General features: G+C 39.0%; 3 protein-coding genes across 3 annotated transcripts; 2 read left to right on the top strand and 1 right to left on the bottom strand.

Annotated features, from left to right (window-relative positions):
- Positions 1 to 32,409: 32,409 nt before the first annotated feature.
- LOC113700230 (inactive RHOMBOID-like protein 8) lies at positions 32,410 to 36,246 on the bottom strand. Its single transcript, XM_072060721.1, has 6 exons — positions 35,688 to 36,246; positions 34,246 to 34,409; positions 33,961 to 34,124; positions 33,620 to 33,885; positions 33,402 to 33,528; positions 32,410 to 32,768 (listed from the first exon to the last, which is right to left on the bottom strand). Exons 1-6 carry the CDS (start codon positions 36,110 to 36,112, stop codon positions 32,640 to 32,642), a joined length of 1,275 nt encoding a protein of 424 aa, XP_071916822.1. The 5' UTR covers positions 36,113 to 36,246; the 3' UTR covers positions 32,410 to 32,639.
- Positions 36,247 to 36,563: 317 nt separating this feature from the next.
- Positions 36,564 to 40,805, top strand: LOC113718005 (zinc finger BED domain-containing protein RICESLEEPER 2-like). The gene is made up of 3 exons (XM_072060814.1): positions 36,564 to 36,932; positions 38,124 to 40,259; positions 40,350 to 40,805. Exon 2 carries the CDS (start codon positions 38,126 to 38,128, stop codon positions 39,962 to 39,964), a length of 1,839 nt encoding a protein of 612 aa, XP_071916915.1. The 5' UTR covers positions 36,564 to 36,932; positions 38,124 to 38,125; the 3' UTR covers positions 39,965 to 40,259; positions 40,350 to 40,805.
- Positions 40,806 to 48,016: 7,211 nt separating this feature from the next.
- On the top strand, positions 48,017 to 49,712 carry LOC140004796 (uncharacterized). The gene is made up of 3 exons (XM_072044941.1): positions 48,017 to 48,106; positions 48,588 to 48,959; positions 49,167 to 49,712. Exons 1-3 carry the CDS (start codon positions 48,017 to 48,019, stop codon positions 49,710 to 49,712), a joined length of 1,008 nt encoding a protein of 335 aa, XP_071901042.1.
- The last annotated feature ends 22,377 nt before the right edge of the window (positions 49,713 to 72,089 follow it).

The raw sequence follows: 72,089 nt of genomic DNA on the forward strand, positions 1-72,089 counted from the left end.
TTTTTGGTCAGATTTATGGCACTAGTATTATCACAGAATACAGGCATGCAGTCATACAACAATCCAAAATCATTCAAAGTGTGCTTCATCCATAAAAGTTGAGCACAACATGCACTAGCGGCAATATATTCCGCTTCGGTTGTAGACAAGGAGATTGCATTTTGTTTCTTGCTAAACCAAGAGACTAAACAATTTCCAAGAAAATGACAAGTTCCACTAGTACTCTTTCTATCCACACGACACCCTCCAAAATCAGCATCCGAATAACCATATAGTGCAAACTCATTAGATCTAGCATACCAAAGACCATAGTCTAATGTACCTTTCAAATACCTAAAAATCCTTTTTACAGCATTCAAATGTGATTCTTTAGGACAAGATTGAAATCTAGCACACAAGCAAACAGCAAACATAATATCAGGTCTACTTGCAGTTAAATAGAGTAGGCTTCTGATCATACCTCTATAATGTTTTTCATCCACATGATTACCTTCTTCATCTTTGTCAAGCTTTGTAGAAGTGCACATTGGAGTTCCAACTTGCTTTGAGTCCTCCATGCCAAACCTTTTCAGCAATTCCTTGGTATATTTTGCTTGATTTATAAAAATTCCCTCAAGAGCTTGATGTATTTGAAGTCCAAGGAAGAAATTTAATTCTCCCATCATGCTCATTTCAAATTCACTTTGCATAGTGGTGGAAAACTCCTTACATAGATACTCATTAGTAGCACCAAAAATAATATCATCAACATATATTTGCACAATAAGAAGGTCATTCAACACTTGATTAGTAAAAGGTGTGGTGTCCACAACACCCCTTTTGAAACCATTTTCAATCAAGAAACCACTTAGTCTTTCATACCAAGCTCTTGGAGCCTGTTTAAGACCATATAAAGCCTTTGATAGTTTAAACACATGACTTGGAAATTTTGTATTTTCAAAACCGGGGGGTTGATCCACATATACCTCTTGATCAATAAAACCATTTAAAAAGGCACTTTTAACATCCATTTGAAACAATTTGAAGCCTTTAAAGCATGCAAAAGCAAGAAGCATTCTAATAGATTCTAATCTTGCTACGGGAGCAAATGTTTCATCAAAATCAATTCCTTCTTCTTGTGCATATCCTTTAGCAACTAATTTGGCTTTATTTCTTACAACAACACCTTTATCATTCAACTTATTTCTAAAAATCCACTTTGTGCCAATGATAGGTTGATTTAGAGGTCTATCAACAAGTGTCCAAACTTTATTTCTCTCAAATTGATTGAGTTCCTCTTGCATTGCCAAAATCCAGTTTTCATCCTTTAAAGCATCATTGATATTTTTGGGTTCAAAAAGAGAAACTAAAGCAAAATTGTCAATCAATTTTCTAGATGAGGAACGAGTGTTTACCTTCTCGGATGGATCACCAATTATAAGCTCTTTTGGATGATTTTGGCTGAATTTCCAAGCCTTGGGAAGATCTTTGAGTGGATCATCATTTTTGTCTTCATCTTGCTCTTCTTGATCATTATGAACTTCATTCTCCATTTCAGTTGCTGCTGGTTTAGAGCTTCCTTCATTTCCAATTGATAGCTTTTCCATTCCTTCTCGAACACCTACATCATCATCCTCACACGAACTTTTAGAATTATCATCATTGGTTTCGTCAAATGTTATATGTATAGCTTCTTCAATCACAAGAATCCTTCTATTAAAAACTCTATATCCTCTTTTGTTCTCACAATACCCCAAAAATATTCCTTCATCAGATTTTTTATCAAACTTACCAAGATGTTCCTTTAGATTCAAAATAAAGCATTTACAACCAAATACTTTGAAATAACCAACCGTAGGTTTCTTATCAAAAATCAGTTCATAAGGAGTTTTCTTCAAAATAGGTCTCAAGAGGATTCTATTCATCACATAACATGCGGTGTTTACCGCTTCAGCCCAAAGATATTTAGGCAACCTACATTCATTCAACATAGTTCTAGCAGCCTCTTGGAGAGTCCTGTTTTTCCTTTCTACAACACCATTTTGCTGTGGAGTCCTTGCAATAGAAAACTCATGAGTTATACCATTATAATCACAAAATTCTGGAAAACCACAATACTTGAATTCTGTTCCATTATCACTTCTAATTCTAACAAGTTTTAAACCAAGCAGATTTTGCACTTTAGCAAACAATGAAGTGAAATTCTTGAAAGCATCATCCTTGTGAGCAAGAAATATTATCCAAGTATATCTAGAGTAATCATCCACAATCACAAAGCAGTATTTCTTACCTCCCAAGCTAGTGATTTGAGTAGGACCAAATAAGTCAAGATGCAAGAGTTCTAAAGGTTTGGAAGTAGATACACACTTCTTTGGTTTAAAAGAAACTTTTGTTTGCTTTCCAAATTGACATGCATCACAAATTTTATCCTTTTCAAAACTGATTTTTGGCAAGCCTCTAACAAGCTCCTTTTTCGAAATTTCCTTTAGTAAATCCATGTTAAAATGACAAAGTCTCCTATGCCACAACCAAGGATTTTCATTTGAAGCTTTAAGACATTTTAAGCTAGAAGAATCAACTTTATCAAGAATCACAATATATATGTCGTTAAACCTCTTTCCTTTGAACACAACATTATATTTGGAATCAAGTACAATGCATTCATGCTTTTTAAACAACACATACAAGTCTTTATCACACAATTGACTAACACTAAGCAAATTATAACCTAAGTTATCAACTAAGAGCACATTATGAACAAAGGTTTCACCATCCTTACCAACATCACCTATTCCAATTGTCTTAGCTTTCACATCATCACCAAAAGTCACTTTTCCACTTGATTTTGATTTCAGCTTTATGAACAAAGAGGGATCACCGGTCATATGCCTTAAGCAGCCGCTATCAATAAACCATTTGGACTTGTTTGATCCTTTTTCCTGAAAAGATAAAGTGTTTGGTATCCTTTTTAATTTTTGGGTCCACAATAGTTAGCATTGTATCTAACTAACCACATGCATTTCATCCCTTTGTTCAGATTTCTTCTCACATAGCAATCTCCACTCAAATGCCCTTTTTGACAACAAAAACTACACATAATGAAAGAGTTCTTAACATGTACTGGTTTAATATATCTCAATCCACCTCTTCTATATGTTGTGAAGCCATGTGCAATTTTGTTGTGAGCAAATGTTCTTTGACAAGCAGTAAGATGAGTAGATGACATGTTCTTTTTGAAAAAATCCTGCTTTCTTGCTTTCAAGGTTTCATCCAATTTGTCCATTCTTTTCTTCAAATCACCATGTCTTTCCTTCAGCATTTCACAAATATTTGTCTTTCTAACTAGCTCATTTTGAACATCACATCCGGCTCTTACAAGACTTTCATTGTCAGTCTTTAGTTGTTTGTTTTGTTGAAAAAGACTTGTATTTTCTTGAATGAGAAAAGCCATTTTCTGTTTTAACTGCTTGTTTTTATCATAAGATTCCTTCAAGGCATTATGCAGTTTTTCAACAAAGGATTCAAGATCATCATCTTCATCATCATCACTTTCAGATTGAGAGTGTGTGGACGTTACCTCATTATTTCCAACAGCCATGAAGGCCATTTGAGCTGATTCTTCTTCTTCTTCAATTTCCCCTTCGGAGTTGCATTCATTCCAAGTAATCTGAAAGTTGTTGAATCCTGGCTTTCGATCAGCTTTTCCATCTTTCATCTTCTTCATGGGACATTCATTTGCATAGTGTCCAGGCTGTCCACATTCGAAGCATTTGTCCATCTGTTTCTTGTTGAAATCTTGTTTTCCTTTGTACTTTGCAATAGATGGCTGATTGTGGAATTGATTGCTAGGTCCTCCCCTTCTAAACTTTCTTTTATTCAAGATTCTCTTGAAACCTCTGGTGATGAGAGCAAGATCATTATCATCACCATCCGAGTCTTCATCATCCAAGTGAGCTGTATCATCTTCACCTTGAGTAGTTTTTAGAGCAATGTTTCTCTTTGCTCTAGCATCCTCTTCCTCCTGCACTTTAGATTTCAGTTTAAACTCATAAGAGATTAGTGAGTTAATGATAGATTCTATAGGCACAGAACTTAAATCCTTAGCCTCCTCTATTGCAGTCACTTTATTTTCCCATTCTTTGTCCAATGCATTGAGAATTTTCCTGTTCTTCTCTCCCAAGGTGTACTCTTTGCCCAACGCCTCGAGATCTTTGATCAAGTCAGTGAACCTGCAATACATTTTGTCAATATCCTCAAGAGGTTCAATTTTAAAAGATTCATATTTTGTGACCAAGATAGCCTTTTTCTGTTCTTTCACGTTGTCACCACCCTCATGGATTTCTCTTAGTTTATCCCACATTTCTTTGGCCGATTTGCAGCCTTTTACTCTAATTGATTCATTTGAATCTAAGGCACTATAAAGAACATTCATGGCCTTGGCATTCAATGTGAGGTTATTCCTATCTTGAGCATTCATTTCAGCTCTCGTTTTTGGTCGAAGTAAACCTATTTCTGCATCAAGAAAGTTAGCTTCATGCGGTCCTTCACTCACAATAAACCATAGCTCAATATCAATAGATTGCAAAAAGATAATCATCCTTTCTTTCCAGCTAACATAGTTGGAGCCACTGAACATGGGAGGCCTAGAAACAGATTGCCCCTCAACAAACATAGCATGACTGGTTGTCATCTTTACTCCAAGCCGTTAGAGCTTAATCTCAAAGAGACCAAGCTTTGATACCAATTGTAAGTCCCAAAGACAACCAAGAGGGGGGGTGAACTGGTTTGATTAAAATCTTAACCAAATTTATGCACTATTTCTTTAATAAAAATTTACCTTCTTTTCTAGTAATGATCAACCAAGTAGATTAGAAGACAAGAGCAATATTGATCAGAAAAACCAGAATAAATAAGCAATGAGAATTTTATTAAACAAAAAGTAAAATAGAATATCAAACCGATTGTCTACCAAGCTTTCCTCAAACTTGAAGACCAAACACAAGGTTGAGCAACTTCTCTTTGATGAAAGATGATCAACTAGATGTACAATGGAGGCAGCACTTCCTCCTTGCCCTAAGCCTCACTTAGTCAAGCTAGAAAGTTTTACAAACACTCAGATAACCCTCAACAAAGCTACACTAATGAGACTTTCAAACACGAGAAAAGCTCACAAGAAATTCACACCACTTAGAGAACAAATCTAACTATGGAGACTATTTTCTAGCTAAAATATCTCTTGAGATCTTGTAAACAAAGTGTGCAAAAGTCCCTGCTTGGTTCAGGCCAGTTTGATTTTAAAGGGAACCAGAAATTGGCTTCATCAATGCTTCCAACGGATAGAAGTTGGCTGAAGAGTCAACTAGCCGTTGGGGCTGTCGGACGTCCGACGACACTATCATCGTCTGAACCAATCGTCCGAAGAACAGCCAAGTTGAGGATCGGACGTCCGATGCGTTTACATCGTCCGACTGCACAGCGTCCGATCGTAGGCAGAGAGTTGGCAAGTCATCTTGGAATTTTTCGGACGTCCGATGCGGTTGATGAGCGTCCGATGGCAAGCGTCCGATCCTTCCGGACGTCCGATGCTTCCTCACGAGCGTCCGACAGAACTTCCTTCTTGATGCTCTTTATCCTTTCGGACGTCCGACAGATTCCTTTCGGCCGTCCGACGTGAGTGTCCTGTTTTTGCTTCTTCTTTTGATTGAATAGCATTTCATGACCTATTCATACCTGATTTTTTGATAGGTAAAGACACTTATATTCGAAAAAGGTTAGATACATTTCAAAATATCAAGAATAGCAAAATTGTCATACTTAAAAGACACTATCTTTGATCGGAACAAAACAATGACTAAATTCATTCATATTATTCCAATCTTGTTTGACACATCCAAAGCAACGTAGTCAGGAGTTAAACAAACATATGCTTTCTTTGTTCCATCAGACCTGATCAAAGTGTTCACTTTCTTGGTCAGTATAAACATTTCAAATTTCTTTGTGATCATCAAAACCAAGAATAACATACTACCACTAAGCATGATTTAAGCATCAATTAAGGGAGGAGGGTGGTTCTTCACAACTTACCTTAAAACAAGAGAGAGAGAGCTATTGGACACCTTAACTTTCCAAATAACTTCACACAACAACTCACCAACACCTCCTTAAGTGGTTTTATGGAGCAAAATCAAGGTTGGATGGTTGGTTTTGATGATTTGGAACAAGCTTGAAGAGTTTTCTTCCTTGTGCTTAGAGTAAGAGAGAGAGTAAGAGAGAATGAGAGGGCCGGCCACCATGGAGGATTTTTTTGATGATTTTTGGGTCATTTTTAAGCTATTTTAACCAAATTGGTAAAAGGGTGAATAGTGTTCAAAAAGGTCAAACCACTCCTATGGTGACACTTGTCACCTTTTAATAAATACTTACCTACCTTGTCTCTCTTATACCAATCCACTTAGCACCCTCTACTTATCTCTTAACACCCGGTAAATTAATTCCAGTATTCAAAACTTAACCTAGTTGGCTGAAATTTTCAGAACTTTTCGCACTAGTGGGTCCCACGTCCGGTATACGCTCTTAATTTCTAAAATTCCATTCGATACTAGAAAAAGCATCTAAAAATTATATCTGCTCCTTAAATTCATTTAGAATTTTTCCTAAGCACGAAAATACAGAAAACAAGCCATAAAAATACGAGAAACCTAGAAAATGAAAATTACGGGTTCTCACATGTATTATGTCTACTTTAAGTATTAAAAGAAGGTTAGCTATAGAAACTTGTGAAAATTTGGAACTATGAGCTGAAATTATTGAAAGAAACCTGCTAGAAATCTGTTAGCTCCAACCGAGAGCAAGGAAGTTAGGAAACTCTAGTTGTCTTCGGCAAATTTTGGCTTTTTAACTTTCGTATTAAGCTGTAATGAGTCATAAAGCATATTAACTTCATCAAGTAAAGCAGGAATGAGTATAAACTGATGTGAACATTGAAGGAATGATAAGTTCAATCTAGTTGCAGATAGGTTCGGCTGAGAGAAATGAACTTTTGATCAGTCCTTCCTTCGTATTTTAGGCTACTCTGTAGCTTGATAATCATGTTTTGCATGTCAAGTTGGAGGTAACATGGAAGAAATTAAGGAAGTGGCTGTCTATTAAATTGCCATCTTGATGACTGATGACAAATTAGTATATATGGCTTCTTGACTGAACCATTTGCTGGAATTAATTATTACTTGCCTTGGCTTATGCTGGACCAAAAGCACATTAAAGTACTTAAAGATGTAAGCAAGTAAAAGAATGAAGTTTTGATGAAAATCTAAAGTAATATTGCTGGAAATTTAGCCTTGTTGGTCGAGGGAAGGAAGCAGAAGGTGCTTCTGGCCAGCCATTTTTGACCTTGAAAATGCGAGAACTGGATGTCGATATCTTCATAGGAAATGTAGGTCTATGTATTAACGGTATAAAATTTGCCTCAATCCGATAAGTGTAGCTTTAGTTATGATCAAAACACCAGAGGATGGCAAGCTACCATCTTCATTGTTCCTTGTTACTTTTCTTTTGTTTCTACAGGCATTCTGCTATGATGTTGGACCAAATATATATTATGTATTTAGTGCTTTAAGCAAGTGAAAAAGGAGTACATTATGGCCAAGAGAAAGGTGAGAGTCTTGAGCAACCTTTGAGTTTGGTTGTCAACTTTACACGTTCTACTCAAGGCAACTTTGTAGCTTACTAAATGTAACTAACCTGGCTAGTTGTAACATGAGAGTGAAAGGAAAGATTTAAGGGAAAAAATGAACTTCTAGGAAATCTTACATTCAAGCTACCTGTTTGCAAAACTACATTCATAAGTAAATAAGAAATTTAAAACTAAAAACTAATGAGTTAATACAAAACTTGAATCATAGGTAGCTTAGAATTTGGTTCGGAATTAAAAGGGAAGGATGGAAAGTTTATTTATTTTCACCTCAGAATACAGAGTAGGGAATAGTGTAATCTTACTTTAAATCTTTATAAATTATAACCTTGGAAAAAAATGTATGATCAATAAATATTGGGTATGTTATATCTTGTTTTAAACTAAAACATGACTTTAATACGTTTAGCATATAAGGTAACAAATGATAAGTGATAATATATAAATTGTATATTTATTTTAGAACATAGAGAACTAGTGTAAAGAAATAACATTTAAATTAATTAAACTAAACTTTAATCTCGGAATCTTAAGTGAAAAATAATCTATTCCTAATTTAGACATTTTATAAATTATAAACTTGAAAAAAAAATATAATAAGTACATTTCTTGGTTTAAAATAATAAAGTCAATAAGTTGAAATGAAATGTAGAATAAATATTGAATATATAATATTTTATATTTTAAAGTCAAACTTGACTTTAGTCGATCAAATAATAGGATAATAAATAATAAGTGAACATCTACAAATGATATATTTACTTTGGAATTATGAACTTGTCTCAAGAAGTAGCTGTGAGCCAGAAAACGAACCTGAGGCTCGAGAATAATTTATTTAGGTATTTGGTGAATGTTTTCCGAATTTATGTGTTTAACTGTTTATGTGTATCTGTTACAGCCCCACCTAACCTTAGGATGTACCCAAGGGTTTGGCACACAGCCTGCCCAATTCTCACCAGAACTCAGTCAAATAACATGAAAATTTACAAATGGACCCTCAAAAGAAAACGAAATTATTACAATCAAAGAGTCGAACTTGCCAAAAAAATCAAACCAAACAAGTCGGCTAGACACCTATGCAACTCACACCAGCAACTAACAAACTTAGAAGAAAACGAGGCCTTTCTCAATTCAACCTCTCATGTTCCCATCCCTGTAAGGAAAACAAATGGCGTGGAATGAGCTAGAAGCCTAGTGGGGTTCCAAGTAGTTAAATAGATAACATACGAGACGAGATAGCATATTCAGATATCAAGAAACAAGTCAACTTCGATGAGATCATAATTCAGTATATAATTGAGCAAATAGCTAGATAAAACATGCAAAAGAGTGCAGTAAGGAACACATTCATGTCAAAGGATATAGGTTGCTCTTAGGAGCAAGTTCCACAGTAGCTTGATCAAGGTCCGTTGACTCTCCATCAACCACGAAAGTATAACGTCCGTAGATCCCCACTTTACACTAGTTTCCGTCCACCGATCACCTCCTACCGGGCCCGAACATCCAAGAAGTACCCAAGGTTCATTGATCTTCTCGACCAAACCCTTGCCGGCTCGATTTGACCAACTAGCCCCGGAGTTGGACTTATAGTCCCAGATATACAGTAATTCATGTCACAACCCCACCTCCCCTTAAGGCGTACCAAAGGGTTCGGCGGACCGCCTGCCCAATTCTCGCTAGGATTCACTCACTCGTATCTCACACATACATCCATAGACAAGAAATAACATCGCAATTCAAACTTATACTATATATATCGATACACAAATCAAGATACAAAACTGCTATATACCCAAAATATTTCGAAGTATATACAATCCAAGTACAAATCATCCTAATCTAGTGATAGCGCGAGTACAATTCAAAAGTCAAAACATCTAAACTACGCTTGTCTTTACAAGTCTTACACCTCGCTCGTACCCCCTGTAAGGAAAACAATTGGAGTGGAATGAGCTAAAAACCCAGTGAGCTTCCAAATAACAAGTTGACCATTGTTTACAAGTACAAGTATCAATGTAGCAAAAGAACGAGCATAACACGTTCATAAAAGTGAACAATACACTTCAAGTAACAAATTTCAAAATGAACGAGTGTAAAGTGCTTTTGTTTTTCAAAAGAAACAATAATCCAATAAACAATAATCATTTCACAGTATAAGGATACAGATGGCTCTCAGGAGCCAAGTTCCCATTGCTTCACTAGAGCTTGATCAAATATTAGTTGACACTCTGTCAACTTTCAAGTAAAGTAACCAATCCAGTAGTACTTCGCTTAACTCCAATCCATCCACCATTCAACCCCCTTACCGGGCCCGAACACCAACTAAACACTGGTGGTAATACTCGAGTATACCGATTAGTCGAGGAAATAACACTCCATTCGACAACACTAGATACCCATGGTTCATTATCTAATCGACCAAGCCCTTGCTGGCTCGACTCGATTAACTAGCCAATAGGGTTTGGGTCCCCAAAAAGTCGATGAGATAACACTCCAATCGACTGAATCAAGATAAAAGTACGGAGACGGGAATGAGAGGTACCTCCCACTCGGATCGAGTGTGGTACATACTGCCGCACAGTACTTACAAGTCACGCACAAGTATCTCAAATCAATTGCAACAATAAACAAGTACATATCACATTAGGGCAAGTGCGATAAAGTACACCCTTGCCTGATCATACCAATCACATATCATTCGATCACATTATTCAAGTAGTGAATCCAAGTTTCAAGTTCAATCAGTTATTTGGAAGCACTCACCAAAAGTTTAGTGCCTCTCAAAAATCACGTTCTGGTCCAACTCCTTGGTTGGAGTCCAAATCTGCGATAAAATATCATTTATAAATGTAAACCTTTCTAGAGTTCAAAACATAGGAGTTTCGCTTCAAAAAAATTAAGCAAATGCAACTCGTTATGTAATATTCAAGATACTTATCAAATCCTGGAAAATTCATGCTCGCTCGTTTAGTTTCGGTAAGGAAGCGGTTAAAACTTTAGAACTCCCATTGGAGTTGAAAGAATAAGGAAAACATATTTCAAGTAGTCGTTATTTCCATTTTCTCAAGGGTACAAGTTCGGCCAAGTTCTAACTTATATACCTCGATAAAAGAAGGCGCAACTACCCTAGATGGTTCAAGTGGTATTCACTCTCAAGCCTTACTCAAGTCGCAAGTATATCTATCTAGCCCTCGAGCGTAAATTTGGGCAGCACGCCCTTTATATATACCTATTTTCCAACCATTTATGGCTTCATTCATTTCCTCAATCAATCCCAAAGTCACACACAAAATAATCTCATTTCAATAGCCGTTCAATAGGCTCAAAGTCATACAAGTACCAAACCAAGCTAGGAACATATGCGGAAATGAAGTTTGAGTCAAGCAACAAAAGACAGATTTGATATTGTTTTACATAACGGACACAACTGAGGCTACGCTTATCGGATTGGGATAGAATTTATACCCTTTCGAAGCTAAGATAAAGGGCTACAAATTTGATGTAGACTACTCAGTCCAGTTCATAGTGTAGCTAGGTCAAAATTTCAATGTACAAAACCAGAATCTCACAAACAGGTTGGCTAATCGCACTATGGTTAAATGACAATAACTCAGGCTACCGAAGTCCGATTGAGGCATTTTTAGGGGTGTTGGAAAGCTAAGACATAGCACTACAACTTATGTGTTTTGGCCAAATGATAATTCAGTACAAATCAGGGTGAACAGATGCGGTCAGATTGGTGAAATGTCAAAACTGTCCCTCAAGTTCTACCTAGGGCAGTTAGGGATATTTTTATCTTTGCACATGATACAGTGCTTGGATTAAGCTGACATTTTATGAGTTGTTATAAAATATTATTCCCTACAACTTTCATGTTTTGTGCTAAGCCTAATTCGGCCTCAAACCTAGTCAAACAGAACCAGTCAGAACAGGAGAGGTGAAAAACTGAAATCTGGAATTTGGGTTTCAAAGGGAAATCTCTTCATTTCTTGCTTAAATCACTACCACAACCTCTTATACAAGATTATAATCATCATATACCATCTACCCAACAAGAAATATAGTTGAAAACCTCAGCCCTAACTCAAGAACATGCACCATATCCATCCAAACCATTGAAATAACTATCATTAACCAAAGATTTGAGGTGCTATGCCAACTTAAGCAAGATTAAAAGTAAGAAAATGGTAAACTAGTATTATTAACTTACTAAAGCTGCTTTCAAGAGTAACCCTAGCTTTCCCTTCCAAACTTTTACCAACACACAAACACCTAAGTACTCAAAGGAAGCTTTAATCGGTTTAGAATCTTATTTTTCTCATTCAATCAAGCAAAACCCAAGATGGATTGAAATGGTTTCCTCTCTTCTTTTTCCTCTCACTCTCATGGCTGGAAGGCTGTAAATGAAAGCTCAAATGAAGCTTCAAGAAGGTTAAAATGATAGAAATGAATTTGGGTCAAAGGTGACAAGTGTCACACTTTGATTGGTAGTCAAATTTTGTTCTTTTCTCTCTTATTTTGGGTCCAATATTTCGGCTGCCTTGAGGATATTTTGGGGCTGATATTAATCAATTAATAGCAAAGAGATTAAGGTAATAAAATAGTGTTCAAATGGTGCACTCACTCAGTAACAAACGGTAACAGTCGGTTCAACCCGTTTTTTCTTAAATCGCGTATACTAGGGTTTTAACTTATAATTCACTAACTTATTATTATCACTTCTAATCACACACTTAATATCATCTAAACCTAACTCTTAATCACCAAATTTGATCCACTCTCCGTACCGGATAGTCACACTACGGATAGGCGTAAAAATCTTAGTTTACCCTAACGATGAATGCAAAAGGGAAAACTCTTAATTCTATTCTTTATTCTAAACATTGGGGATGTAAATGAGTGGTATAGCTATTATAAGGGAATAAATACCAAATAAAAAGGAATTTTAAGAAAATATGAAGGATTTTACAATTCCAGTGATTACAATTAGGGTTTCGATTCAAAATGAGAGATTTAAGTAAACCGGTTAGTCACAAGTAAACTAGCGTTTTTGTTTAGACTTTAGGGTTTTTAGAATTTAGGGTTTCTCATTTTTAAAACAAAACAATGTCTTAAATAAAAAAAATTGTAATATCCTCTTGGAGACAAAACAACAACAGTATCCTAAAAGTTAGGGTATCACAATTCAGGATATGGCTTATAGCCCCCAAGTATTCAGTAATCAAGATGGGAGTCGTTGGCAATTATCCAACGCTCACACAACACAGCTTGGAGACGTTAGTTGTCACTTAACGCTCCGTATTTAGAAATAAATAGTAGTGGTAATATTCGAATATACCAATTAGTCGAGGAGATAACACTCCACTCGACAAAACCAGATAGAGGTACTGAGACTAGATGAGAGGTACCTCCCACTCGGATGGAGTGTGGCACATGCGACCGCTCAGCCCAAGTGTCGATGAGATAACTCTCCAATCGACTTAATCAGGATAAAAGTACTGAAACGGGATGAGAGGTACCTCCCACTTAGATAGAGTGTGGTACATATGGCCGCTCAGCACTAGTGTCGATGAGATAACTCTCCAATCGACTTAATTGAGATAAAAGTACTGAGACGGGATGAGAGGTACCCCCCACTCAGATGGATGTGATACATACGGCCGCTCAGCATTTGCAAGTCAAATACAAGTACAAACACAAGTACAGGTCAATCAAGTTCAAGTGAGTACAAGATCATTCAAGAAAGGGAAGCCAAGTGTGATAATGACATACTTGCCTAGCCAGAATCAAGTCACAAGTAATGTCCAGTAATTCATATTCTCAAGTAATGTCCAGTAATTCATATTTTCAAGTATTCAAAATATTTCAAGTCAATATACAAATCAAGTCACTTCTTCATGCGTGAAGGAGATATCAAGTGTTTAGTCAAGTCGGGTCAATTGAGTGTACATAAGAGCACACTCACCTAAATAGATTCAAGTCACAATTAAGTTCAGCATATCATGTTTTAAGCAATTCAAGTATTTCAAGTCCAAACAGTTGAAAATCGGATGGTTACGAAACTTGATCAAATAAGAAGAACTGGAGAAAATTAGAAATCTCTTTAGCAAATCCGGTCACATATCAATTATAACAAAACGGCCAGTACATATTTTAACAAAATATCAAAGTTTAGTCGAGCGAGATCAAGTGCGATAAAGTACACACTTGTCTATGAGACAAGAAATCAAATACCTAGCATTGTCTAACAATAATGAGCATGTAGCATGTAAGTCGGTGGGATAACCACCCAAGTGACCAACAAGTCAAGTGCAAGCAAAGCATTTCATCTCATATCAATATCACGAAGTAAACTACAAAGGATCAAGTATGATAAAATACATCCTCGTTCCAAAGGTTATCAATTCAAGAGCAGTTACTTTAACCAAGTAAGCATGTTATTCAAGCAATGAGACATTCCACGAAAATATTTTCATGTACTTGGAACACTCACCTATCAAGCAATGTAGAGTTCAAACGTCAAGTTCCTTGGCTACGTTCACCACCGTTTCCCAATCCTAGGGCAACGAGTGAAATCATTAACAAACTAGGTTCAATTCTAACCCAAAAGTGAGCTCATTAGGTGACCAAGTGAGTGGTTAAATCTACTCAATTCACCAAGCAAGTTAGGCCCAAAATGCAGTAAAAGTTCATGAGAAAACAAGTTTGACAAGTGCAAGAAAGTTGGCCAAAAGAAAAGTTTCATTCAAGTTAAAAATGTTCTTCGCGGGTAAAACAGTCGCGCCTGCGCAGTCTTGGGAAAACGGTCATATCTCACTGTAGGAAGGTGCCGTCGGTGATGTTGGAAACTAGTTTCGAAGAGCTTTCCAATGATACCAAATTCATACTCTAGTTCGTCTCCTATCAGTACCAGTAGCTCAGACAATTCGGCTGATTTTCCAACTCTGGATCAGCCCTAACCTCAAGCAAAACTACTTTAGTTCTTGGTGCTATCTTCATTCGTTTTCGTTCAAATTCATCAAAATCAGTCCTCTAATGTTCATATGCAGGGATTTAGGTCACCTAGTACCATTGGAGTTCAAAATGAAATACATCAACATGATTAAAAATGACCATAGCAGTCTAGTCATCAAGAGCAACCAAAACAGTCCACTAGTGGTCCAACCAACCACTTTACTTGCTTAAATTTCATTCCAACTCACACATGAACTTAACCAATGTCTAGCCAAGTTTCTTAGGTATGATTAAGGTGCAAATAAATCACAAAAATCAAGGGGAAACCCCTCCTTCCAATACCCGTCAGCCTAGGAAAAAGAAAACAGTCCACAAGTTCACATATTTATCTAACCTTCATCCTCTCATGATTTTCACTTAAACAACATATCAAGTGTTAAATCTAACTCAAAAGAGGTCTAAAACATGTTAATACTTCATAAACAACCATGAACAAAGTTCAAACATTTCATCAAACATATGGTAGGCATACTAACTAACTCAACCACTACTTATTTAATTCAAGAGATTACCCCCAAATATTAACCAAAACAAGTTGTAGTTTGCCATTAAAATTTAAAGTACATGATATAACACCATAAAACTATCATTTAAAGATGATTTACCTCTCTTATAAGAAGCTTGAACCTCCAAATCAATCCACCCAAAAGCAAGCTTCAAGCTTGAAACAAGCACTAGGGTTGGAGGAAAGTTTCTCAGCTAACTCAAGATCTTTCTCTTTTGGTTTTTGCTCTTGATCTACTAGGGTTAGAAAGCAAGGAAAAATGGAGTTTCTCTCTTCCTCTCTAAGCTTCAAGAGAGCCAGCCATAAGGAGGAAAAAAATGGCTAAGGCTAGTTTAAATTATCTTCTAATCTTTGGTCAAACAAAATACTTGGCTAGGGTTTTGCCACACAGCCCACTTCTTGTCCATAACTTCTCTTAATCCTTTGACTAATGATGTTCCAACCCTTCCAAATGTCCCAATATCTATTTAACATCTCTAAACTCTCATATAAAGTCCCAACCACAATAAAATAATATTTGGTAAAAATGTAAGTGGTAAAATAAACTAAAACTAACTCAAAGAAAATGTTTCCATTTAAGTAAAAGAAAATGAAATGCAATGCAAGGGAATTGTTATAATACATGTAGAATGCAATGCAAGGGCATATTATAAGTGGTTCAAATCTTAGGGCAAGGCATGTAGTTTAGGAGAATTGCATTTTAAAGTGAGGGTTCTCACACTCTCTCCCCCTTAAAAGAATTTCGTCCTCGAAATTCTCACCTTGATCACTGAATAGCTCAGGATATTTTCCACAAATGTCCTCTTGAACTCTCTCGAGTCCTGTGGTCACATACTATAGTAAAAGACTAGCAATACAAAGCCAAAATATAGGAAGAAATTGAGATTCCAAAACTTTATTTAGAATATGCATCAATTTACAAATTTTATACCCATATAACTTATCAAAATATAATATTTGCTTGTTCCAATCGAGGAGTAATCCTCATGTACTTACAAATCAACGTTGCCAAAAGTCATTTAGAGCACAAGAGTATCACTTATAGTCAAACGTTTGGAGAAATTAGAAAAGGCGTTCAAAATACAAATTTGGAAATTGTCCGACCTAAAATGATTTGAAGAAACTCATTTCTTTTTATTTAAACCTCAATTCCACTCATAAGCCAACCTCAAAATAGTTTACCAACTCCAATCCTAAAGTTGGAAATGAAAGTAGGAACAGTTCTAGGAAAACAAAAATTTTCTAGTTTTGCGTGATACCATTTGAAAAGTTATATCTCAAGTTTCTTAAGTCCAAAATTTATAGACTTTATATCGTCAGAAAATAGATTCAAAGGGTTACAACTTTCTAGAAGGTACTATTGTAAGATCCAATCCACAAGTCAGTCAAATTCCAACATAAAGTTGCTGCTTCACCCAGTAAGAGATAGAACAGATATGCAATTTCAGTCAATTTTGAAAAATCACAGATATTCATGGAAATTGAGAACAATATTGACATTTTCATGAGTGATAGTACTCTGAATCTAGTATCAAACTCAACAAACGGAACTCAATTCTGACGTTTCTACATCAAGATATAACAGATTTCCTAAAACTGCCCAAGGTTCCCTGCGGACAAATTTTCAGCGGCATTTCCTTTGTGTTTACTAATTTTTTTTCCAGCCAATCCAAGGCTTCATCCTTCTCACAAAACAGTTTCAGCTCAAGCATAAACATACCAAACCAACAACTTACTAAATCAAGCATATAACTGTCACCTACTCAAGTTAGAAAATAAAACCCTAAACTGAAATTCCTAATCACAAGCTGGAATTTTCTTTAGGCAAGTCAAACTAGCATATAAAAGCTAGATATTTCACATAGCAAAGCTACCAAACCATGGCCAATACTTAAGCATCATGTGTGGGCAGAAAATTACCATAAAAACTGAAAATTTCACATCACAACTTCAAATCGCAAGATTTTCTCATGAAACTACCAAAAATTAAAACCCTAAACCACCAATATTTAATAGCACTTATTAAAATAGCAGGTACCATGTCCACTGTTCCTAACGGGAATACGGCTTACTACATAAAATTTCACTACGCATAGTTCAATGATCATAACTATTTCAGGTAAGACCTCAATAATGGCTAACTTTGACTAGGAATGTCTTAAGATACTATTCGACTAGGTAAATGCACTAATTCAAACTTATTCCGTACCTCTTTTGGAATCCTTTTGTATTTCTTTTTCAATTCTATGTTCTGGTGTCGTAGTTCAATTTTCTCCAAGTATTCTTATTCCCATCGTCCTTCTCAGTGTTCAGCTAATCTCTTTTGGAACTCTACTTCCTTTTGAATAATCTCTATTTTCTTATGCAAATCAGTCACATTTGTCATCTCGCCGATTCACTTAACTCGATGATAGCTTACCAGGCAAATCAAAGGAGCAGAATAAGTTACTAATTACAATTGGAAAACTCTAGTCATATAACTTTTAAGTTCATTCACTTCCAATCCAACCACAAGGAATTAAACTTTGCTACTCTCAAATGAGATAGACAAGGAAGTAGAATACAGGTAGGGCAATATCTCAAAATATTATGCCACTTATTCTTATTCCGAGAGTTTAACATAAGGAGTATTCTTATCACTTATGTACATAATGAAATCCTAAAGTGTATTTTGTATCTCAAAAGTTCCATACCCTATCTCAAGCTTTTGCATACAAGTATAGGAGCCAACTCTTTTTCTCAAATCCCATACATAATTCCAAAACTCTCGATCTCAACACGGTAATAATTAAGCCAAGTCCATACTTTGGCATTAGTGGATAGGTGTCAAGGAAGTATAGGCAAGGGTAGTTCATTGAGGACCAAACTACAGGTATCAGATATTACAAGTGAGGTAGAAATACCTATATAGTTACAATTAAACCGCCTCAAAATCCAATAAGCACTTATCAAGTCCTCATAGTTATAGGAGAAGGAAACAGGTCTTTAGTGCAAATTTCTCGACGTACACAACAATCTGGTTACCATCTATAGAAACCCTAGTCAGACTATTACTAGATTAGTCCATGATAACCTTCCGGGATCTGTTCCCTCGATCAATCCAATTACTAGGTCAAATGTTAGAATCTTCCGCGCCTTGGCCTTTGCCATCAAAACCTACCTCAAGAGCAAGCAAAATACATACCCTTATTCTAGTGCTCTCCACTTTGGTACTCAGATACAAGAATCCAAAATAAAATAATTCACAACTCGAGCTGACCGGTCCCAAGAGTAAATCACCTATATTAGAGATTCCTACCTGACATACATATCTATCTTCTCCAAGTATCATGAAAATGATTTATGCTTATAACAGTCATGACTCATAACTTACCCCAACAAGAGCATCTAGTCCTTTCCACTTATTCACCTAATCGGAACCATAACACCACTCGACCCCAATCTCACCTTGCGTAGAAACCACACGAAATGGCTCTGATACCACCTGTGACAGTCCCACCTAACACTAGGGTGTACCCAAGGATTTGGTAGACCACTTGTCCAACTCTCGCTAGGACTCAGTCAAATAACATGAAGATTTACAAATAGACCCTCAAAAGAAAACGAAATTATTACAATCAAAGAGTCGAACTTGCCAAAAAATCAAACCAAACAAGTCGTCTAGACACCTTTGTAGCTCACACCAGCAACTAACAAACTTAGAAGAAAACAAGGCCTTTTCAATTCAACCTCTCATGTTCTCATCCCTGTAAGGAAAACAAATGGCGTGGAATGAGCTAGAAGCCCAATGAGGTTCCAAGTAGTTAAGTAGGTAACATACGAGACGAGATAGCATATTCAGACATCAAGAAACAAGTCACCTTCGATGAGATCATAATTCAGTATATAATTGAGCAAATAGCTAGATAAAACATACAAAAGAGTGTAGTAAAGAACACATTCATGTCAAAGGATATAGGTTTCTCCTAGAAGCAAGTTCCACAGTAGCTTGATCAAGGTCCATTGACTCTCCATCAACCACGAAAGTATGACATCCGTAGATCCCCACTTTACACTAGTTTCCGTCCACCGATCACCTCCTACCGGGCCCGAACATCCAAGAAATACCCAAGGTTCATTGATCTTCTCGACCAAGCCCTTGCCGGCTCGATTTGATCAACTAGCCCAGGAGTTGGACTTATAGTCCTAAATATACAGTAATTCAGGATATGGCTTACAGCCCCCAAGTATTCAGTAATCAAGATTGGAGTCATTGGCAATTATCCAATGCTCACACAGTAAAGCTTGGAGACATTAGTTGTCACTTAACGCTTCGTATTCAAAAATAAACAGTAGTGGTAATATTCGAATATACCAGTTAGTTGAGGAGATAACACTCCACTCGACAAAACCGGATAGAGGTACTGAGACGGGATGAGAGGTACCTCCCACTCGGATGGAGTGTGGTACATGCGACTGCTCAGCCCTAGTGTCGATGAGATAACTCTCCAATTGACTTAATCGGGATAAAAGTACTGAGACGGGATGAAAGGTACCTCCCACTCGGATGGAGTGTGGTACATATGACCGCTCAACACTAGTGTCGATGAGATAACTCTCCAATCGACTTAATCAAGATAAAAGTACTGAGACGAGATGAGAGGTACCCCCTACTCGGATGGAGTGTGATACATACGGCCGCTCAGCACTTGCAAGTCAAATACAAGCACAAACACAAGTACAGGTCAATCAAGTTCAAATGAATACAAGATCATTCAAGAAAGGGAGGCTAAGTGTGATAATGACATACTTGCCTAGCCAGAATCAAGTCACAAGTAATGTCCAGTAATTCATATTCTCAAGTATTCCTGTACTGTCCAGGAATTCATACTCTTAAGTAATGTCCAGTAATTCATATTCTCAAATATTCAAAATATTTTAAGTCAATATGCAAATCAAGTTACTTGTTCATGTGTGAAGGAGATATCAAGTGTTTAGTCAAGTCGGGTCAATTGAGTGTACATAAGAGCACATTCGCCTAAATAGGTTCAAGTCACAATTAAGTTCAGCATATCATGTTTTAAGCAATTCAAGTATTTCAAGTCCAAACAGTTGAAAATCGGATGGTTACGAAAATTGATCAAATAAGAAAAACTGGAGAAAATTAGAAATCTCTTTAGCAAATCCGGTCATATATCAATTATAGCAAAATATCAAAGTTTAGTCAAGCGAGGTCAAGTGCGATAAAGTACACACTTGTCTAAGAAATCAAGTACCTAGCATTGTCTAACAATAATGAGCATGTAACACGTAAGTCGGTGGGATAACCACTCGAGTGACCAACAAGTCAAGTGCAAGTAAAGCATTTCATCTCATATCAATATCATGAAGTGAACTACAAAGGATCGAGTATGATAAAATACATCCTCGTCCCAAAGGTTATCAATTCAAGAGCAGTTACTTTAACCAAGTAAGCATGTTATTCAAGAAAGGAGACATTCCAAGAAAATATTTTCTTGTACTTGAAACACTCACCTGTCAAGCAATGTAGAGTTCAAACGTCAAGTTTCTTGGTTAGGTTCACCACCGTTTCCTAATCCTAGGGCAACGAGTGAAATCATTAACAAACTAGGTTCAATTCTAACCCAAAAGTGAGCACATTAGGTGACCAAGTGAGTGGTTAAATCTACTCAATTCACCATGCAAGTTAGGCCCAAAATGCAGTAAAAGTTCATGAGAAAACAAGTTTGACAAGTGCAAGAAAGTTGGCCAAAAGAAAAGTTTCATTCAAGTTAAAAATGTTCTTCGTGGGTAAAACAGTCGCGCCCGTGCAGTCTTGGGAAAATGGTCATATCTCACTGTAGGAAGTTCAGAATCAGGTGCCGTTGCTGGCGTTGGAAACTAGACTCGAAGGGATTTCCAACGATACCAAATTCATACTCTAGTTCATCTCCTATCAGTACCAATAGCTCAGACAATTCTGCTGATTTTCCAACTCTGGATCAACCCTAACCTCAAGCAAAACTACTTTAGTTCTTGGTGCTATCTTCATTCGTTTTGGTTCAAATTCACCCAAATCAGTCCTCTAATGTTCATATACAGGGATTTAGGTCACCTAGTACCATTGGAGTTCAAAATGAAATACATCAACATAATTAAGAATGGCCATAGCAGTCTAGTCATCAAGAGCAACCAAAACAGTCCACTAGTGGTCCAACCAACCACTTTACTTGCTTAAATTTCATTCCAACTTACACATGGGCTTAACCAATGTCTAGACAAGTTTCTTAGGCATGATTAAGGTGCAAATAAACCATAAAAATCAAGTGAAAACCCCTCCTTCCAATAAGCGTCAGCCAAGGAAAAAGAAAACAGTCCACAAGTTCACATATTTATCTAATCTTCATCCTCTCATGATTTTCACTTAAACAACATATCAAGTGTTAAATCTAACTCAAAAGAGGTCTAAAACATGTTAATACTTCATAAACAACCATGAACAAAGTTCAAACATTTCATCAAACACATGGTAGGCATACTAACTAACTCAACCACTACTTGTTTAATTCAAGAGATTAACCCCAAATCTTAACCAAAACAAGTTGTAGCTTGCCATTAAAACTTAAAGTACATGATATAACACCATAAAACTATCATTTAAAGATTATTTACCTCTCTTATAAGAAGCTTGAACCACCAAATCAATCCACCCAAAAGAAAGCTTCAAGCTTGAAACAAGCACTAGGGTTGGAGGAAAGTTTCTCAACTAACTCAAGATCTTTCTCTTTTGGTTTTTGCTCTTGATCTACTAGGGTTAGAAAGTAAGGAAAAATGGAGTTTCTCTCTTCCTCTCTAAGCTTCAAGATGTGATAGCCCCACCTTCCCCTAAGGCGAACCAAAGGGTTCGGCGGGCCGCCTGCCCTGCTCTCGCTGGAACTCAGTCATTCATTACAGTCCTCAAAAATTTACAAAGCACAATGCAAATAATACACTAAATTCTCCAAGAATTACATGTCATAAGAAAAATGGAAACTAATTCTAAACATGGAATGTACACATACACCATTTCAATTCCAAACAGTCACACTAGCCCAACTACTACACAAAATGAATCTAAATCTAAACTGTACAAGATATATGCCATCCAGTCACACAAATAACGTAATACAAGCGCTTCCTTTGCCTTGATCCTTGTGGGGAGAAGAAAACATTTGGGATGAGCTAGAGGCTCAACGAGTGAACAGTAAAATCAGTAATCAAATAAACTTTACAATAGTGCATTTAAATGATATTAAGAATTAGTGATCAAATGTGCGTATATTGCTCTTTGGAGCCAGTGAAATCCTTGTACTTAAATATCCAACGCTCCTTTAGATCAAGTAACAGATAAACAGAAATAAGGAGCCATCGTGCTCCAAAGAATGCATAAACAGTAATGGAGATGTTGGTTCTAAGCACAAGATTTTTCCAAGAACTCATCGGAGCCAAAATGTCATGGCACACACACATACACAATGATATGCAATCGTGTAATCAATGCAAGAATTATTTCAAAAGTAACTTTTGGGAAATAGTTGAGGGATCACTCACCAACCACGGCTCACAAACCTTATCCAACATACATCATTGCCTTGCTCAAGTCGAAACCCTAGATTACAAATATCAGGTCAAGCAAAGGAATTCTAACATTATCAAGCTTCTATCACCTTTTGGCATTTTAATCACAATTGAAGCTACACTTATCCGATTGAAACGAATCTTATGGCATTACGAAGCTAAGACATATACCAACATTTCTTATGAAGACCTCCAAAGCCTAATCATACATTTTCAGGGTCAAATATTGAAATCTTGGAGAGGACAGAAAACTGTCCACAAAACAGGGTCTATGAATAGTCAAGGCTATTTCGGTCAATTTACAAGCTACAGTACTCCGATCATTCTGAAATTTTGCAGGTAGGTAGTTAACTCGAATGTCTACAACTTACATGTTTTGAGCAAAAGTTGGTTCGGTCTAAAACATAGAGAAATTGGCAGTCCACATTGAGTCCAAAACAAGGTAAGACTGAAAGTACACTTCTAAACCAACCTTTGCATATAACCATTACTAATAGCAATTAAGGCTAGAAATTCCACCTTAACACTAGAATAAATTCCACTAATCATATACATGCCAAAATCAAAGAGGAAATAACTTAAATCAAGTCTAGAAATATCGCTAATAGGGAACTTATCCTCCCAACTTCCGAATCACAAGAATTTCCATAAAATTAATCAAGATCAACTCAAATTCAAAACAATCAAATACTCTCAAAGATTGGACAGCATTTTCCCCTTAATTCTTATTTTGCATATTACAATACAATACCAAATATATCTCAATTCAACCACATTTTCACATACAAATCATTGCCTATAAAATACACCTAATTAGGGCCACAATACCCTTAAATCTTAACCAATTAAGAGCACAAGAACCAATTATAAGAAAGCCCCAAATCAAAACCCTAAATCTAAAATTTTCCGCACAAATCTGAAATTTTCCGCAATAACCGCAATTAATGTACAAAAGCTCCATTTAACACAATTTAGAGCTATCAATCCAAGGCCAATCATAACCATCATATGAAAACAGAAAAATTCCCCAAAAATCAGAAAATTACCATCATACTACTTTAAATCCAAAAATCTCTCATAAAACTACGCAATTAACAACTATAACCCACTACTATACAATTATTAAAACAAAGAGAGAACTTCCTTATCCAACTTACCTCAAAACTCAAGAAAGCTAGCAACTTAGGGCTTCCCTTTCAAAAACAACTCCACCAAGACCTCTATTCCTCCTTAGTACACACTTGTATGGAATAGATTACAAAACTAACGGTGAAATCTCAAGATTTGGACAAGAAAGTAAAACTAGAAAATGAAGAACTTTTCTCTCTTTTTTCTCTCCCAAACAGCCGGCCAAGCAAGGAGCAAAAAGTGAAGATATTTCAGCCAAAAACAAGATAAGAAGGAAGAAAAAGCAGCCAGTCAAAGTTGATTGCCGAAGGTGACGTCACAATCCGGTCGGAATCTGGCCGGATTTCCGGCTGGATTCCAGGCTGGATTCAAGGCAGTGGCTGACCAATGTTTTTTCAAAACCCTCAAGCAATCCAGCCAACAATCTTGGCCGGATTTGGTCCAGAACCTTTCCACCAAAAGTTTTTCTTTCCAAGTTCAAACGTTGCGCTCCTCCGCTCTTCCAACAAAGATATATATATATATATATAATCTCACACAATTACACTTGATATGCACAATCACACGTTCATATATATAGAATGAAAACCCTTCTTCTTTCGGGGCATCACACAAGAGGGCCGGCCATAAGGAGGAAAAAAATGGCCAAGGCTAGTTTAAACTTCTAATCTTTGGTCAAACAAAATACTTGGCTAGGGTTTTGCACATAGCCCACTTCTTGTCCATAACTTCTCTTAATCCTTTGACTAATGATGTTCCAACCCTTCCAAATGTCCCAATATCTATTTAACATCTCTAAACTCTCATATAAAGTCCCAACCACAATAAAATAATATTTGGTAAAAATGTAAGTGGTGAAATAAACTAAAACTAACTCAAAGAAAATGTTTCCATTCAAGTAAAAGAAAATGAAATGCAATGCAAGGGAATTGTTATAATACATGTAGAATACAATGCAAGGGCATATTATAAGTGGCTTAAATCTTAGGGCAAGGCATGTAGTTTAGGAGAATTGCATTTTAAAGTGAGGGTTCTCACAATATCTAAGTGAAATTATGTGACAATTGTGTTTATCATGAATTATTATTAAATGATTCCTTGTGAAGTGTATCTCAATTGTCCCTCGCCTTCTAAGTCGGGAGTGTACTTTATCGTACTCGGCTTAGTTGAACTTGAAGGTCGATAATTGACTGAATGTTACTGTAAGTGTGTATGAATGTAAGCCGTATGAACTGGACCCCAAAACCCTCTGTTCAACGGACTATTCGAGCCAGCAAAGGGCTTGGTCGGGTAGGACGGCAGCTTTGGGTAAATGTTTCGGTATACTCAATTATTACCACGATATTGGGAGATCATTGCACTGATTACTGAATGTAGGGGATTGTTTATTGTTCTGGAGGACATGAGGAGGAGAATTGGGAGAAAGTACAATGATATTGAAATGAATGTGCAATGATATTGAAATAAATGTACAATGACAGTGAAACGAGTGTCTCTTAACACTGAAATGAATGCTCAATGACATTGAAGTAGCTCTAATGTGAGTACCGCATCCTTTTAAAAGTGATTGTTCAGTGAAGTGTTTCCTCGATTGCTTCATGAAAGTGATTGTACAGTGAAATGTGCACTACTTGCTTGATTTAAGTGTTACTTGCTCGACAAACCTCACTAAGCTTTAGCTCAGCCCTTTAGTTTTGTTTTCCTTACAGGAGTTAGTGGTCGGGGAAATGAACGAGGGATCTTAGAGAGTTAACGTAAAGACTTTCGTGATTATAAATTATCTAGTATCATACCATGGCTGTAGCTTTTGTATTGAATTTGGCATTGTAAAAGTTTTGAACGTGTGGTTTTAGTATACCACAATATTATATCTAAAATTAAAGTAAGTGAGTAAACACTGGTGAGAGCCAAGCAGGCGGTCCACTAACTTCTAGGGTATGCCCTAGGAGAAAACTGGGCCGTCACATGTTAAATACATAAATGTTTGTAACTAAAATTGAAAAAGTGTTGCATTAACATTTTTACGGAAGGGAAACTGGTAGGTTTTTTGTTTAACAAAAATTAAATATTTGGGAGTACAAAGATTTGTATTTACTCTCAAATATTTAATTTTTGTTAAATACAAAACCTACCAGTTTCCCTTCCGTAAAAATATTAATGTAACATTTTTTCAATTTTAATTACAAACATTTATGTATTTAACATAAATTAAATGATTCAGAATAAAATGCCCATAAAGAGCCAATACTTTACTCATCTAATGGATGAAAGCCAAAAAGAATTAATACTTTGTGGGCCATTTCTTTTTTTAAAAAAAATATTTAATTTATAATAAATAGATAACCTACCGATTTTCTTTTTGTAAGAATATTACTATAACACTTTTTGAATTTTACTTATAAACATTGATATTTTTATCATATATTAAATGTTTGAAAGTAAAATACCCATAAAGAACTGGTTCTTTAAATAGGTAATGTGTATTTGCCCATAAACGACACCCCTTGAAGTTTGTTAATTGTTAATTGATTTGTAATATTTTGTCATTCATTGGACATGTAACACAGAGGGCAAATCTAGTACAAAATTCTAATTTCACTCCCTAAAATAATATTTTAATCGTTTAGACTAAATTTGCAAAGGATTAGCAAGTTCAGGGGAGGTCGGTGCAATTTTTCAAACCACAGGGGAGGTCAGTGCAAGTATCAGAAACCTCAAGGAAGGTTTCTATAATTATCCCAAAATCCAATCTTGATATTTCAATTTTAATATACATGTTGACTACATACTGTAGAAGTACCGATTTATCTTTTGGACTAATTTGCAGTTTGTAATAGTAGTATTCTCTGCGTGAAACATTTTTGCACTTTTTTGTTTTCTGTTAACACCTGATGCATGAAAAGAATAATTGGTGTTACAATTTATTACTATTTTTCTAATAGTATTGAATGACTGGGCAACAATAAGATAAATTGTGAAAATAGTATAAGCATATTTGCATCCCCTGCTCCTATCATTTCTTCTGTAGTTGCAAATATATGAGGTGATACAATCCTTTTGCTAGGACATGTTTGTGTAGACGGCCCCACTTCTGATGCTCAAGGTAGCCTTTCTGATTTGGAATGCCAACCAAGTTCACCATTTGAGAATATCAGTGGATACTGCATTGGATCATAGCATCCATAACAGTGTTTCATGATTTGGGTTTTCCATTCTTTGAGTAAACCTGTATATGCCTTGAAGCACTATGGCCAGAATTTGTTGGTTTAGTCCAGGTACCTCCAAATTGAAAAACTGTTAACTTATTATAAACCCTTTGATCTACGGTTGGGTTTGACTGCAGTGTCACCTTATAGTCTTCAAGAATCGACAGATTTTGTAGACCGTGGAAAAAACATGAATATGGATTGATTTCGATAGATAATTTGGATACCAAATTCTCCTGAAATTTGCTGGATATAGAAAACCGATGCTCTATCTCATGATCCTTGTTTTAGAAGTATAGATGTAGGTTAACATATGGCTTACCATCAAAAAGTATTAACGGATTTGTAAAATGGTATATTTGGCCCTGTACTCTGAAGGTATAAACACCATTGTATTTTTTGCCCAACTTTATCAGAATATATTCCAATAGAAGCAAATGCATATATATTATTTTAGCTTCGAACACAATTTCGAAAACTATCAACTTCCTTAGAATCAGATTGATATAGTAGCATAAGTTCTCTTGGAATTTCTATCTCCAACAAGCGAATTTCTCCAGGCAAGCAACAAAAATTTGGAGGCCAAAGATAGAACATATTTTCTCGACAATATTGGTAAAAAGGTGCTTTTGGTAGTGTAGTTGCCTCTATTGCAATCTCTTGGAATATATCAGGTTTGGTCCTCCTTTGTGAAAGCCACTGACGTTGACGAACTGTCTTTTGATTATTACTACTACCACCATTAACAGAAGAATTTGGTGGGGTGTCTTCAGAAGTACAATTGGAGCTATTTACATGCTGCAAAGCAATATTCATTTTGGTTATATGCAATTATGCATTGGTTCCTCTGGTGTCAAATTCTCATCTACATTTTTTTGCACTGTGCTGAGCCATCAATGAATTGTTGGACGTCTCAATTTCCATTGTTGTCCTTGGTATCTACTAGGGTTGGAAGAGCTTATGTTTGACAGCATTAGTACCACTCTTAGTGCCCTTTTGTCCTCTGTGGTATTAGCAGCAAATGAAAGACCACTTGGAGTAACTGGCATTGTATTAAATTCATTTTTTCCTTCTTTTTCTAATGATTTAAATTTGGACATCACAGCTGTAATACAATCAGGCCTATTATTGGAAGGGTTCGCACCGTTAATCTGTGCCTAAATGTATTCATCAGGGAGTTTCACTTTAGTAACTATAGCAATGGAAACTCTACTAATTGACACACAAAATATGAATTGCTTTCTTAGCAACACGATGCACATGACCCCGCCTTTCATAGGATCGTTCTTCTAATGTCACGTTTTTCGTTTTTGGTGGCATTTCTAACAACTTAACATGTTCAAGTAAGTGACAAAGTAAACAAGTAATGCTTAGCCATTATAATTAAACAATCACTCCCAAATAATATTATTTAGATACTAATAGCAATAAATAATTGACAATATCATCCAAGTAAACGTACACGACAGAAGCATGGTACCACAAATGTAAACAAGCAGTGAAATATAGGCAAACAGGTAACCGAAGTAAGTGCTTGTATAAACATAGTCATTCTAGCACTATTATGGATCCACAAGTATAGTTACCAAGATATTGTAAAGTAATATAGTCATTCTAGTATAAGTAAATTGTGAAGTAGTTCTGTATCAGACATTAAAAACATGACAATTAAGATGATGGCAGCACACTAAGCATATTGAATGCATCATCTGAAAATCCAAACAAAACTGCAGTGCATAAAAATAAATTATAAGGAAAGAATTTATAATACCACTAATAGCCTACTTCCATAGGCTGAAGTAAGAATAGGACAAAGAAATCAAATTTTCAATAATTACAAAGCTAAACAAATTAAAATCACACAAATAAGTCAGCAGAAGAAAGTATTAAATATGTTAAGGGAGATACATGTTAAGCCTATGGTTAGGTTCGGGGCATAGTAAAAAGACAAGATTTGCAATTAAGCACAGTCCAATTACAGAATATTTAACATTGCTTTGATTAAAAAGTAAATCTAGGGCCCAGAATAGTCTGGGGCAGGACACTATAAAACAATTGGAAACTAGTTCAATAGCTTCCCAAATAACACTAAAGTATAGAAATGAATTTAGAAAGAATTGAAGCTTTTATGACTAAGCAATAATAATAAGCCAACTCATTTGGCTAAGTTAGAAAGAGCACTGTAAGCTGATTTGTGCCAAAATGAACTAGAAGAGAAGCTTTTATCATTAAGCAATAATAATAAACCAACTCATTTGCCTATGTTAAACAGAGATCAACCTCATCAAAACTCGGTTAATTAAAAAAGGAAATACATTAAAAGTAAAAAAAAAAACAAGCCAACAACACAAAGTACTAACAAAATTAAGGGGCGCATAGGGTAAATGTATGCCAAAATTGAAGTTGTAGCAACAAGATAAGCTTCTCAATTAACCATAACCCAATCATCAGAACTCGGTTAATTAAAAAAGAAAAAACATTAAAAGTAAAAAAAAAAAAAAAAGGCTAATGAGAAAAAGTACTAACAAAATCAAAGGACGCACATGGTAAATGTGTGCCCAGACTCAAGCGGTAGCAACAAGACAAGCTTCACAGTTAACCATAATCCAATGACAAGGTATTTTATATTATTTGGTTAAAAAGTGAGATCAGTATTCAAAAAGGTCCAACGCAAAGCACTATAAGCTTAATTAAGAACAACTCAATAATTATAATCACAAACAAACCTTAAATAAAAACCAATTGACCAACCTTCAATTTCTTCTTGAAAGCAGATGGTCAGAATACCCTTTCACACACCCACACTAAACGCATAGATGTTCGCATATGTAACTCCAATGTTGGGCAAATAAGCAAAGGCTTAGAAGGCAAAAGCTTACACGTTCACTCCCCTAGTGGTTTAATGATTAAATTGGTGTAATCTAAGAATAGGCATAGCAGCAATGAATTGCACACCACCGCTTCCACCAAACTAAATTCTAAATTATCCATTCTCACATTCAAATAGGGAAAAGATGGGAATGGTAATAACCTATCCAACGCATTCTTTAGTCAGTCGCACGATTCTAGCAAGTAGAGCCTGTAGGCTCGTATCACCGGCCATTGGATAAAATACCCCTCTAATCCAATGATAGCAACGACACCAGCAAGGAGCGGACTATTGGTTGCGGTCGAAAGAACAAGGCGCTGCTATCATGTTTACTAGTCAACGCCAAATACTAAAAAACATCAAAGCCACAGCAATTTATGCAGCCCAGTCCTTTTTTGAAATGGCATTGATGGAACAGGTAGGCCTTATTGTCAAACACGATTTCATAATCAGGGTATTACAGGCAACCAACAAATAGTCAAATACCAAATGATCTAGTCAAACAGCAGCTATTGGAGTAATACTTATAGGGCCTCCAAATTGACAGAAAACACCCACGTACTAATATGAGCCCATAGGGGACCACCAACACTGTTCCTATACCAAACCCCCTTTTTTTTCTTCTTGGTCATGATGTGCTGCTCGCTGATGCCAATGTTTTAAAATCCGGACGTCAATTAAACCGGTGAGGTGAGAGGGTCGAGGTTCAATCAGTCGGATCGATTTAACCTCGGTTCAATAAATTGTTTTAAAAATAATTTATATAAATATATATATATGCACAAAATAAGACATGCAATGGACTAATTTAAAACTTTATACGATGAAAAGTTCACTATTTTTGAATAATTTGGATTTTCAGAAATAAATTTTTTAAATCATAAGTTAAAACAAATAAATTTCATCTCAATTTCAATATTATCTACTAAGAAAATCTTAAATCCAACCCAAAAATATCACAATATTTTGAAATTATACAAAATTCACGTTTATGAGAATTTGACATTGTGAACTTAAATTTTAATTTACGTCTTTGAGATTTAAAGATTGTAATTTTAAAAAGAAAGTTTGGACTTCGAAAGAAATTAAGAGAATTTAAAATAGAAATGCAAACTTGATAATAAACAAAAAAGTGAGATAAAAAATAATTTGGGTTAAAGAAAAATAATTCTTTTTTAACTTTTTCCAATTTAATGGACAAAAACAAAATTAAAAGATAGAAGAAAACATCAATAAATTAAAACTAATGAGGTTTGATTAAAAATGGAGTGACAAAAGAAAAAATGAGAGAGAAAGAAAGAGTTGAACATTAAAAAGAAAGAGTCATGAGAGGATGAGATTTTATAAGAAAAATGGAAAAATGAAATATAGATGTTTGTTTTATACAAATAAATTATCAAAAAAAGCAAATAAAATGTGATGGTGCAATGGTTACTACATTGGTTTTCTATTGCAAAAGTCTTGAGTTCGAATCTTGATAGAAGCATTTTACAAAAAGTTAAAAAAAAAAAAGGAAACTCAAGAACCGGTTCAATCCGGTTCAACACGGTTCACCGGTTTTCACGATTTTGACCGGATTTGACCGGTTGCCTAGCAAAGTCAACCAAAGCATAGAACCGGACCGGTGCCATGGCCGGTTCGCGATTCAACCGATCGAACCGACCGGTCCGATCCGATTTTCAAAACATTGGCTGATTAAGAAAGCGTTTGATAAAACTGAAATATGAAATCTGAAATCCATTAAATTATTGAATTGTTAAATATTAAATCAAATACATTTGAGTGTATATCATATTCAGTGATAAGTGAATAGCTTAGCACTTATTTTTTGGAGCAAGTGTTGCCAAAAAATTCAGTGTTATTTAATTAATTCAGATGTTCAGTTTTTTATTATCAAACGCGTTTAACATATATTAAGATCTGAATCCATTAAATTTAAGTGCTGAATTGAGTTATCAAACATGGCCTAACTTTTTGCTATTGATTATTAGTTTTAACAGAAAAACTAATGATGACACTTTAACTCAAATCATAAGCAGGTTATATATCAGTTTTTAAACAATAAGGGGGTGATATGATAAAGCATCGAACCACACGAAGGTAAAAGATAATCTAGCCAAAAAAAATACACAAACTTAAAACCAATTAAAACCAAAACTTTCAAGTGCAAGTTACAACCTATTTTAAACTAATTCTGCATATATGGATAGATTTCGTAGTTGATTTTTTAAAACTAATTTTGCAAATAACACTAACCAGCAAAGATAGGTGGAAAGCACGAAAAGAATCATTTTGGATTTCCTCTTTGGAAGAATTATGCTGCGGTATTCTTCATAATTCTATGTACACGTCCATCACCACGTTGCATGTTAGCGGAGGAACACGTCCATCAAATGGGCAGGGAGATAGAGTCAATTGCAGATTGCAAAACGAATTGGGACAATTATCAGTCTCAGATTCATGTACAGGTCACTGAATTAGCAGATGTTCATCCTTATGGATAGGACTGTACATACAGTACTTTACAGCCGCAAGGCCCGCAACATCTGGGTTACGCACAATAGAATGCTACAATCTTTTGGCCTCTATCAGTTTTGTAAGGTTTCATTCTTTTAGTCCTGATTTTTGCTTCTAAGCAACTTGGACTATTATCTAAGAGCATATAAGATAGCAAAGATCCTGCAGCCTTTCTTCTGAGAATTCGATGGATGGGAAAATTCTGAAATTGCCATTTCTTGAACAGGTGATTGTGAGTTGCTCTGTGCTTACTATGCTCTGCATCTGCAATTGAACACATAACAATTTGATTCAATCTTCAAGTGTTTCCTCAGCCACTTTCACAAAGTAAGGGTGTATTTAAAATAAAAATTTCGTGCAAAGCGGAGGGTAAAAAAAAAAAATCTGAAATTTCACTTCCAGTAGAAGGCTGCTAAAAAGCTCTCAAGCTAATGCTGGAAATAAGAGCACGCAAGACAGAAAACCCAAGTTTTGAACTGATAAGGAGAACTAACTAAAGAGAATGGAGGAGATCTGACACTGTTTTTATCCACCTTTTTAAGCAATTCAGAAGCTAACGTTGGAAAAATTGCTGCTATTGCACAAAATTATAGAATCCGAAAATTATGCAGAAAATGAAAAAACGCAGAATTCACTTCAGTAGTGAAGCTGCTGGATATTTCTCCTACTCAATGCTAGAAATGAGAACGTGCAAGACAGAAACCCAAAGTTTGGAACTCGCAAGAAGAACTAAACAGAATTGCAGACATTTGACATTGCTTTTTATCCTCTATTTTGCGGAATTCAGAAGCTAAAATTGACAAAACTGCTATATCGTTGAAACAAATAGATAAGAATGAAACAGGTTAAACTTCAGGTTTTAGAAATAAACTATCAAGTTTTGACCACATTATGTACCTCACAATGCATTGGTCTGTTGCTGCAGCTCCACCATTTGGAAGGAACACAATCTAAATATTGGCACGGCCTACAGTATTGGTTTGCATCCATGCCGTGAAGAACTCCAATGGTAAGTCCTGCAACTCTGAATGCCAAACTCATGTCGGACCATAAGTTCAGAGCCACTAAGCATAATCTACTAAAATGACAAACAAAAAAGAGAAAGGAAAACTTACAAAATGCTAAAGCAAACTAGAGAAATGATTCTCAGAAGAGGCTTGTCCAATTTGTTCCTCACTCTAACAGCTTGTTTAACATCAAATTCAAATAAACCAGCTTTGTTATGAGCTGCTTTCCCAACTAGAGGTTTGAAAAGAAGCACAAAGCCAACAAGAAACCCAGATAAGAATCCTCCAAAATTAGCAAAGTTGTCAACGTATGGAATAAGCCCAAGGAGTAGATTAATAGAGATGATAACAGAGAGTGCCAGAAGAGCTGCAAGCTGCATTAACCACATGAGTCATTAGAAGTATAGTTGAAGGTGAACATTAATGTGAGAATCAGGAAAATAGGAGACCTTTTTGGTATAAACTTTCCAGTTTCTCATAAGCCCAGATAGCATCATTCCAAGGAGCCCAAATAGTGCTCCAGAGGAAGTAACTGAAGGTCTATGTTGGATAAAAAGAGCACCAAGCAAACTGCCAGTTACAGCTGAGATCAGATAGATACTTCCAACCCTCACTAGCAAAAGAAAAAAAACTTAAATAAATAAATAAACAAACAATAAGGCATACATTAAACTTCTCCCAGATGAATTCATGTAGGAGCCAATCCATGCAAATCAACAGCAATAAAATCTTACCTGGTCCAAATTCTTGCACTAAATGAACTCCAACATAGATGACACTAAAGAGGTTCACAATAAGATGGAAAACTCCTGCATGCAGCCATGGACTTATGAAAAGACGCCATAATTGATGACGTTCTGTTAGAAGAGTCTCTTGAAGAGCCCCCATTTTATTCAGTCTACACCAGGAGGAACACATAAAACCATTCAGCAATAGAGGATAACAACAGAAACACATATTCAACAGGGAGAAATCTGCGTGCTTATCCTTGTTCTTTAAATTAAACTTTGAATGAGACAAACTCCACAAGGTTAAAGCATGAACTGAAAAATGTGTTTGACAGGTAAAAACAAACTTTACTGACAAAAGAAGATGAAACAAAAACAAAGGATCAAGCACAATTTAACTCTGCAGACACCAAACTATGGCAAACATATGGCAGAAGCTCAAATACAGCCAGACAACAGGCCAGAATTTGCTCTTGAGTCACAAATAAGTAGGCATGAAACAAAATGAACTACCTCTTCCATGATTTCATTTACATTCTCAAGAAGAAGACAAAAAAGATTGTTAAACTCCTCTTACCAGGAATATTCTGTCATACCTATTCTCCAATGAATCAATTCATATGTCTAATATTTGTCATAGTAAGCTACCAATAGATTTCGTTCAAACAATATTGCTGAATTATGACCAACAGAACATTCTTCTATGCCAAAACGGATAATTCAGCTATCTTCAGAACAAGCACAGGTAGCAGTTAAAAAAAAGAAAGCATGGAACTACCGCAAATACACCCTAAATTCAATGCAGCATACAACTATACAGACAAATTTAGTTGTGATTAGTCCAGCAACAACAGATGTAAAACTTCAAAAATTAAACAGGCAATCATTTTCCTGATAGAAAATGACCAAAAAAAAAAGAGAAAAAGAATAGAATTGGGAAAAAAAAAGAGAGGAAAAAGGTGAAGTACTCAGAAAGTAGTCCTTGTGCAGTAAATGGGACCAATTGCTGTTAGAAACTGATCCTATTATAGCAATCAGACACTAACCCCGTTATCCCAAACCCATAATTAACATCATTTTAGTTAATATTTCAGATTAATTTAGAAATTTCACGCAAATGGAATATCATAACAAGTGGACAATTTCCATTAACAATCAGTTCAACCATTCATGGCCAACAATGGTCCTGTTTTCTATAGACAAAGGCCTGATTGATAACAACAATTAGATACTTGATTCAAATGAAACTTTTACCATCGAAATAACAAAAGATATCAGCTAGCAAAGGTCATTAAAGAAAAACAGAGCAGCGCGAAACTCTGAAATTTAAAAAAAAAAAAAGAAAAGAAAAAAGAGAAGCAGTCAATCAAGAAACCCTTAATAAAAATTACCACGTTAAGATTGAAAAAATAAACAAGTTCAGAAAAGATTTATTATCAGAGACTCACGTAGAGGCTGAAGGGCCAAGAAAAGGGTTCTCAGAGAGGGGCTGAAAGGAGAATCTTCCAAGAAACTGGAAAGCGCATTGATGGTGAGACACGTGCCTACAGTTATTGACAGAAATGGTGGCCACAAAGACAATGAAGTGGAGAATCACAATGAGAGAAATCACCCAAGTGTTCTCTCTCCCTTGCCTGATGTGTCTGAAGAGTGGAAAGGGCACTCTTTCACTCTGTTCTTTAGGCAACTCTTCCGCTGTTAAATCTACCCAAAATCCGGGCTGCTGCTGCTCCATATTCTTGTGCTCCTCCAGCTGCGGCGGTGGCGGTGGAGGTGGTGGCGGCGGGGGCGGCGGAGGAAGCGGGGCTAATGCCGCTGATGACAATGGCGGTTTGATGTCTATGGAGATTTGATCTTTGGTTACTGAAGCCATAGTTGTTTTTGAGAGCTTTTAGTTGGGTAGTACAGGTGGGTTGTGGATGAAAATCATTGGGATTTCTGTAAATGGGAAAATCAATGGCGGTGGGAATTGCCTGAGAGGAAACGGTTTCAACTTCTCGGGTTATGCGTATTTCACATCGTCACTGTTTGGGGTTTAGGCGGGTAGCTTGAAAGTGAAGCTCAAAAGTAGAGCTGTTAAGCAAAACAAGCAGCTCGAAAGCTCGTTAGAATTCGGCTCGATAAGACTCGAGTTCGACTCGTTAATTTCAATTAACGAGCCGAGCTCGAGCTCGAAAAATACTCGTTTAGTTATCAAGCCGAGTAAGCTCGAACTCGCTTCTTTACCGAGTAGCTCGGTTGAGCTCGACAAAGAAGGGTATTTTTGTCATTTTAATAGTCAACAAGTAGAAATTTGGACTAGGGTTGATAACTTGATATTACATCGTTTCATTCTTCATTTCCGCCTCTCCCTCTCTGCCGCACCCCGTAGCTACCAACCCACAGCCGCACCCACAACCCTGCAGCCCCGCAACCCAGCAACCCCGCAGCCAGCAACACCGCAACCCCGCAGCCTCGCACCCACAGCCCCGCAACCCCGCAACCCGCAGCCGCACCCACAGCCCCGCCGTACTCCACAGCAAGCCGCAGTCCACAGCCGCAACCCACAGCAAGTCAGCAACCTCTGCCTCCACCGCCGCCCACAGACTCAACCCACAGGCCACAGCCTCTGTTTTCTGCCATTAACAACCGGTCCACCGCCGGGCCAAAACCAGTCCAATTTGACTGGTTTCTCTAATCCTTCGTGATTTCTGGTAAGTATTGTCTCTTTTCGTAGGTAAATTATACTAAATGACAAGAGTTCAGAACCTGCGGTGTTTCGGCCCCCAAATCTAGTTTTAGGTTTCATTGCTGCTTACGGTTCAAAAACTTAACATGTGATGTGAGAAGGACTTAAATGTCCGGTGACCATCTTCTACTTGCAAGGCTTTTAAGGATTTTGCATAATTTATGTAATTTCTGTAATTTGCATAATCAATAATGACCCGTAATTTCTGTTCTGTAGTAGTTAATTTTTTTAATTTTGTAATGTTTTTACATTCCAAAATGGATAGCTTATGCAATTTCAGAAAGAAGACTGTTATCTTGGAAATCCAATTTAAGTTTGATACGTACAGACACTATATTACACTTCAATTTTCTCTTTTTAATGTTTTTGATTGTATTAATTATGAAGAATCCAAAAATTTTGTCATTCAAATGCCAAGTTGGGTAGCATCATGTTATATGGGACTGTTATGTTAGTGCTTCAAAGCTAAAGCTGCCAAATTTGGTTTCCAATTAAGAGTTTTCATCTTAGAGTTTAACCTCAACTCTGCAAAGCCTCTCCAAAGGGTGGTTCATTTTTTACTCACAAAGCCTTACGGGCTTAATTTGGACAGCATACTTCTCTTTTTTTTTTTGCCCTTTCTTTAGTTTCTTTAGTTGTTTGCTACCCACTAAATCAATTAACTAATAATTTATTAGCGACTAAATTAGTTACTCTTAAACTACAACTAATAAATTTATACATTCAACTTTCTATATTATAATTGACACTAAATATGTAAAGAATGTAATCCCCTAAAGTATAAGTTCATCACACTTTAGTTCTTAATCTAATCAATCACCTACTAAATGAGTTATTCGTAATTTATCCACTCATGAAGATTACTTTTAAATATATCTTTTGCATTTTAAAATTGAGATTGGTTTCCCATGTGCCATTGAGAATTACAAGAAACTAAGGATATATTATTGGCAAAATTTTTTTGCTAAAATTGTTTGTTATTCGTTGCATAAATGGTACTTCAGGTTTTATTGCTAATTTGGATTCATGCATTTGTAGAAATGGCGAAAAGGAAGTTGAAAATAGTTATTAAATATCATATGGACTTGACTGCATATATTCCTACATATGTTCCTTATGGACTTGACTCAAGTATATTTTTCCTTTTAAATAATAGGTATGTACAGTCCTCCATTTCATTCACACCAAGGATCGTCAACAAATCCTATTATGGAGGTTGGAAATGAAGCTGTAGAACAAGAACTTGAGGTGGAGTCTAATGCTGATGAGATGAGCGAAGAAGAGCTGGACTTAGATCACTTAGATCAGCCGAATGAAGGAACAGAAACAGGGGAAAAAGGTGCTATTGAAGGAGCAAATCCGTTTGGAAAAAAACAACGGAAAAAGAAGTCAACAATATGGGAGGATATGACAATAGTAAAACAGCCTGATGGAACATTGAAAGTGCAGTGCAATCACTGCAAAGAACTATTTGTCAAAAATCCATCTGGAGCTACTTCTCAACACAAGCGTCACCTCAAAAATTGCCTACAAAAGAGGCTGGCTGTTGGGGAGGAAAATCAAAAGAGGCAGCAAGTGTTATCCTTTACCGAAGGACCCTCGGATGGTATAACTTCTATAACTAATTTCTCTTATGATCATGCTAAAGTACGAGAGTTAGCAGCTCATATGGTTCTTGTACATGAGTATCCCTTCTCTATGTTGGATCATGTTGTTTTTAACAAGTTCATGAAAGCTGCATCTCCATTTTATAAAAAGATTAACCGGCAAACAGTAAAGGAAGATTGTGTGAGTGCTTACATGCTTGAAAAGAGAAGGCTGAGAAATATATTAAAAGGTGCCAATAGGGTTAGTATAACCACAGATTTGTGGAAATCTGGTCAAAAAATTCAATACATGGTTGTGACAGGGCATTTTGTTGATAGTGATTGGGTGTTGCAAAAACGGGTTCTAAATTTTTGTAATGTCCCACCTCCTCACACGGGGGTAGTTATTGCCGATGCGTTAAGTAAGTGTTTTCTTGAGTGGGGGATTGAAAATAATGTTTCTACTATCATTGTGGACAATGCTTCTTATAATGATGTATGCATTAGGAGGCTTAAAGAGGGTTTCTCTCTAAGAAAAAGGTTGAGCATTGGAGGAAAAATTTTTCATGTTAGGTGTTGTGCCCATATACTTAATTTGCTTGTTCAAGATGGGCTTAATCAAATTGTTGATGTGATTGATGTTGTTCGAGAGGGGATTAAATATTTGAAAAATTCAGAGTCTCGCCTCAATGAATTTGCCAAAATAAAAAAACAGCTTCAATTGCCTTCTAAACAGCTCATTTTGGACTGCCCAACTAGGTGGAACAACACTTATTTGATGTTGGCTTCAGCTCTAGAGTTTAGGGATGTATTTCCCAGGTATGGGGACATTGATCCTGGGTTTCACTATGTCCCAAGTGAGTTTGAGTGGATGAAAGTTGAAGAAGTATGTAAATTTTTGGGTATTTTTTATGAGATCACCAATATTATTTCTGGATCCGATTACACAACGACTAACCTTTTTCTTGTAGAGTTGTATAGGATTAAAGAGCTATTAAATGAAAAAGCTCTCGATTTTTCTGATCATATTAGGTTTATGGCTGAAAGTATGACACAAAAATTTGACAAGTATTGGGGTGAAAGCAATGTTTTGATGTCTTTGGGTGCTATTCTTGATCCGAGGTACAAAATGGTCCTTGTTAGTCATACTTTCCCAGTTATTTATGGAGAAGTTGCAGCCCCTAGGTACATTGATGAGATTAGATGCATTCTTTATGACCTCTATAATGAATATGTGGATGCTCACATCTCATCTCATAGTGAGGAACCACAAAGGGAAGCTGGAAAAAGAAAACATTCGGAAATTTCAAGTAAATCTACTCAAGGGGCTGCTAAAAAGCTTGGAGTTAATGTTCTAACTGGGAAAGAAAAATTTCAGATGATTGTTAGTGAAATTGACAAGGCTCCCTGAAAAATCAGATTTAGATGTCTATTTGGAAGAAGGCAGGTATGTTTGTGATGCAAATGCAAATCTTGATGTCTTGGGTTGGTGGAAAGGGGAAAGGTGGAGGTTTCCTATATTGTCAAGATTGGCAAGTGATGTACTCGCTATTCCAGTTACAACCGTGGCGTCCGAATCTACTTTCAGTGCTGGTGGTAGAATAATCGAAGATAGACGTGCTTCTATGTCCGTTGAAACGGTGCAAATGCTACTTTGTGGGAATGATTGGATCCGCAATCTTCATGGGTTAAAAAACAAGTCTCGTGTAAGTAAAATATATACTCTACTAGTTGTTTATTTTGGCAGCTCATTTTATCTTGCTAGGAGTTGTAACTTTCTTGTTTTCATTTTGTAGGAACCACTCGATGTTTCCGAATCATCTACAATTGAAGAAATTGATCTTTCAGACATTTGAAGGCTGTTTTCTGGAATATGTGATGCTGTTTATTGTGATTTGTAAAGCTGGACTTGTGAAGCTATACTTTTTCTTGTGATTTCTGAAGGGGTTGTACTTTTTCTTGTGATTTCTGAAGTTGGACAATTTTTAAGCTATGTAGCAGTGTTTTTCATGGTTATTTGGCTGTAGTTTGTGCGTTTATTTGGCTGGACATAACCTGTTATGGTATTGGCTCTTATGAATGTTGTCTCGTATGGAATTAGACTCTAGTTTGTGTATTTGTTTTTTTTTTATTCCTAGAGTTTGTGTTGTATGGATGTTATGGTCTTATTTGTCTTGGATGAAATGTGGTTAGAGTTTGTGTATTGTTGAATGTGAATGGCATTGGTTGCCAATCCTAATATTTTTTGTTGATTTTAGATAGCCTAAATCTGGATATGCTGGAGTAGAACGTCGTAATAACTGATTGTTCAATTGCGAAATCAAGCCTCAAAATCGAGCCTCGAGCTTCGAACTCGAGTCTAAAATCGAGCCTCGAACTTGAGCCTCGAGCTCGTCCGAGCCTGGCTCGTTTGTGATAAACGAGTCGAGCTCGAGCTCGAGTTCGAGTCACATTTCCATTTTTCGAGTCGAGTTCGAGTGCATATCATAGCTCGTCTGCGCTATCGAGCGAGCTCGAGTTTGGCTCGAATTCTTCACGAGTCGAGCTCGGCGCTCAGATACTCGCTCAATTAACAGCACTACTCAAAAGCCGTCGGACATGGGGCACGAACGATGTAGCCTGCTATCAATTGCTTCGGTGTGTATGCATTATGGACTGTGTGTAGTTTTGGTCATGTGGATTAAACAGTTTTGGGTAACTTTTCACAAATTTCATATGCTTCATAGAATGGCAATTCAATCATTTAAGTTTTTTGATTGTTTTGAGCAGATTGTGCAATAGTTTAATGCAATTATTGAGTGCTTTATTAATTTTAATTTTCAAAAAATTAGTGCATTTGTGTGACCTAGTGCATTTGCGCGAAGGAGTTGGTTGTATTGCAAACTTTTGATAAATAAATGTTAAGACACAATTAATATCACAAAGGAATTTGTTTTCCTAACCGTTGCCGCAATAATCCACATTTGTTTGAACCTTTTTCATCTACTTAAAGTTTTGTTCCAGTATAGTTATGCAGCTTTTTAGATTTCAATTTCCTCTTATTCACTTCTCTTCAATCCCTTACTTCCTTCAATTCAACCCTCGACATCATTTCTTAGACAAGATATAATCCTAGTTCTTCCATATAAAAGGAATGAAGATTAAAAAAAAAGGCAACAAATAGTGATATAGAAGATAGAAGTTTGAAGAAAAATTATAAATTTGATACTGTGTGAGTTTAAGAAGAGTTAACTAACAAAATAAGAATGGAAAAAAAATTTTTTTAAAAAAAGGAAAGAAGAAAGTGCTTACGTATAACGGCAAGAGTCAATAAGGAAAAGTAATGGTATTCTGTGCATGTTATGAATTAGAGGTAAACTAGGCAATTTTCACCATGCAGTGCATGGTAGGTGTTGTCCACGCCACTCATAAGGTTTTTATAGATTAGGATGCTAAATTTGTTAACTGTAAACTGTTAATATAGTCTGATGAATGAACGAAAAGGAATTATTTTATGGATTTTGTTGTTGTAGGATTTGTGATGGCCCCACTTCTTCCTGAAGCGTACCCTAGGGTTTAGCGGACCGTCTGCCCAACTCTCGTCAGGACTCACCCACTCTCATTTTCAAGAAAACAAATTATAATTTCAAACGTAAATGAAACAACAGTTCCTAAACTTAGAATGTACATTCATACTCATGTCTGTCTCTAACGTTCATACATTCCCAAATATGACAAAAGGTTCAAGTACTAGTTGAGCTTCAGACCCTAATCGAACACTAACGCGAGTACAATCATAAAAGTCAAAAACTAGACGACACCAGTTTGTCCCAACCTCACACCTATGCTCGTACCTCCAACTAATGGGGTAAGTCAAAACTCAGTAAACTTCCAAAACCTCATGCAAAACCAAATAGCAAGTTGGCTATTATATAAAACTTGAAATATCAAAGTAGCGTGCATAAAAATTCATAAAACTTAGCAATAACACTTCAAGTAGCAAATTGAATAGATATTCAACATTTCCAAGCATAAGGATACAGTCGCTCCTGCAAACTAACTCGGCCATAGGCCATAGCTTGCCAGGAAATAGTTGACACTCCATCAACTTTCAAAGTAGTGTAATCAGTCCAGTAGAGCACCACTTAATTCCAATCACCATTAATTCGATTCAAGCTTAACGATACATAACAATTAATACAAGTCTAATAAAGAAAAGTCGTTTCCATAATCGAATATCCAAGTCTTACACCACGAGTTTAAGATACATTAGTTATCCAATTCTTACATTAGGTTCCCAATAGATACATCAATTCCCAAAATATACAACAACCATAATGTTTAGTCAATTACATTTAAAACCCTAATACAAAAGTACATCCAAAGGGTTTCTCCGATTTTCACTCCATGTCCATACCTGTTAAGGAGAACAAATCTACAGGGTGAGCAATCGCTCGTGAGGCTGAGCAATCGCTCGTGAGGCCAACAAAACATACATGCAAGCACGTTGTTCGAGTAACAATCCCAATTGACAAGTAAAGCAATAATATTCAAGTAAATAACAATTCGAGCTAGAAAAGTAAACAAAAACAATTCAAGAATATAGGAGTTCTCAGGAGTTATTTTCCACTTGCACGATCAAGAACCTCCACGAATTGACACTCCATCAATCGGGTAGGTTATAGTCCGTAGAATTTCATTTATCATGTCCCCGTTCACCGTTACATATCCCTATACCGGGCCCACCTTTCATTTGTTTGAGACGACACTGCTCGAGTATGCCAAGCAAGACCTCTCAATATGTCAAGCTTATTTTTTTCTCATGGTTCACCAAGGAGTCCGACCAAGTCCATGCCGGCTCGAGCCCAAGGTTGGCCAGTGAGAATTGGGCGTCCCCCATGCTTACACTTAAGAGTCGAGGAGATTCACTCCAATCGACTTATGCAGTTGTAGTGGGGCAAATTTCCAGTAGCCACGTGTTAGCTCGGATGTTGTGATATGGCAGTTCGGGCAAAGCAGCTCGGACATAGAGAGCATCAGTTCGGCCACCCTGCAAGCCGTGTGGGCTTAACGGGCCGTGCCTCCCAAACCTTTCGGGATCCACGGGTGAAACCCTAGCAAGACTCCCCCTTGACTAGGACTCAAAATCCTATAAGGAAACTTTCTCCCTCCAGCCTATAAATATAGCACTACTCGACAACTCAAGGTACACCATCTACAGTTCTCTATATGATTACCCTACTCACAAGCTCTACTGACTTGACCGTCGGAGCTACTCCGGGGACTCTAGCCCCGCCGTTGTTCTTTCTTCGTAGGATAGTCGGTTCGACTTGCCCCTCTCAGCTCGGCTCCACTCACCCAGCTCGGACTGCGTTCTTGACCGTCGCATCAATTGGCGCCGTCTGTGGAAAACACGTAAATTCTTCTCTTGCGAATCATACCAAGGACTAGGTCTCAGAGGAACGTTGACGGATCCAAGGGGAATGAGCGAAGCGGCCCTCAGAACTCCCTTCGGGGTCCGACTCCTAGAGACGAGGGGGTGGGGCTCTCACGAATCCCGCCTGAGCAGCTGGTTCAGACGGTGGCAGAAAACTTACCTACCTTCGAGGCTATCATGGACTACCTCAAGGGACAGACAGGAGGTCATCATGACCAGGAACCTAAGGTCCAAGGGGTGGAAGGAGTTGGACTATCAGAATCCAGAGCGGGGAGTCCAAATCCCCGGCTTAAGAGGATGCGTAAGGAGCTCACACGTGAACAAGATCGAGATCGTGGAACCCTCCCACAAGCACTTCCGAACTGAGCACCCGGAGCCCTTTCGGAGGTTCTCAAGGGGAGAGCTCTCCTAGCGGAGAGAGCAGCTCCAAGTGCAGGACGAGCTGGACCTACTGTTGGACCCTGAGGCGGACAGGTACATTGTTTCTCCCTTCGTGCCCGATATTGAGGACTATCCGCTGCCCGCGAAATTCAAAATACCGAGCATGAAATCTTACGATGCAACCACGGATCCGGAGGACCACCTGTTTGCATTTATGACGTAAATGCGTCTACAAACGGCCGCGGACGCGGTCAGATGCAAGACCTTTCCACTGTTCCTGGAGGGAAAGGCACGTCAATGGTTCCAGGGGCTTCCCCCCAGGTCTATCCGATCCTTTGCCCAGCTCGCGCGGCTGTTCGCAGCACAGTTCGTATCGTCGCGAGCCTTCTCCAAAAGCACCGCTCACCTGATGACCATCCAGCAGAAGCCTGAGGAGTCCTTGCGTGAGTACATGGTACGTTTCAATAACGAGTCCCTCCAAGTCCGTGATCGGGATAACAAGGTGGTCATGGCTACCTTCATCAATGGGTTGCGTAAACAGAAGCTCTACACCGAGCTCGTGGAAAGACCTCCCAAGTCGGTTAGGGAGATGCTGGACCGAGCTCACGAGAAGGCCAATGCTGAGGAGGCCAATCGCCTGAAGAGCGCGCAGGAAAGACTGAGGGACGATAAGCGCAGGAGGAACTCCGACCAGATAGACGCGCGGCACGGCCAGGGACGGAAGAATGTCTATGAACTCCTGCCTAGGAGTCGGCCCATGGGAGGAGATAAGTCTTAGATTGCCCTCACCGCACCTCGAGCTCGGGTTCTCGCTGTGATGGAACAAAAGGGGCTTTCCCGACCTCCCCGGCCAAGGGCCGGGGACAAGAGCGAGCGGGATCAGAGTTTGTATTATGCGTATCACCGAGATGTGGGACACGATACGGAGGATTTTCGCCACCTCAAAAAAGACATTGAAAAGTTGATCACACGGGGCCACCTCGGGCAGTTCATACGTGATGAGCGAACTGACCCACGACGGGGGAGGCCCAAACCAGAGCACCTAAGCTACTCCCGTGATCGACCTCAGGGGCCCCGTGGCCGAACTCCCGAACAAGAAGCTCAGAATCTGGCCGGGGTGATCAATACTATTGCAGGAGGACCAGTAGGAGGGGATAGTCATACAGCTCGGCGGCATAACCGCCCCCCTCCCAGTGGGGAGAGTTTGAGCAAACGATTAAAGATGTACGAGAAAATCATTTATGGACATGAAGATGCAGTCCCTCTGGCCTATAACAACCACGAAGCCATCATGATAGAAATCATCACCTGCAACTACAAGGTAAAGAAGGTATACATTGACAATGGTAGTGCCATCGATGTGCTGTACTACAAGACCTTTAAAGAGCTGCAGCTGGAGGACAAACAGCTCGTCCTGGTCCGAACTCCATTGATTGGCTTTGCTGGCCCCCCGATAAGGCCGGAGGGAATGATAACCCTCATGGTCACGGTAGGAGTGTCACCAAAGTGCTGAACTGTTCCAGTGAACTTCGCTATGGTAAAGGAGCCCTCGTCATACAACATGATCCTGGGGCAGCCTACCCTGAATGCCCTCTGAGTTGTCTGCTCCACCTTGCACCTCAGTATGAAGATTCTTACCCCTGCTGGGGTAGCGGAAGTGGTCGGAGATCCAGAGGTGGCAAGGGCCTGCTATATTGCCACTCTCAAGGGCAAGGAGAAATTGGTTACTCAGACAGCTTGTTTGGAGCCCTGGGAGCCCATGGAGAAAGGAGAGAGACTGGAGACGGATGAGGGGCTGGCTGATCTGCCGGTCTGCCCGGAGCAACCTGAGCGCACGGTCAGGGTCGGCACCTGCCTAAGTGAATCGATCCGAAACCAGCTGGAAACTCTTTTAGAAGAATACGCGGAGATCTTTGCTTGGAGTGCTGACGACATGCCCGGGATTCCTGCCGAACTAGCAGTTCACAGGCTGCACATGGACCCCAACGCCCGACCTATAAAGCAGAGAAAGAGGAACTTTACGCCAGAACGAAATGAGGTCGTCAAAAGTGAGGTAGGCAAGCTGTTGGAGGCTAAGATCGTCAAAGAGGTCTACTACCCGACCTGGTTGGTTAATCCAGTGCTGGTCAAGAAGGAAGAAAGAGCTTGGAGGATGTGCGTGGATTTCATGACGTAAATAAGGCTTGCCCAAAGGATTGCTACCCCCTCCCGCGGATTGATCAGCTCGTGGACTCAACCTCAGGGTATGAGATCTTTTATTTTTTGGACGCTTTCAAAGGTATCACCAAATAGCTCTGGACGAGGAGGATCAGGAGAAGACCTCGTTTATCACTGAGAATGGCACCTATTGTTATGTCACCATGCCGTTTGGGTTGAAGAATGCGGGCACGACCTACCAGAGGCTGGTCAATAAATGTTTAAGGACCAGATCGGTCGACACATGGAGGTCTACGTGGATGACATGTTGGTGAAGAGCCGGACTCAGGAGCAGTTCATTGCAGATCTTAGGGAGATCTTCGATGTTCTTCGGAGCTCGCGGATGCGGCTAAACCCCAAGAAGTGTACCTTTGGGGTCAGGTCGGGAAAATTCCTAGGCTACATGATTTCCAAATAATGGATAAGAGCTAACCCGAATAAAATCCACGCCATTGTGGACATGGCTCCTCTCCGAAATATTAAGGAGGTACAGCGCCTGACTAGAAAGATGGCAGCTTTGAACAAGTTCTTGTCTAAGTCAGCTGTTCGGGGTTCCTCTTTCTTCAAGGTCTTGAGAAGAGGTCTGCGGTTTGAGTGGAGATCGGAGTGCTAGAAAGCATTCGACGAGCTAAAGGCCCACCTCGCTCGATTGCCGGCCTTAACCTCCCCTGAACAGGGTGAAACCCTGTTCATCTACCTGGCCGTGGAGGTGGAAGCTATTAGTGCTGTACTGGTACGAGAGGAAGACAAGGTACAGAAACCCGTATACTATGTTAGTCGCGCCCTGCAAGGGGCCGAGGCGAGATACTCCGCAATAGAACTGTATGTCTTGACACTAGTTCATGCAGCTCAGAAACTCAGATCGTACTTCCAAGCTTACCCTATAGTAGTGGTGACGGACCAACCCTTGAAGCAGATTCTCTCTAAGCCCGATGTCTCAGGGCGGATGGTGAAGTGGGCTGTAGAGCTGTCGGAGTATGAACTCAGGTATCAGCCAAGGATAGCAATTAAAGCCCAAGCCCTGGCAGACTTCATAGCAGAAGGCGTTTCCTTTGGATCGTACGAGACTAAAGCTGACCTGTCCAGAGAAGCAGGTAAGGCCGAGAAGGCCAAAGAAACTGCTGAGGACATACGCACCAGACAAGCAACCGAAGCCCTACAAGCCCAAGAAACTACCAAGGCTACTCAGACCCAAGGGGCAGTCGAGGTCCAGCAGGCTGAAGACACTGCTGAGGTCGCCTCGGCCAATAAGGTAGCAGAGGTCGAACAGGCCGGAGAAGCAACTGAGGCCGAGCAGGTCAGAGAGGCTGTCGAGGCTGAACAGACCATAGAAACAGCCCAGGTCGGACAGGCCGGAAGGGCTGCTGAGGTCACGCACTCTGGGGAAGCAGTCAAGGCCGAGCTGGCCAGAGGGCTACATCGACCCAAAAGGCTATAGAGGCTGCAGGACGAACAGGTCCGATCTGAACGATGTACATGGACGGCGCGTCAAGCAAGGAAGGATGTGGAGCAGGTCTCCTCCTAATCAGCCCAACAGGAAGAGCTGGCCTATGCCTTAAGGTTCGATTTTAGGGCCTCTAATAATGAATCTGAGTATGAGGCTCTGATTGCGGGGATGGAGATGGCTCTAAAATTAGGAGCTGAATCAATAAAAGTCTACAGCGATTCGCATCTAATAGTGAATCAGGTGGGGGGGAAGCTACGAGGTCAAAGAAGAGCCTTTGAGGAAGTACGTCGCCAAGGCGCATGAGCTGAGGGACCAGTTCAAGCAGTTCATTCTCTACCAGATCCCACAAAGCCAAAACAAGAGAGCTGATGCCCTGTCCAATCTAGCATCTACCTCGTTTAGCACTCTAAATATGGAGATATTGGTAGAAGTCGTTTAAAGTTGGGCGTATGAGCAGCTAGACGCTACAGTCATCCAGGTGGTAAACTCTTGGATGGACCCCATTGTCCAGTACCTAGCTCATGGAAAGCTCCCCCGAGCAGGACGGAGGCCCGTAAAGTTCTTCTCAGGTCACAGAAGTATGTGCTCATGTAGGGAGTACTATATAGGAAATCCTACTTGCAGCAGAGGTTAAAGTGCGTAACACCAGAGAAAGGGAGCTATGTCTTGCGTGAGCTGCATGAGGGCGTCTGTGGTAATCATGTCGGACCAAGGGTATTGGCCAAGAAAGGAATGTTATCTAGATACTACTGGCCCACCATCTTCTGGGACTCGGCCGAGCTGGTGGCAAGATGTAAGTCATGCCAGTTGCACGCTCCAATTCACCATGCTCCGACCCAGGAGATGATTCCTCTCCATAGCCCATGGCCGTTCTTCCAATGGGGAATTGACCTGTTAGGCCCCTTCCCTCGAGCTCCAAGAGGTTATGACCATCTGGTAGTGGCTATTGACTACTTCACTAAATGGGTAGAGGTCGAGCCACTCAATACGATCAATAGCAGATCGATCCAGAAGTTTCTTTGGAAGAGCATAGTCTGCCGATTTGGCATACCCCGGGTCCTAGTCTCGGATAATGACCGACAGTTCGCAGACAGTTCCTTCCGGGAGTGGTGCTTCGAGCTCGGTATTCAGCAGCACTTTACTTCCGTGGGGCACCCACAAGCTAATGGATAGGTCGAGAATGTTAACAGAACCATCCTGCACGGTTTGAAGACGCGAATAGAGTCAGCTCGGACAGGGTGGCTGGATGAGCTGCCCACCATACTGTGGGTTTACCGGACTACACCTCGGACGGCCACCCAGAAAACTCCATTTGTCCTAACATATGGAACCGAAGCAGTAATCCCGGCGGAAATTGGAGTGCCCTCAAGCAGGGTGCAATATTTTGCGGTCCAGAATAATGAGGAAGAGATGCGGCTCAACCTAGACCTGCTCGAGTGTCGTAGGGAAGAAGCGTGTATAAGAATGGCCAAGTACAAAAGACAGGTTGCGCGGTACTACAACGCTAGAGTAAGACACCTCTCCTTCAAACTAGGGGACCTGGTATTGCGCAGAAACTCCGTGAGCCGAGCTGGGGGCACGGGCAAGTTAAACCCGAACTGGAAAGGCCCCTACGTGGTGAAGGAAGCTGATCGTGCGGGGTATTGTAAGCTAGCTCATCTCAATGGGGATGAAGTTCCGCGCACCTGGCACAACTCAAATTTAAGACTCTTTCGTTAAGAGTTCTGCCCGAGCTGGAAAAGGCCGAGCTAGGAAGCTTTTTTGCGTGGTAACAGATAAAGAGATTAGCTCGACATTTTGTTAGCTCAATACTTGGGCTCATAAGAATGTATTCAAGATTCTAAGAAGAAATAAAGAACTTTCACTAAGTGTTGAACAAGGAACTATATATTCAATTCGGAAAAGATATACAAAAGGAGGGCCATACAAAAACGAGCTGGCCAGCTCGGTTCCTACCCTGGCCTAGTTCCTATCTATGCCTACGCTACGCACTACCTAGTTCTCCCCTTGCTGTTCCTGCTCGGTCTCGGCGGAGGTCGCAGGCAGGATGGGGTCGGCGATCAGCACGGCCAGGTCACGCCATGCGTGTAGCCTTCCACCAGCCTGTCAATCTGGTGAACTGCTTCGGGGTTGTAATTAGACCATCTACCCAGGTCGAACCCAGGCAAGTTCAGAGATTGCACGTCGTGCATGGCCTGGGCGTACCCCACCTGCAGGACCGGCCCATTGAGAATGGCAAGATCCTGCATGAAATCCTCAGATTTTTTGAAGTCTCTGACCCCTAATAGGCGACCCTCCTCGCGTGCCGCTTCGATCTGACTGGACTGCTCGGCTGATTTCCTCTGCTCTGCTTCCAGCTGTGCGGTCAGCTCGGCCGTCTTCTTCTTCTCCATCTCACAAGCGGCCTGAGACTCGGCGACCTGCTTCTTCACGGACTCCAGCCCTGCCTCGGCTGTTTCGAGCTGACTGGACAGCCTATCCTTAGCAGCATCAGCCTGGGAGAGATTCTCCCCCATGTTCTCATACTGCTGCGCCAGCTCGACTCCAGCAACGTTGAGCTGCAGATCAAACACAGAATAAGAAACCAACAAGTTAAAGAAATTTCAGTGAAGCACCAGTTGAGGAGGTACCTGGGCTGCACTCAGGTAGAAGTGCTCCAGCAGCTCAAGGTTGGACGCGAGCTGGATGAAGTGGTGGTCCCGTGGGAGCACCGTCCCCCTGATGAGCTCCCGAGCCACTTTTGGGAATTGAGCTCGGTCATTCACCGACAACCCCCACTTGGGGCAGAAGTGCTGGGGGTTAGGGTGCGAGCTCAGTTCGGTAGGAGGCTTTAGAGGAATCACATTCCTCATTCGCCACATAGCTGGAGGCGACTCTGACGAGGCTTGCTGCTCGGCGGTGTTCACCTCATAGTGAGGGGCGAGGGCAGCTGAGGGTTCCTCCTGGGGGTGAGGGGAGGTCACCTCGATCCGGGCCTTCTTGGCCACTGTCTTCTTTCTCTTCTTCTTGGGCTCCTCCTCAGGCGATGACTGAGCTGCCATCTGGGGAGTGGGCACTGGTGGCGGAGGTGGAGCCGCACTGCCAGGGGCTGTGGAGGGCGTCGGAGCAGGCGTGCTCGAGCTACCCGTTCCTCCTATACTCAGCAGTTGGGAAAATCTTTTCACTACAAGACAGGAAAAAGAGTCAGTTCGCACAACATAGTAGAACTCGCAAAAGAAAAGAGGACGAGATCAAGGATTTACAAGCTGTCAGCTCCTCTGGGGTAAGAGGTCGGAGATCAGGGGCAGGGTCGTTCACCTCTGCTCAAATCAGCCCTGCCGACCAGAGTTGGGCATTGTTAAATTCCTTCACCTTCAGCTGAGCTCCCGAGCTGACCAGGCGGTCCAACTCTGCCGCTGGCAGAGGCGAGGGAATTGGGTCAGATACCTGGGTCTCCTCCCTCCAGGTCAGGGGAGGAAAGCCCCTGTTCTTCACGAAGAAGAACTGAGCCTTCCAGCCTTTAATGGAGGAAGGGACATACGTGAACAGTTCACGGGTTGGGAGCTCTCCTCTGATCCTATGAGCAAAGTAGAACCAGCCGTGAACTGGTCCGCTGACCTTCATCTGAAAGAATGACCTAAACAGGTCCAAGGAATAGGGGATCTCAAGAAGGCGGCACAGGATGAAGAAGCCTAGAATCGACCTGACCGCATTAAGGACGAGCTGGGTTATTCGAATTCCCCAAAAGGTCAGGATTTCGTAGAGGAAGTGAGGAATGGGAAGACAGAGACCAGCCACAAGCTGATCTCTATATATGGCCACAAACTCAGGAGGAGGTCGACACGCGTACTCCTCTGGCTGGGCAGCTCTAGCCTCGAACTGGGGGAGAATGTCATACCTCCCCACCAACTCGTCTACGTCCTCTTGGTCCAAGAGGGGTGGGATGATCTCGATTTTCCCATAGTCGATTTCAGGCCCCCTAGAGGGGCCTGCCCTAGCGCGAGCTGGGACTGCCTCCAGTGGAATTACTGGGGGAATAGCTCCAGCGTCAGGCTGGGCAGGTTGATCAGGTTGGTCCATATTGTGGGCTGGAGAAGGTATTGGGGAAGGTAGGTACACAGACCCAGATGAATTAGAAGAAGAAGAGCTAGAAGAAGAAGAAATTATTTCTATGGAGGTAGGTTGGGCTACTCTACGCCTAGGTGCCGAGCTAGTAAGGTCTGAGTGTGTGGAAGAGGAAGACATAAAAGGGAAAGAAGACTTATTAGTGAATAAGGGAGAAGAGCTAGTAGGTGCTTAGAAGGAGGCGCTACTCTCAGATGAAGTCACTAAGCGGGGAGTGAACTGATGAAGCTTTGGAAGAAAAAGAAATGAGAAAGGAAGTGTGAAAATGACGTTTGGTGGGGCCTATTTATAGGCCACCAGGGCGGGAAGACAAAGAGTCCCGAATTGAAATTTCAAATTTATTGCTAGGAAACTGTCACCTTGGGAGACGGTTGAGCTGACAACCGCCATTGTGAGAGGACGTGACCCTTGAAGTGACGGTTATGACAGTAGACATGGCAGTTACCCGAACCAGGGATGTGACCGGGAATCGTGGGTCCCACGCCAAGCCAACCTGATGCTTCGTAGTTTGGTCCAGACTCATGCGACCTTTCGATGACTCTGGATTCAAAGGAGGGCTAGTGTAGTGGGGCAAATTTCCAATAGCCACGTGTTAGCTCGGATGTTGTGATATGGCAGCTCGGGCAAAGCAGCTCGGACATAGAGAGCATCAGTTCGGCCGCCCTGCAAGCCGTGTGGGCTTAACGGGCCGCGCCTCCCAAACCTTTCGGGATCCACGGGTGAAACCCTAGCAAGACCCCCCCTTGACTAGGACTCAAAATGCAATAAGAAAACTCTCTCCCTCCAGCCTATAAATATAGCACTACTCGACAACTCAAGGTACACCATCTACAGTCTCTATACGATTACCCTACTCATAAGCTCTACTGACTTGACCGTCAGAGCTACCCCGGGGACTCTAGCCCCGCCGTTGTTCTTTCTTCGCAGGATAGTCGGTTCGACTTGCCCCTCTCAGCTCGGCTCCACTCACCCAACTCGGTTCGTAGCGGCTCAGCTCGGACTGCGTTCTTGGCCGTCGCATCAGCAGCCATAGCATAAATAGTCACGTAAACACTTCACGTAATTCACTTAACAAGTCACTTTAAGCAATTCAAGCATTTCATGCCAAGTAATTCAAGTACACTTCACTTAAATGAGAACTAGTGTGATAAAGTACACACTCGACTCAGCATTTTCAAAATCTCCAATCACTAATAGCAATTAAGCACGTATCAAGTTCACATACACTTGACACTCACCAAGTAATCAAGAAATAAGTACAAGCGTTTGTTTTAGATGTTTTCCGTGAGATCCTCTTGAACGTCCTCTTGAGTGCCTGAGCAATTAATAATGAACTATCACTTATAAACCCCAATTATCAAGGAAGATTGCACACTTGTACAATCTAAGAAAATTTCACGAAAATGAGTCTTAATTACTCGTAAATCAAGGCTCAAAAATGGGGTTTTAAAACACAAGCGAAATCTGATTTTCATCTTTGAAATCAAGTGTAAAACGGTCTAGCAATATCGAAGGAAAATAGAGAGGTCGCAACTCTCAATTTCCTTTAAGTTTGGAAATTTCAGATTTGTCGAGCGATCTTTGAAAAATCGTATTTCACTCTCTGTGAGTCCAAAATTGGAAAACTTAGTACCGTTGGAAACTGCTTCCAAAGTACTAAACTTTCTATAAGACACTTCTCCATGATTCAAAATAGAAGAAATTCAAATTTTGGCTTCAAGTCGCTGTTTTGGCTATCAAGACAGTTTTGGGGTTGGTTTTTTTTGGCCAAATTTGAAAATTCGGTAAAATTCACACAATGCGAACTAGCCTCTAAAATTTGGAACAAAATTAGAGTTACAATCAAATTTTAAAACAAAACAAGTGGAACAACAATTGGAGTTTTGAGCACCAAGATATAGCAGCTCAAAGTTACCCAAAAGTTGGGACTGTTAGACCATTTTCCAGGTTTAAAATATAGACTTTGAATCTTTGGTTGAGAATTGAAATGGACTCAGAATGGCACCAAATTTGGTATGATTACACTACCATATAAGGGCTATTCCTTTGTCAAATTTCATGGAAAAATGCATTCGGGAAGTCAGTTAACAAAACTATTAAAGTTCTACAATTTGCTAAGACAAATCTGCCTTGCATTTTCGTTTTTCTTTTGTCAAACATTTGGCCAATGAAAATTCCTTGAACATGATTCATTTATGAAGACAAAGTCTAGGAAACATCCCAAAATATGTTTGGTAGGTGATTAACACCAAGGATTTTGAACAACAAGTCCCAAATCAAGATTAGCTATAAATCAGTCCAGAATTAGGGTTTTCTTTCACAAAGATAGCTCTGAAATCCGACCACAACTCACTCAATTAAACTCAGAATTGAGCGTGGTTAGTGTTGTTGAAAATTACATTCATAAGGCTACAATTTCTCAGAAGGAATCATTTTAAAATTCTATCCACAACTAGCTCATATTTGAGCATCAAGTCGCAGCTCAAAATAGGGCTTCCAGTACAGATGAGAAACAGAACAGGAAACTTTACAAGGTTGGTACGGCTCACTCAAATGGAATCAGGGCATGCATTTTATACCATTGGAAAACTAAAAATGTCTAGTTTCTAATTCCACAAACAGCACTCAATTTTGATATCAGAGCAAAGAGTTATGGCTGAAAAATATCACTGCCAGAAAGGCTCTGGTTACGTTTCCAGTTTTGCTACATTTTCGAAATCTCAACTTTTGGCCAACCAAATTGGATGATTTTTGGTGGAAACTTTCCACACAACCCACACAATATATTTACATCAAAATCAAGTCAATTTAACCATAAAAAAGTGCACTAAGGGTCACAGTAAAATAGGAGCAGAATCGTCACTTTTGCTCATCTCACTTCCTTTAAGTTTTCTTTCACAACACAACTTATTTTCACTAGATTAAGCACTAATCTAACATAAATAACATCAAATCTCATCAAATCAGTTCATCAAGCCATTGTGGGATTTCATAGAGTCCACTCATAAGATTTTCAACAATATAAAGCTATCCATATGAATCTATGAGCTCACAAGTACAATACAACTTATATAAACCAAGATTCAAGAGGTTGATCATCATTTACCTCCTTAGATGGCTAGAGCAGAAATTTTCGGTCACCTTAAACCCAAGAAAACCATGAGAAACAAGCTCGTTGCCTAGCTTAAGTTAATCTCCAAGTGGTTTGCAAGTTGTGTGTAAATTTTGGAGTGATTTGATGAAGAAATGAAGCAAGAATTGATGAAGATTTTGGTTGTTTTCTCCTTGAAGATGGCCGGCTGTTAGAGAGAGAGAGAGAGAAAGGAGAGTGTTTTGTTGCAAATGAAGCTTTCTTGAGAAACTTACATGTGTGGTTCAAAAGTGTTCAAAAGTCAACTCTCCCTTCGCGCGCGTTTCGTGCTCGATTCCTCTCCAGTTTGTTTCACTAGTGCACTAAACCTCTAATGCACTTCCATTGATACTATTATTATTCACTCTTAATAGTCTAAAAATAATGGTCTAAAGTCCCTCAATTAATCGCGTGCGCGAAAACGCGTACTTCCGATTTGTGCGCGATAGAATGAAATTTCTAAGAAATTCTTACAACGATAGTATTACTAACTAATATTTGAGTATTTAAACATAAAAATACCTATTTCGAGACTAATGTATGAGTCTTCAATCTCCAAGCTCACTGTACCCTCAAATCGATTATTGCCTCCAAACGCGTGTTCACTATTCTCACTAGACGAGCTTTCAAAAATTAAATTTTGTAACAAGTGATTTTTTTAAAAATATATGCAAGTCATAGTTCCATGTAATTGGGTCTAAAAAGGTTGGAATAAAATATTCAGAGCAAACGGATAATTAAATATTTAAATAAGCTAGTAATAGGAATTTAAAATAAGTAAATTTGCGAGTCCTCACACGAATCTAGTATTAATTTTTCAAGTCTCCAATTTGTCGTGTGGTACCACTTTCGAGAAATTATCGACGTACGCGTAATAAAAACTTTATTTAACTTAATCACATCTAATCTCTTAATTAACTCTTCTTAGTCCACTATTGCTCATCCTTAATTCTCCAAGGTAATTACACTCTCGAATCAAAGTTTACCTCGAAAAATGTATACTCGTTATTCCTTACTAAACGAGCTTTCGAAAAATAAATTTTTTCTAACGAAACATTTTAAAACACAAGGAAGACATTGTTCCATACAAATGAAATTAAAATGGTTGAAATAAATTATTAGGGGTAAACGGGTGAATAAATAATTAAGTAAATCAGTAATATAATATTAAAATAAGTAAAATTTCGGGTCCTCACATCCTCACCTCCTTAAAAGAATTTTGCCCTCGAAATTCACACCTAAGGCAATATCATTCCCTTAATGGTCAAGTCTACCAGATCAGTCACTAACTCACATTTTCCAACCCATACTTCACAATTTCTATTCATTCAACTAGCAATCAAGCCTTGATTTTTCCCCAATAGGCATTTTAACTTCCAAGTCATATGGTAACTTAATCAGTTTCATGTCTACTTCATATAAGTAATGTCCTTACTTCTTTAATGCAACTATTATAGCCACTAACTCCAAATCATGAGTTGGTTACTTTCTCTCATGATATTTAACTTTCTAGAGGCATATACAATCACCTCATCATGTATTACTAATATACATTCTAAACCATCCTTTGAAACATCTGCATAAATCACAAAACTACTTCCTCCGCTCAATAAGGCTAACACAGGTGCATCGATTAAACATTTTTCACTTTCAAAATTCTTCCTCACATTTAGAATCTCAAATAACTTGCCAAGTCTTGTGTGACAGCCCCACCTCACCCTAAGGTGAACCAAAGTGGTTGATGGACCGCTTGCCCAGCTCTCACCGGGACTACGGATCCGGAACAAACGTAAACCCTACCAAATGCTCAAAAGAACATCGAGAAGATAAACATTCAGAACCCAATTGAGCCGAACTAAAAGATACAATCAATTTTTGATACAACGTTCTCACGAAAAATCATAACAAAATGGAAGTGCCGTTGGCCAGATTCCGGCCGGATTCTTAGCAGGATTGGAGGCAGTATCTCAGCCCCAAAAATATTCAAATTCCCTTGCAAATCCGGCCAGATATCCGGCCAAAAACTGGTCGGATTCTCGACCGGATTCCATGAACAGTTCTCGCTAGAATTTTCTTCTTTTCTCGATCAACTTTCACACTCGTTCGAAACCCAACCAAAAACAAGTAAACTTAGCCTAACATGAGAGAATGTACATTCCCAAATAAATATGTCACATATATGTCGCGCCCCATTTTTTGATAAAATGAAAAGAAGTCGTTTGAAATCATAATGTGTAGTGTGCATGAAATATGTGAAGCGTGCGAATCTGAGAAATAAAGGGAAAGGCCATGGGACTTTTAAATGCGACGGTTTGGCCAAAATGGTAATCTAAAAAGGTTTTTTTAAAACAGAAAAGTAGGAGTCACCACTTGGTATTGAGTTGGGGTGTACCAAGTCACCCAAAAAGTAGTTTTTGAAAAAATGAAGTTAAAAAAAAAATCTTTTTAGATGACTCCTAGTCTACGAAAATCAAAGAGACGAGTTCGGGGGTCACGGTTGATAAAAGGGAAGGCAAAGACGAAGTCTAAGGCATCCTTTTATCCTAGCCTAAGCTAGTTGCGTGATTTAGTGATAATTTTCCTAATTTTTACCCAAAAAGATGTATTGCATTTGGATGTGTCTAACATGAATACAAATCTAAATCTAATGATTGGTTTGAACGGGGCAAAATGTGTCTTTTGAGGTTCGATTGTTCCTAATCACATGAATTGTGATAGCCAATGGCGAATCCTCAAAGAGGTCATGACTAAATACAAATGAATGCTCGAGTAATACTGAGAAAAAATGAGAGTATGAGAAAAATGTCTTTGAGTGTAAAAACGAGTGTTAGGTGCAAATGTGCAAAATAGGTGTGTAAAGTGCAAGGGTGAAGTGATAGTGTGCAAAGTGGTACTATGTATAAAGTGAGAGTGTGTGAAGTGATAGTGGGTAAAATGGTAGTGTGTAAAGTGATAATATGTAGAAAGTGAGAGTGTGTGAAGTGATAGTGGTAAAAAGTGGTAGTGTGCAAATGATAATATGAAATGCATGAGCCCTAAAGGAATACAAAGCAAGACGGGTATGGGGAGACCCTAAAATCGTGACTTTTAATTTTCCTTTTGGTTAAAAAGAAAACGAGCGTGCTAAGGCTATTGTGCAGCCATACTCGTCCGTTTTCCTTATCAAAAGGGTGACTCCCTAACCTATGCAAGCAAATGAGCCTAATAACTAGGATGAAATGCAAAGTCCTAAAGATTGTGTTTCAAATGCAGGAAAATGGTAAAGGGTTCATGCAAAACGTAAAATACTAAAAGGAAAAATGGATGAAATATAGTGAGGGCATGCGAGTATGTACTAGCGAAAGGAGGACGGCCCTATTGAGTCTAGCATTGGACTAGCCCTTCACTAACATTCTCTCACAAGCATTGGACATTGTAAGAGATCGAGGGGAAGACCATGACTAGCATTGGACTAGCCACGGTGACGTGTATTCCAGCCACATAATCAGATATAATGATAAAAGCAAATAGACATGCAAAGCACATAGTTTGACACAGCACGTAGCACATAAGCATGCTTATCTAGATGCCAAAGCAATAAGAAAGCGATAACACATAGCACATAGGCATGCAGATCACACACAAAGCAAAATGAAGCAAATAAACCCTTAACTATTACATTTGGGAGGCCCTACTACAATCTAATGGGGAAAGAAATAAATAAAATAATACCCTAGTTATTACAACTTTGGCATTCAAGTGTCTTTCAAATGATCAAAATTGAACTAAAAATGAATAAACAAAACTAAAGTCAATAAAGCGAATAAATAAATAAATAACAAAAATAATGAAAGAAAAACATTCAAGAGACATGCAATTAAACACGTAAAGTCACATAGGGCACGTAGGGTCAAATAGAGTAAGAAATAAGGGATAGAGTGTACCTCCTTGGAGTTGGAGCCCTAATGGAGTGAAATTACTTATTTATCCTCCAAAAACAAAGAAAAGGTCAAGGTATTGCTTTAATTGAGAAAACTAAAGAAAATATACAAACACAAGCTAGCTCAATTGGTCATAAAGCCCTTAAAATTATGAATTAAATGCAATTTAAACAAAATATGGTGGCTAATTGAAGCAAACAAGCAATGAAGTTGCGAAATTAAAGCTGTCAAGGACCAAATCGCAAATATCAGAAAGTTTTTAGGGCTAAATCACGATTTCCAGAACTTTTGGAGCCAAAATAGAAGGAAAGATAAAGTTCAAGGACCACTTTCAAATTATAGCAGGGACCCAATTGAAAGTCTTTATAAAAGTCTTAGGGTCAAATTATGAGGTCCTAAAACTCTGTGGTTAAATTACAAAGTAGAGGAACATGAGGAATAGAAATTGTAAATTAGTCATCTTCTTCCAAAATGATTTCAACATTAGACCGCCATTCCCATCCTCTTCACAGACGGAAAACAACAGCAGAGTTCGATTACCACTTTGAAAAGAAAATGAAACACGAACAAACTCCTTCTCACACAATCTCATGTCATCAATTTGAATCCATACAAAAGGAACATCAAGCAAAAAGAGAAACAGAACAGATGCCAAACAAATGAACGCAAAACAGAGCCATTTGAATCAATCATTTTGGCAAGCATGGACCGGCTGAACGTGTGCAAATTAGAAATCAATTCATCCTTTCAAACCGAACTCTCGGTTGGGCATTTCATCGAACAATAGAAAGGCATTGAAAAAATTCAGTGACTTTTGCTTAATTGAATCTATGACCAGCCCCACAGTTTATCAGAAACAAAAATTTCATTCCAATCAAACCATAAAGCATGTACGATCAGAAAATTATAGGCAATCAAAAGGGAAATTGCGACAATCATAGCCACGGCAACCATGCTTTGAGAGCTTTAAGAGCTTGTGATTGGAGAGAAAGATGAAATTCAAAGGAAAAGAATAACTCACAACACACAACTCTCTCGGTTAGGATTCGCAAATGGCAGCGGTGGACTTCGACGAGGTATTGGCAGCTTCAGTTTTTCCTCCGCCGCTTTCTGTTGTCCTATTGTCTTTCTCAGCCACAAGACCTCTGCTTTCGTCTCGTCCGCGCTGCCCCCTTTCTTTTTCTCTCGTTTGTTTCTTCGTAGCTCTCTTCTTACCCTCTGCTTTTTTCTTTTGCTTCGTTTTTCTTTTCAATTCCGTGGCTCTCAGACCTCTCCTCACTTACCCTTTGATTTTTCTTTCGTTCTCTGTTTTTTTTTCTGGTTCTTTTCTTTTGATTTTTCCTCGCCGAAGCTCTCTATTTTTTGTTTCTTTTTCTTCACTTCGTTTCCCTTGTTCAATCCCCTGTTTCTTTTGCTTTTCCGACTTTCCGCCGCCTCTTTTTTTTTGTTGCTTTCCTCTAGTTTTCCTTGTGGTTTGGAACACAGGCAGTCGTCGCCGTTGCCGTCTTGATTGACGCCAACGTTGCAGTTTGACGATGAAGAGGAAGGTAGGGTTTGGATGGCCATTGTGACGCCCCCACTTCTCCCTAAGGCGAACCAAAGGGTATCCGCGGGACGCCTGCCCAACTCTCGCCAGGACTCACTACAATCCATCATTCAAAAGCCCGAAATACCTTAAGTAACTTCAATACATAATTAAAGTACTTCAAATATCTCACACTTACAATTATGCAGCTTCAAGCTTAAATACAACCCAACGGAAAAGGGTACAATAGCCATCCGTTATAATATAAAATTAAAGTCTTCAAAAGAAAACAATCTAGTACTACTCACGAGCACCATTGGTCTCGAACCTTGTAAAAGAAAATCACAACGTGGGATGAGCTACACAGTCCAGTGAGATTCCAAGACACTCTAACAGTTCAAATAAATCAAGTTGATTGGGCATATCATATGCATGGTTCAAGGTTACACAAATGGCATGTTATCATGAGGTGATAATCATTGTACGGGTAATTTGAGACATTTATCATGGTATGAGACATTTATCATGAGACAGTTATTATGGTTCAAAACATTGGCATGTATAGTTCACGAGTGATTGGAGCTTATTACAGGCATAGCTCAGGATTTCATATTGGCATTTTAGCATGAAACAATTATCATGATACCAGGTAAACATATACTGTAGGATACGGTGTTCCAGTGGAACTCTGTCGGTCATCTGCACCTTATGACTTCCAGATCCCCACGGTATGGTCTGGCCATCGCCTTATCCCTCCAGTGGTAATACTCGAGTATACCGAAACGGTGGCCCAGGGTTCCAATCTACCCGACCGAGCCCAGTCCTGGCTCGAGTAGGTCAGTAACCAAGGGCAGAGCCCAAGTTCAGCTTAGAGCTTACAACATGCACGGTAACCAAGTAATTCGACAAAAGGTATAATTCATCATTTGAGTAGGTCGAGTGAGGTAAAGTACACACTCGCCTAACAATGATGGACAGCTTCATATAACATGGGATTCATGATAATCAAGTAATCAAGTGGGTACTTAACACGTAAGCACGTAAGCAATACAAGTTGATTTTATGGAAGCATATAATTCACGGATATCAAATAGTCATGTAGATTGGAAATTATGTGAGCAAATAGTCAGGTAATTAGGTAGTCATGTGGGTTGGTAAACGGTTAACGGTTAACGGTTGAGTAGTGACGGTTAATTGACAGGCATTTGTCATATGAATAGGCCATCATTGGCCGTTTCCCATTTTTACCATGTGAGAGTCGAGGAGATTCACTCCAACGACGTATGCAACCTTAGCATACCAAGTCATGTTATTCGAGCATTTCCAAGCATGAGTTATTCATCTCAAAAGAGAACGAGTGCGATACAGTACACACTCGACTCCATTTCTCAAAATCAAGTAGGCTAAGTAAACAATCTAGCAAGTTAAGCATGTATCGAGTTCATATGGTCATTTGATATGGTTAATCATTTAACCAATTCATGTAGATATACAATGCAAGTATACATTCCTTAAATAGGCATGAGTATGGTAAATACTTAACACATAGCACTTAACACTTAATAATCATGAAATAAGCGTGTCCTAGACTTATTCAATTACGTATTCCTATATGGAACACTCACCTAGTCAAAACAAGCGAGTAGTTTTCAAACAAGCGTTTAGGTGTCCGCTCCGAGTTCCTCTTGGAGATTCCCTCGAGTGCCTGAGTAAACAATAATCAAGTACCACTCAATATCACTACGAATCTCTAATTATTGAGGAAGATTGTACGCTACTGCAATCTAAGGAAATCTTATGAAAATGAACCTCAATTACTCGTAAATCGAGGTTCAAGTGGAGTTTCTTAAAGTACATGAGCAATCGAGATTTCATTTTAGAAATCAGGTATAAAATGTTCGAGTAATATTGAAGGAATAAGGAGTATTTGAAAACTTCCTTCCCTTGGAAATTCGGAAAATTTTCAGGTTTGATACGATACTTTGAAAAATCGTATCTCACATTCTACATGTCAAAAATGGGAAAACTTGGTACCATTGGAAACCTCTTTGAAAGTACTAAAAGTTCTTAGAAGGCACTTTTCCATGAATGTAAGTGAAAGGCACTCAAATTTTGGCTCAAAGTTGGTAACTTGAATTACCAAGACAGATTTAAGTTGGTTTTTTGGCCAACTTTGGAAATTCGGTAAAATTCACTTGTTTTGAACTAACCTTTGAAATTTGGAAATCAATTAGTGTTGCAATCCAAGAGTATAACAAAACAAGCGGAACGGGAAACGGAGTTTCGAGCACCAAGATATAGCAGCTCAAAGTTGGCTAAAATTTCCTCCTCGATCAAGAATTTCCAGATTTAAACATGAACTTTGGGACGTTGGTTGAACACTGAAACGGACTTGGAACGGCACCAAATTTAGCAGTATTACACTACCATATAGGGGTTATTCCTCTGCAAATTTTCAAGCAAAATCTAGCACGAAGAGTCAATTAACAAAACTGTTGAAGTTTTCAAGAATTTCCAAGGCAATCTGCCTCGTACCTTTGTTTTCCTTTTCTCAAACATTTGGCCACTAAAAACCTCTCAAATATGGTTCATTTGCGTAGATAATGCCTAAGAAACATCCAAGCTGTATTTGGTAGGTGATTTATACCAAGAATTTCGAATGACAAGTCCCAAGTCAAGTTTGGCTAATCGGCTAAGAGAAAAGGAAAAGTTTTCCAGATTCGAAGAGCAATTTCGGGGCATCATTTGCATATCAAAATGGTCTTAGAATATCACCAAATTTTGCACAATTAAACCTCCATAGGAGGACCACTCCTCTATCAAATTTCATTTGAAAATTCACACGAGAAGGTAGTTAACTAAACCATGAAAGTTCAAGAAATTTCCCAAGGCAAAACTGTCTTCTAGCTCTTCTTTCTTTTTAAACATTTTGTCCAATGCAACCAACCCAAATCTGGTTTATTTGTAAAACAAAGTCCAAGGAACATCTAATATAAAGTTTGGTAGATGTTGGACATCAAAGTTTCCAAAACAACAAGTCCCAAATCAAGCTAGGCCATTCAACTAGTCAAAAGAGGATTTTTACTCACTGCATCAGTTTTGCAATATGGCCACAACTCACTCAATTCAACTTGGAATTGAGCGTGGTTGATGGTGTTGGAAAGCTATCTCATAAAGCTGAATTTTATCAGAAGAAACCATTTTGAAATTCTATCCACAAACAGCTCGTTTTTGAGCATCAAGATACAAGTCCTGTCCTGTCTCCTGGAGAGAAACGAAACAGGACAGTGATTTTCAATCGAATGGTGTGACTCACTCAAGTGGAACCAGAATGTGAAATTGGTACCAATGGAAATCTGGGAATGTCTAGTTTCCAATGCCACAAATGGTACTTGATTTCGACATCGGAGCAAAGAGTTATAGCCGATACAAAATGACTGCCTGGGCAATACGGGATTCATTTTCCAGTTTTGCTAACTTTGGAAATCAACTCATTTGACCAACCAAATCATGTTATTTTTCAATGAAATTTTGTACACACTCACAATAACATGTAAACAACATAATCAAGTTATTAGAACCTCAAAATTGTGCACAAAATGGTCGGACAAGGCAGGGGTAAAACGGTCACTTTTGCTCCAAGCACCTCCTTTGATTTTCTACCAACAATACAACATTAATCTACTAATATAAGCACTAAACCACCATTAATTTCATCATCCAACATCAAATCAGTCCTTCCATCAAAAGTGGGAGTTCATAGAGCCCACACAACACAAATCCACCATAAACAAGACCACCCACATGCATGCAAGAGTTTATACGTGTAATAGAGTTTCCGTAAACTAAGATTCAAGGAGTTGATCGTCCATTACCTCCCTTGATGAATAGACAGAAATTTCGGCCCCTTAGATGCTCAAGAAAACCGTGGATAGCAGCCCTCTTTCTTAGCTTGATGTAATCTCCAAGTAATTAGCTAAGAGTGGTTGAAATTTGAAGTGAAATGGAGAAGATTTGGTGAAGAAATTAGGATGGAATTGGAGTTGTTTTTCTCCTTTGTTAGCCGGCCAGATGAGGGAGCAAGAGAGAGAGTGTGATCAGATTTCTAAGCTTCCAAGAGAAGACATTAACTTGTGGCCTCAAATCACCCATTAGTCAACTCACATTAGGGTGCGTTTGGCGCGATTAGGGCTCGATTTTCTCGCGCGTTTGTTTCACTAGTGCACTAAACCTCTAAAGCACTTATATTCATATAACTATTATTCACTCTTAAATTGTCCCAAAATAAGGGTCTAAAGTTCCTAAATTAAATCGCGCGCGTAAAAACGCGTACTTCCAATTTATGCGCGATAAGACGAAATTTCTGAAAAATTCTTATAACGATAGTACTAATAACTATCACTTGAGTATTTAAACATTAAAATGCCTAATTTAGGTCCATTGTGTAACAGCCCCACTTTCCCCAAAGGCGAACCAAAAGGGTTAGCGGACTGCCTGCCCAGCTCTCGCCAGGACTACGGATTAGTTCACGTCGATCTTTTACGTTCCGGAACATACCATTGCGCGCAAACAAGTCAAAATCACAAGATTAAAAAAAAACGAAAATCGAAGCCGAAATGAACAGTAGCAGACACGTCAGAATCCGGCCGGAATCTGGTCGGATTTCCGGCCGGATTCTCGGCCGGATACAAGGCCGAGAGCATTCAAAAAAATTTTCCAAAATCCCACTCAATCCGGCCGGCAATCCGGCCAAGATTCCGGCCGGATTGTCTGGCCGGATTTTTTTTTTCCAAGCAATCCGGCCTTCAATCCGGCCAGTTTCTGGCCGGATTCCTGGCCGGATTCGGCACTGTTCATCTTCGCCAAATTTTTTTTTCTTTTCCATTTGAAAGTCGTGTCACTCCAAAATCCAACCAAACATCATCCAAACATAAATATACATTGAATTTCAACATTTACAACCATAGTGGCAGGCCAAAACCATTCATTAAGGAAGTACATATTCGGTTTGCCTATCAAAAGGAAATGAACCCGTTACACATTAGGGTTTCATTTCAAGAGCTATATAAAAGACATTTACATGCTCAACTTGGCAATTAACTATCCAATCCATTCCCAAAAGTAATTATATCCCTATAAGGAAAACAAATAACACGGAATGAGCTAAAACCCAGTGAGCAACTACCACAATAACAGTTAAGATCACATAAGCATAACCATTCAATTCAAGTATGCAATTTCGAAGTAAAGCAAATCAGTGAAAGGATACGGTCGGCTCTCAAGAGCCCATTTCCACGCTTGCAATCTTGATCCAACCTCATTGACCCTCCGTCAATGTTAAGAGTACCAAACCGTAGACCTCACTTTACTTCCATTCCTTCCACCCAACATACCCCAACCGGGCCCGCACTCCAATTCAGTAGCTTTTGGTAATACTCGAGTATACCGGAACCAAGAGTCTCATTACTACAAGGTTCCCCAGTACAGTCCCCGTGGCATGACAATTTTCACGACCAAGCCCTCGCCGGCTCGATCCAATTGACTACCGAATGGGGTTGAGCTCAGTAATACAGTAAAGCCGTTGGATACTCGTCCAAACGACACCAAATCAGTTTCCATGCATGGAATTCAGTATCTCATATAACAATTGCAGTATTTCAGTAAAACAGTAAATAGCCATGAAGGAAATTACAAGGGGTGAGGGCGGTCAAGTACACCCTCACCTCAATCACTTCCAATAACCAATTAAGCCTTCAAGGCATCAAATACACATGGAACAAAGCCACATTATAACAAGTAAGTGAGTAGTATACTCACTAAGCAATTAAGTGCTATGTCATGCACTTCCGTCAGGGGAATGTCGTGAACCACCGTCACGCCCTAGAACACATAAGCAAGTACAATGAGACTCAATAACGAGTCATAAAGCAATGCCAATCACAACCCCAATAGGGTTTCATAAGCATATACAAGCATTATAGCAAACCAGAAATTCAAACAATGGCTTTAGCGTTGGCCCTGAAAATAAAACTGTTTTGTCCTTACTTTGCGGTAATGGCGTCAATTTCACTACGATTATCGGATGGGGGTGTAAGACCCACCGTTTCGAAGCTATGAAACAGGGCTACAACAATGTAGAAGGTCACTCAATCCAGTTTTGAGCTTAACTTTCATTTCCGGACTTTTCCCTAGCTTGAATTGTACTCGTACTACTTGGAGCTTATTGAACGGTTATTGAATGAACTTATTTGTGTGACTTTGGGACTGGCTGAGGAAATAATGAAGCCTTGATGGCTGGAAAAGTAAGCAAATTTAGGGGAAGTGCTGTCCGAACTTTGAAAGGATTTAATTGCATTGAGTTTGTGATCTAAGACTTGGATTTGAGCAAGACAATGATATATGATGGATGGTTTTTGAGCCATAGAGGTGAGTGACCTCAAACTATTTCTAAAGTTATTTATGAACCGTTTCCTGCATTATTTACTTTTGAACTGTTTCCACAGTTACTTTTGAACCGTTTTCTTGCATTAGTTACCTTTAAACTGTTTCCAAAGTTACTTTTGAGCTGTTTTCTTTCATATCATGCGTGCTTGCATATGAGTGTTCCTTGTTGCTGTATTCCTTGATTAATTGGCTTGTTATTATTGATTGATAATGTGTTAAGTGCTTTCAATGATTGTTAAAACGAGTTTTCTAGGCGAGTGTGTACTTTATCGCACTCGACCTAAATAAATACGAAATTTTCAATGATTAATGATTAAATGCTAGTTGCGCATGAATGTAAGCCGTTTGGCTGAACTGGTCACTGCCCTTTGTTACCGATCGACTCGAGCCAGAAGCGGACTCGGTCGGGCGATAGGTTGACCCTGGGTGAATTTGGTATACTCGAGTATTACCTTGTAGTCCGGCTACGTCCGGATGGGTGGAGTCCGGCCAATGGTCGGATGGGTGGAGTCCGGTCAACGTCCGGAAAAGGGGATGAAAGAACAAAAGGATGAACGAGGGATTCTACTTACAAAAAAATGTATTTTCAAACGATTGGAGGAATAAGGGGAAATGTCAGGGGAACGAACGAACAAACGAATAGCTCCATGTGAGCCCGTATCCTTTTAATGAATGTTACTATCGCTTTCCATTGTAAATGTTCCTTGAATTATTGATACTCCATTTTAATGTATTGTAAATGTTGTCATTGTTTCTGGACTTATCATTTGATTTATGACATCATTGAAATGAACTATTGTGAAACCGATTTGATTACTGATTTTAATGGTCACTCGCTGAGCTTCTAGCTCACCCCAAAATGTTTTATTCCCCTCCACAGGGCTCGTGGCGAAGGAAGGACTTGTAGTACTTGTTCACGTGACTGGATGGCATATATCTTGTATAATTTGGATTTGGAATCATTTTATGTATAGTTGAGAATCGTTTCCGCTTCGCTTATGACATGTAATTATTGGAGACTTGGATGTATGTTTGTGGACCGTGTGATGTATATTTGAGATTTATATTGTAATTCATTTGAGGATTGTAGTGAACGACTGAGTCCCGGCGAGAGTTGGGCAGGCGACCCGCCGGCCCTACGGGGAGGTGAGGCCGTCACAGTTGGTATCAGAACTTTGGCTTCAGATCTCGGTAGTGTATCCTAGGCTTGAAGTTTAGGATGCCGGACTGTGGGTTTGGTTTGCAATATTAGTGATTCTTGCGGGATATCTCGACTTGATTGGTACAAGATGGAATGTCGAGGACGACATTCTTATAAGGAGGGGAGTTTGTGACGCCCCGAAAAGAATGAGAGTGAGAACCCGGAAATTTTCTAATTTTCTAAGGTTTATTTTATTTAATCGTCCGCCTTTTCTACAGTTTCTTTATTAGAAAAATTTCCCAAATAAAGTTTATGAGCAAAGATAGTTTTCAAATGATTTTTCTAGTATCGATTAGTTTTTGAGAAATTAAGAGCATATATCGGACGTGGGACCCGCTAGTGCGGAAAGTTCGGTAAAATTCGGCCAATTAGGTTAAGTTTAGTATACTGGGTTTTAGTTACTAGGTGCTAAGAGATAATTAGAGGTTACTTAAATGAATTGGTCTTGGAGAGACAAGAAGATAATCTCAAGCTTAAAGGGTGACAAGTGTCACCTTGTTAGTGAAGGTTGGACTTTGACATTTGACCATCTTACTACCTTTACCAAATAAGTACCAAATTGACCAAAATCATCTTCATTCTTCATGCTTCTTGGCTGAACACATTGAGAGAGAAAAGAGAGAAAACCTTTCATTTGGTCACTTCAATTCTTGTCCAAATCTTGAGTTCCAACCGATTAAATTGCAAACCACTCCATAAAACTTGCTAGCTAAGGAAGATTGAAGCTCTCGGTGGAGTTGTTTTGGAAGAAAAACCCCTAAGCCATCACCTTTCTTGATATTTGAAGGTATCATGTCTAGCCATCCTTTCTTTGTTCTTGATTATGTTAAATTAATGACTTGTGATGGCTAAAGAGATGTTTTTGGGGAAGATTGGCACATGAATGCATGAATTTCCAGATTAGGGTTCCATTTTTCCCCTTTCTGCCCGTTTCTGTTCGACCAGGTTAGGTTTCGAATTAGCCTTAGCACAAAACATGAAAGTTGTAGATAATGATGTTTTATAGTTGCCTGTAAAATTTCAACCCAATCGGAGTAACGTAGCCTGTGAAAAGACCGAAATACCCCTACTGCCCCGTTTCTTTCCGAACATGCCAATCAGCTTCTGTAATTGGTTGTTTTGACCAGGAATACTACTGCTTTGGTTGTTGATGTCTTCTTAAGAATTATAGCCTTGTATCTTAGCTTTCTAATGGCTTTGGAATTACCTGAATTGGAGTTGTGTGTGCTGAGATATGAGTGAATAAAGCAGGACTGCTAGTTGATTTCCGCAGTGAATTTCGAACTGGAAACTCTGGAGTTGTTTTGGAAATTTGACCTAGTTAGGGTGAGAACTGGACTGAGTGGTCGTCATTAAAGTTGTAGGGAATCATGTTTTAGAGGTGCCTGCAAACTTTCAGGTCAATCGGAGTAGCGTAGCTTGAGAAAAGACGGAATTACCCTTGCTGCCCTGGTTTTACCCGAATTTGGGAATTGCTTCTGTAATGGGTTATTTTGGTTGGGAATGCTTTGGAATTGGTTGTTGAGGTCTTCTGATGTATTGTAGCCCTGTTTCTTAGCTTTCGGATGGCTTTAGAATCACTTGATTTGGACTTGGAGAGCCTGAGTTATGATGTTTCCGCTAGAATACGTTTTGGTGAATCTGTTTTACATTTTTGGTGTGGTATCTTGCATTTTTGACCTGCTTACACTCGAAACTGGGTTGAGTGACCTTCTGTAATATTGTAGCCCTGTCTCTTAGCTTCGAAACGGTGGGTCTTGCACCTTCATCCGACAATCGTAGTGCCTTTGGTACCATTACCGCAAAATGACGTCAAAACTGTTTTTCTGGTTTTGAGCTTAACTTTCATTTCCGGACTTTTCCCTAGCTTGAATTGTACTCGTACTACTTGGAGCTTATTGAACGGTTATTGAATGAACTTATTTGTGTGACTTTGGGACTGGCTGAGGAAATAATGAAGCCTTGATGGCTGGAAAAGTAAGCAAATTTAGGGGAAGTGCTGTCCGAACTTTGAAAGGATTTAATTGCATTGAGTTTGTGATCTAAGACTTGGATTTGAGCAAGACAATGATATATGATGGATGGTTTTTGAGCCATAGAGGTGAGTGACCTCAAACTATTTCTAAAGTTATTTATGAACCGTTTCCTGCATTATTTACTTTTGAACTGTTTCCACAGTTACTTTTGAACCGTTTTCTTGCATTAGTTACCTTTAAACTGTTTCCAAAGTTACTTTTGAGCTGTTTTCTTTCATATCATGCGTGCTTGCATATGAGTGTTCCTTGTTGCTGTATTCCTTGATTAATTGGCTTGTTATTATTGATTGATAATGTGTTAAGTGCTTTCAATGATTGTTAAAACGAGTTTTCTAGGCGAGTGTGTACTTTATCGCACTCGACCTAAATAAATACGAAATTTTCAATGATTAATGATTAAATGCTAGTTGCGCATGAATGTAAGCCGTTTGGCTGAACTGGTCACTGCCCTTTGTTACCGATCGACTCGAGCCAGAAGCGGACTCGGTCGGGCGATAGGTTGACCCTGGGTGAATTTGGTATACTCGAGTATTACCTTGTAGTCCGGCTACGTCCGGATGGGTGGAGTCCGGCCAATGGTCGGATGGGTGGAGTCCGGTCAACGTCCGGAAAAGGGGATGAACGAACAAAAGGATGAACGAGGGATTCTACTTACAAAAAAATGTATTTTCAAACGATTGGAGGAATAAGGGGAAATGTCAGGGGAACGAACGAACAAACGAATAGCTCCATGTGAGCCCGTATCCTTTTAATGAATGTTACTATCGCTTTCCATTGTAAATGTTCCTTGAATTATTGATACTCCATTTTAATGTATTGTAAATGTTGTCATTGTTTCTGGACTTATCATTTGATTTATGACATCATTGAAATGAACTATTGTGAAACCGATTTGATTACTGATTTTAATGGTCACTCGCTGAGCTTCTAGCTCACCCCAAAATGTTTTATTCCCCTCCACAGGGCTCGTGGCGAAGGAAGGACTTGTAGTACTTGTTCACGTGACTGGATGGCATATATCTTGTATAATTTGGATTTGGAATCATTTTATGTATAGTTGAGAATCGTTTCCGCTTCGCTTATGACATGTAATTATTGGAGACTTGGATGTATGTTTGTGGACCGTGTGATGTATATTTGAGATTTATATTGTAATTCATTTGAGGATTGTAGTGAACGACTGAGTCCCGGCGAGAGTTGGGCAGGCGACCCGCCGAACCCTCTGGTTCGCCCTACGGGGAGGTGAGGCCGTCACAGTTGGTATCAGAACTTTGGCTTCAGATCTCGGTAGTGTATCCTAGGCTTGAAGTTTAGGATGCCGGACTGTGGGTTTGGTTTGCAATATTAGTGATTCTTGCGGGATATCTCGACTTGATTGGTACAAGATGGAATGTCGAGGACGACATTCTTATAAGGAGGGGAGTTTGTGACGCCCCGAAAAGAATGAGAGTGAGAACCCGGAAATTTTCTAATTTTCTAAGGTTTATTTTATTTAATCGTCCGCCTTTTCTACAGTTTCTTTATTAGAAAAATTTCCCAAATAAAGTTTATGAGCAAAGATAGTTTTCAAATGATTTTTCTAGTATCGATTAGTTTTTGAGAAATTAAGAGCATATATCGGACGTGGGACCCGCTAGTGCGGAAAGTTCGGTAAAATTCGGCCAATTAGGTTAAGTTTAGTATACTGGGTTTTAGTTACTAGGTGCTAAGAGATAATTAGAGGTTACTTAAATGAA

Source organism: Coffea arabica, chromosome 1c (assembly GCF_036785885.1).
Source record: "Coffea arabica cultivar ET-39 chromosome 1c, Coffea Arabica ET-39 HiFi, whole genome shotgun sequence".
Classification (NCBI taxonomy): Eukaryota; Viridiplantae; Streptophyta; class Magnoliopsida; order Gentianales; family Rubiaceae; genus Coffea; species Coffea arabica.

Bases quoted from the DNA above. Each gene is read 5' to 3' on its own strand.
- LOC113700230 (XM_072060721.1), bottom strand. From the start codon at position 36,112: ATGGCTTCAGTAACCAAAGATCAAATCTCCATAGACATCAAACCGCCA. The intron at 33,886-33,960 runs GTCTCCTATTTT...TGGTTAATGCAG, and splicing joins GGAAAGTTTATACCAAAAAG to CTTGCAGCTCTTCTGGCACT. The intron at 33,529-33,619 runs GTAAGTTTTCCT...TTTGGCATTCAG, and splicing joins CTAGTTTGCTTTAGCATTTT to AGTTGCAGGACTTACCATTG.
- LOC140004796 (XM_072044941.1), top strand. From the start codon at position 48,017: ATGTACATGGACGGCGCGTCAAGCAAGGAAGGATGTGGAGCAGGTCTC. The intron at 48,107-48,587 runs GTTCGATTTTAG...GTGCTCATGTAG, and splicing joins GAGCTGGCCTATGCCTTAAG to GGAGTACTATATAGGAAATC. The intron at 48,960-49,166 runs GTAGAGGTCGAG...GCTAATGGATAG, and splicing joins TTGACTACTTCACTAAATGG to GTCGAGAATGTTAACAGAAC.
- LOC113718005 (XM_072060814.1), top strand. From the start codon at position 38,126: ATGTACAGTCCTCCATTTCATTCACACCAAGGATCGTCAACAAATCCT.